The sequence below is a fragment of the Henckelia pumila genome, chromosome 3 (assembly GCF_033568475.1).
Source record: "Henckelia pumila isolate YLH828 chromosome 3, ASM3356847v2, whole genome shotgun sequence".
NCBI classification, from domain to species: domain Eukaryota; kingdom Viridiplantae; phylum Streptophyta; class Magnoliopsida; order Lamiales; family Gesneriaceae; genus Henckelia; species Henckelia pumila.
The window spans coordinates 90832320-90904408 of record NC_133122.1 but is presented as its reverse complement, the minus strand read 5'-3'; the positions used below and the strand labels follow the sequence as shown (position 1 = coordinate 90904408).

The following is a 72089-nucleotide window of genomic DNA, read 5'->3' as shown; positions in this document are numbered from 1 at the left end:
ATCTTTATTAAGTATCAATTTTTGATCTGTTTTATTTTATGTTTGTATGCGAGATTTTAAGATTGGCCATCTTAGGATTTTGTATTACAAGCGAGCGCTAAATTAGAATTCAAATCCGTAATTGTTTGAAACCTTTAATTTGCGAAGCAACTACGTGTGATAATTTTTGCTGTTGAATTTATTATCTCGTAGGGTCAATTGTTGAATAGGCTAAATATAACCACTGGTGTTGTGTTGTCTAGTTTCGTTAGTTTTACTAGTTTGAATGCTACCGTGGATTTAAATCTAGATTGCTGTTATCGGGTTGGTCCATTGGTAAGGGTTAATTAAGAATGCTGTTTTCTGATTAACTAATATTACGGTGAAACAGGAATTGAATTTTCAATGACGAATATTTAATAAGATTAATTATTTTAGATAATCGATGATTGAATGAATGAATATCAAGGGTGTAGTCGATCGATACCAAGTCTCGTCTCTTATTGAATTTCTCCAGTCTTTTATTTAAATTTTGCATGCTATTGAATTTTGATTGTTTAAAGTTTTTAGTAGTTAATCCAAACTTGAAAACCCCCATTTATTTTAAAGAACACTTTTAAATTTACCTTTCCTCGTGGGAACGATCCCTACTCACGCTACTGCATTATTTGTTTATCTGATTGAGTCGGGTAATTTGGGCGTACGCGATAAGCGCTATCAAATTTTGGCGCCGTTGCCGGGGAACGGTGTTAAATTTTTTTGTGTTCTTTTATTTTGTTTTATTTTGCTTTATTTTGTTATTCTCACTCTTTTTCTTCTTTTCTCTGGTTCTAGCTTTCTCTAGTTCATGCTTTCAGGTGATCTTGTTGAAGAGGATTTTTTCTACGATCCAGAGATCGAAAGAACTTTGCATAGGCGAAGGCGAGAACTCCGTAGGAAACAACAAGAAGCCGCTGCTAGAGCTGCTTTTCCAGAAGAAGAGATGGCTGCTAATGCTAATCTGAGTCTCAGACAATTGGGCACTCCTGATCCCAATCAACAACCTCTATGCATTACTTTTTCTACATTAGAAAATAATGCTATTTTTGAACTTAAATCTGGTTTAATTCACTTACTACCTGCTTTTCATGGTATTGCAGGTGAAGACCCGAACAAACACTTGATGGAATTCCACGTGGTTTGCACTAGTATGAAACCCCATGGAGTGACGGAGGAGCAGATTCAACTGAGGGCCTTTCATTTCTCTTTGAAGAGTGCTGCTAAGGATTGGCTATACTACTTGCCATCTGGCTCTATCACCACGTGGACGGAGATGAAAAGGATCTTTCTGGATAAATTTTTTCCAGCTTCTCGAGCTACGAACATCCGAAAAGAAATTTATGGCGTTAAGCAATATTCAGGGGAATCACTGCACGAATATTGGGAGCGGTTCAAGAAGCTTTGCGCCAGTTGTCCGCAACACCAGATAAGTGAAAACCAGTTGATTCAATTATGCTATGAAGGTTTGTTGCCTCATGACAGGAGCATGTTGGATGCGGCGAGTGGAGGTGTTTTCATGGACAAAACGCCGGTACAAGCACGGAATTTGATTGAAAATATGGCTGCCAATTCTCAACAATTTGGCACCATAAGGAATGATCATCCACCACGGAAGAACAACGAGGTAAATGTTTCTTCCCTTGAACAGCAATTAATCGAATTGACGACTCTTGTGCGTCAGATGGCTGTAAGGAATGGACATACTGCGAAGGCATGTGGCATCTGCGCTGCAATAGGACACGCCACTGATATGTGTCCTACACTTCAAGAGGACTCAGTTGAACAGGTAAACGCTACTGGCGGATTTCCTGGACCACCACAACGGAAGTATGATCCTTATTCCAACACCTTCAATCCTGTTTGGAAGGATCATCCAAATCTAAGATATGGGAATCCTCAAGCAAGTCAATCAGGGCCTCAAGCACCACCACATAATCAAACTTATAGGCCGCCGTACCCTCAACAGCAACAGCAGAGACCTCAGATACCAACTCCAGGTGAGTTTCTCGAAAATATAGTTAAGGAACTTACCACTAACACTGCATCTTTTCAACAGGACACCCGGAAAAGTATACAAAACTTAACCACTCAAATGGGACAGCTAGCTACAGCAATCAACAAGCTTGAATCACAAAATTCCAACAGTTTGCCATCTCAAACTGTAGTGAACCTTAGAGAGAACGCAAATGCGATAACTTTAAGGAATGGGAAGGAGTTGAAAATGAAGGAGAAAGAAGTTGATGTTGAGCCCAAAGAGAAGCTGAAAGAAGAAGAAGAGCAAAAGGTAAGTGAAGAAAAATCATCCAAGGATGATTCGCCAAGAGGTAAGTTCCCTTATTTATCTGAATATAAGCCTGTTTCCCCTTTTCCCTTAGCACTTAAGGACTCTAGAAAAGGTGAGGGGATTAAGGAGCTCTATGAACTTTTTGTAGATGTGAGGTTAATATTCCATTGCTAGATGCGATTAAACAGGTACCTCGATACGCAAAGTTTTTGAAGGAGTTGTGCACAGCAAAGAGGAAGCAGACATTGAAGGGTTGTCAAAAAGTGGAACTTGGTGAGAATGTATCTGCAGTGATCCAAAGGAAACTACCCGCAAAATGTAAGGATCCAGGTATGTTTTATATCCCATGCACTATAGGAAATGTTAGACTTGAGAAGGCCATGATAGATCTAGGAGAATCAATTAATGTTATGCCTTATTCTATATATGCATCCTTAAAACTTGGCCCATTGAACAAAACTGGAATTGTCATACAGTTAGCGGACAGGTCTAATGCATACCCTAGGGGAGTAGTAGAAGATGTGTTGGTGCAAGTAAATGAATTAGTGTTCCCTGCAGATTTTTATGTGCTAGACATGAAAAACGGTGATCATAATAGTCCTATTTTGTTAGGCAGACCATTTTTGAAAACTTCCATGACGAAAATTGATGTTCACAGTGGCACACTTACTATGGAATTTGATGGCGAGGTTGTAAAATTTAATATTTATGATGCCATGAAATTCCCTGATAGTGATGATTGCGTGTTTTCTGTTGATATTGCAGATTTCTTGGCACAAGAGTATTGTGAGCATGCAGGGAAAGATGATCTAGAGGTGGCTATTACAGCACCTATTATGCAGACGGAAGATGGAATTCGATGCAATCAAGAAATAGAAGAGATTGAGAAACTTCTGAATAGTTCGCTTGAGCTACCTCAGTCAGGTAATGTCTCTTACTTAGCTTTGCCAGTTTCTAATACCAGGCGTCTTCCATCTGTTTTGCAGGCACCAGAGGTCGAATTGAAGACACTTCCAAACCATCTAAAGTATGTTTTCCTTGGTAAAGGAGAAACATTACCAGTTATCATCTCCAACAGCTTGGAAGTTGATCAAGAGGATCGATTAGTCAAGGTGTTACAAGAGCACAAGACTGCTATTGGGTGGACCATAGCATACATTAAGGGAATTAGCCCGTCGACATGCATGAACCGAATTCTGATGGAGGAAGGAGCAAACCCCTCACGTCAGCCGCAATGCAAACTGAATCCACCGATGATGGAGGTGGTAAAGGTTAAGATTCTGAAGCTACTTGAAGTTGGGGTTATCTACCCAATTTCTGACAGTCAGTTGGTTAGTCCGGTCCAAGTGGTACCCAAGAAAACCGGAATCACCGTTTTGAAGAATAAGGATGACGAGATGGTTCCCACCCGTATTCAAAATGGGTGGAGGGTTTGTATTGACTATAGGAAGTTGAATGCCGGCACCCGAAAGGACCACTTTCCTTTACCCTTTATTGATCAAATGATTGAAAGGTTAGCGTGTCATCCTTACTATTGTTTTCTTGATGGATATTCTGGTTATTTTCAGATTGCTATCGCGCCAGAGGATCAGGAAAAAACAACATTCACATGCCCGTTTGGCACTTTTGCTTATCGATGGATGCCCTTTGGACTTTGCAACGCACCGGCCACTTTCCAACGGTGTATGGTTAGTATTTTTTCAGACTTTGTTGAGCATATCTTAGAAGTTTTTATGGATGACTTCACTGTCTATGGTGATTCCTTTGAAAACTGTCTATCTAACCTTGCACTTGTCCTTAAGAGGTGTGTCAAAACCAACCTCGTTTTGAATTCTGAAAAATGTCATTTTATGGTTGGGCAAGGTGTGGTTTTGGGTCATGTTGTGTCATCAAAGGGAATAGAGGTAGATAGAGCTAAAATTGATATCATTCAATCTCTACCTTACCCCACATGTGTGCGGGAAGTGCGTTCTTTTCTTGGCCATGCAGGTTTTTACAGGAGGTACATTCAAGATTTCGCCAAGATCGCATCCCCCATGTGCAGGCTATTACAAAAAGATGTGTCATTCGAGTTTAATGAGTCATGTAAATCATCCTTTGACAAATTGAAGAACTCCTTGATATCTGCACCAATAATCCAACCACCGGATTGGAGCAAGCCCTTTGAAATTATGTGTGACGCCAGTGACTATGCCGTCGGCGCTGTCTTAGGCCAGAAAGTTGGGAAAGCATCGCATGCCATCTACTACGCTTTGCGCATTCTGAACGATGCCCAACGAAACTACTCCACTACTGAAAAGGAGCTTTTAGCAGTAGTTTTTGCTTTAGATAAATTTCGTTCATATTTACTTGGTGCTAAGGTTATTGTTTATTCTGACCATGCAACCCTTCGTTTTCTGATGGCGAAGAAAGAGGCAAAACCAAGGCTGATCCGATGGATACTACTGCTGAATGAATTCGATATAGAAATCAAAGACAAAATAGGGGCCGAGAATCAAGTTGCTGATCACTTGAGTCGTCTAGTTCATATTGATGAGGAGTTGCATTTGCGTGACGTATTTCCTGATGAACAGCTATTCTCGACGACCACCAAATTACCATGGTACGCAAATATTGTGAATTATTTAGTTACTAATGGTTTCCCCTCTGAATTTTCTAAGGTGCAAAAAGACAAAGTGAGAAGTGATGCGAAGTATTATATGTGGGATGATCCATACTTGTGGAAGCACTGCGCGGATCAATTTATACGACGATGCGTTCCCGCGAGCGAGGTAATCCCTATTCTCACGTTTTGTCATTCCTATGCATGTGGTGGCCACTTTGGACCGAGAAGGACATCAAGGAAGGTGTTGGACAGCGGATTCTTCTGGCCCTCCTTATTTCGAGACGCCTACCTGTTCTGTAAGTCATACGCCCAATGCCAAAAGACAGGTAACATCTCCCAATGAAAGGAGATGCCCCAACAACCCATTCTAGTTTGTGAGATCTTTGATATTTGGGGCATCGATTTCATGGGACCCTTTCCGAATTCACATGGTTATATTTATATATTACTTGCTGTGGATTATGTCTCGAAATGGGTGGAAGCAAATGCCACCCGTACTGACGATTCTCAAGTTGTTGTAGAGTTTATCAAGCATCACATTTTATCTAGGCTTGGAATTCCTAGAGCCCTCATCAGTGATAGAGGCACGCACTTCTGCAACCGAACCGTGGCGAGTCTACTGAAGAAATATCATGTGACGCATAGGATTTCCATGGCATATCATCCACAATCCAATGGTCAAGCTGAGGTATCCAACAGAGAAATCAAATCTATCCTAGAGAAGACCGTGAATCCTACGAGAAAGGATTGGAGCTTGCGATTGGATGACGCCTTGTGGGCTTATAGAACTGCGTTCAAAACGCCGATTGGAATGTCACCATATCGGTTAATTTTTGGGAAAGCCTGTCATCTGCCAGTCGAATTGGAGCATAGAGCCTATTGGGCTATAAAGAATTTCAACATGCAAATGGATGAGAGCGGCGAGCATCGAAAGCTACAGTTGCAAGAATTAGAAGAGATCCGCAATGATGCTTATGCCAGTTCTAAAATTTACAAAGACAAAACAAAGGCATTCCATGACAAGATGATCTCTCGACGGAACTTCGAAGTCGGTCAGAAAGTTTTGCTATATCATTCACGACTTCGGTTGTTTCCAGGTAAGTTACGTTCGTGTTGGAATGGACCTTTTGTTGTCACTAATGTCTTTCCTCATGGTGCAGTCGAAATTCAAAGTTTGGACATATCCAAAACTTTCAAGGTGAATGGCCACCGGCTTAAGCACTATTATGAAGGAGTCCAAGTGAACGTCGGAGTGGAAGAGCACGATATCACTTTCGATGCTCCGCCAAATGTTGAATAAATCACGCCATGCAGTCGAGCTATAGACTGACTGCAAATTTAGCGCTGACTGGGAGGCAACCCAGTGTTTCTTTCCTTTTTACTTCTGCTCGTTTTTATTTCTTTTAATTTCTTTAGTCTTAATTTTATGTTTATGTTGTTTCTTGTTTTTCGAAAATTTTGAAAAATCCAAAAAAAATTTTAATTTTTGTTGTCTCGCTCGATCCACAATATCTTGCAGATCGAGCGAGAGCTTCTTTTGCTCAGGACAGTAAGGTTCGCATTTTGGCTTGCTCGATCCGCAACATCTTGCGGATCGAGCGAGAGCATTTTTAGTCGGGACAGTGAGTTGCATATTTTGGCTCGCTTGATCCGCAACATCTTGCGGATCGAGCGAGAACACTTTTTCCTTAATAAAATCACCGACTCCCTTCCCCTTTCTTTCTTTCTTTCCTTCTTATTCTCTCTTTTCTCTCTTGTGTCTCCCTAAAACCCCACCTTTCGTTTTTAGCTAATTTTCCTCCCTAATTTCATATTTCCTTCTTTTAATTCACAGGCAAATCTCTCGGAAGTTCTACCACAACTCTTTGGACGCCATCTTTTCCGATCATCTTCTCCGGCCTCTCTTACGTCGGACCTCACGTCCACCGCCGGTTACCATCCTCAATTTTTTGTCGTCGTGGGTTATTTTCGTCGAGCTTTTCTCCTTAGGCATCTCCCAGATGTAGTTCTTCATTGTTGATCTTGTGTTCTTCAAGGGGTTGCCGGATTGTTATTCGCACGCAAGGTGTTCGACGAATTGCACCTATCACTTTTGCTCTCATCTCCCTACTCTTCATGGGTCCTAAACGCAACCGACACCAAGGAAAATCCTCCATTAGGGCTGCTGATCGCACTTATGCCGAGTTCGTCGGCCACTTTGTCAATGATGCCGCTCATCATCGGTACTTCGAAGCCAAGGTAAGTCGTTCACCTATCCCCGAATGTGGTTTTGAAGATAACTTGGCCTATCCGGATATTGTCCATACTATTCATGAGCGTGGGTTGACAAAATTCTCCGAGGATCGTCCGCCAGCTGTAGTGCCGCTTGTCCGTGAATTCTATGCCAATGCAGCTGAGCGAACAGATAGCAAGGCTTTTGTTAGGGGGAAACTGATCTATTTCATGCCCCATGAGCTGAATGCGTTATTGGAAATACCGGAGGTGGACGACTCGCTCTACCAAAGCTTGCAAAACGGCCCGCATTTGGATGAACTACTTGAGCAACTAGCGTACCCCGGTGCTACGTGGCTCAATCCAGCTTCTATTTTGAACTTCAAGGAGCGGTTCTTGCGGGTGATTCCTGCAACATGGTATGCTTTTTTGATTCGGCGTCTGATGCCGATCTTTCATTCCAGCGACGTCAGTCTCAAACGCGCCATCATTCTTTATGCGCTGGAAATAGGAGCACCCATTAACGTGGGGGCGGGTTCTTCATAGCAAGATCCAAAAGTCCATCCATAATGTCACCGTGGGTCTCTATTTCCCAATGATCATCTCCTGTTTATGCTTACGCGCCGGCATTTCAGTTCGGAATGATGAAGAGTGGTTGTCACCTCAGCGACCACTCGACTCCGCTTTCATCGAAGCAAAGAGGGCGCACCGTGTCAAGCATTTTATGCAGGATGGTCACTTTCAACCACCACCGCAAGCCCCGCCAAGGCCACCTCCTCCTCCTCGGCGATCTCAAGCTGATGCCATCCGCGAACTCACGGCTTTCGCCCAACATCAGAATGCATACAATACAGTGGCGGCGCATAATTCGCAGGCTTTGGATTCTTTGTTGCGCAATCTGACAATCCACCATGGTCTTGATCCAAATGCTGTGCCAGCCGCTCTGCCGTATCCACCACCTTTCCCATTCCAATACGCCGCCCCTTTCCTTCCTTCGGAGGCTAAAGAGGAAGATGCCGCAGACCTGTGAACCAGGGGAGTCTCGTTTTGTGTTCTTGCATTTCATTCTGTTTCGTTGTTTGGTTGTGTTTTTCTTTTGTTTTTGCATTGAGGACAATGTGTTGTTTAACTGTGGGGGGTTGCATTACATGCATTTTGTTTCGTTGTTACATTTTCTTGTGTTGTTTATGCATCGTATTGTTGTTATTTTCGTTTGTATTATCCAACTGCATGAGTTGAGGATGAAATCATTAGCCTATGATGAGGTAGTTGAAAAATTATGAAATTTTGAAAAAAAATTTAACTCTTGATTGGATATGAGAAACCGTAGGTTGCTTGTTGAATATTCTTAAGCACACATGTTTAACCAGTGAAGTGTAGCGATGTATTAGATATCGTGGATATCTGTTGGACCATTGCACGACAATAGGTGTTTGTGAAACTTGATAGTGTTTGAATCTTGATGATTTCTTTGATATGACATAAATGATCTTGGGCGCACCTAGAAAAAAAATATATATAAATTTTACAACTCCATCCGGGCCTGAAAAGGATTGACATCCTAATCCTAAAAGATTAAAATCAAGGCTAAGTATGCGGATAAAATGGGGTTGATGCTCCATCCGGGCTATAGACGAGGGTATTGAAATTCTAATCCTGTCTTAGTTATAGCTAAGTATGCGGGTAATTATTGGGTCTAAAGCAATACCGGGTGTAAAATCCGGAGGTGCGTAATTATTCTCAAGAAAGTTGTGTTGTGTTCAAGGATTGTTGGGAGGATAGTTCTTGATGGTATAGGTTACACTGAATTGTTATAGGTCGGCGAACAGTCTTGAAACTTTGTTCTTTTGAAGTTGCATGTAGCTGGGGTAACATGGCGCACACACACGTTCGCATTCGACTGTAGGTGTATCATTGATAATTGAGAGTTGCTATGAGCTTATTTTAGATGAAAATGGTTTTCTCTGAGGCTATGAATTATGTGATGCATCCTTGCGTACATGTTTGTTCTGTTTCATTTTGTTTTTGCATAACTTGCTCGAGGGCGAGCAAGGATTAAGTGTGGGGGTATTTGATAGTTGTGTTTTTGTTGCATTTGTTAGTATCATTTTTGTTGTTGTTTTGCATTAGTTGCATGTTTTATTGTAGCATTTTGTTCGTATTGCATTTTCTGTGTTTGCATGATGGGATTCTTGTTTTTGTGGTTAGGTCGCTTATTTTGCGGACTAAGATGGAACCTCGGAGGAAGGGAGATTTGAAGCAAGGGAAATTCAAGCCAAATTCTGGAAAGGCTCTCTCGCTCGATCTGCAAGATATTGCGGATCGAGCGAGCACTTATTTTATGAAGACAGTAGGATGGAAATTTTGTCTTGCTCGATCCGCAGATGTTTACCGATCGAGCGAGACCCTTTTTACGCGAGGCAGAGAGTTGCGCATTTTCTCTCGCTCGATCTGCAGAATGTTGCGGATCGAGCGGGCGTCGTTATTCCGAAAAAAATATATTTTTGGAAACTTTGTTAATTTAGTTCCTAGCCTTTATTAGACTATTATTCCGTTTTAGGAGGTTTATTATCAGACTTGTGGAGATACATTGGAGGCTAGGTTTTCTTCTAAAATTCTTAATTCTAGTTTTCTTCTTTTTCTTTGATTTTTGTGAGTTTTGTTATGAATCGTTGTAACTAAACTCTTTTACTTGGTTGAGGGAGACGAACCCTTGGTATATTTCATTCATGAGATTTGATTTGTAGTGTTTTAATCTTTATTAAGTATCAATTTTTGATCTGTTTTATTTTATGTTTGTATGCGAGATTTTAAGATTGGTCATCTTAGGATTTTGTATTACAAGCAAGCGCTAAATTAGAATTCAAATCCGTAATTGTTTGAAAACTTTAATTTGCGAAGCAACTACGTGTGATAATTTCTGCTGTTGAATTTATTATCTCGTAGGGTCAATTGTTGAATAGGCTAAATATAACCACTGGTGTTGTGTTGTTTAGTTTCGTCAGTTTTACTAGTTTGAATGCTACCGTGGATTTAAATCTAGATTGCTGTTATCGGGTTGGTCCATTGGTAAAGGTTAATTAAGAATGCTGTTTTTTGATTAACTAATATTACGGTGAAACAGGAATTGAATTTTCAATGACGAATATTTAATAAGATTAATTATTTTAGATAATCGATGATTGAATGAATGAATATCAAGGGTGTAGTCGACCGATACCAAGTCTCGTCTCTTATTGAATTTCTCCAGTCTTTTATTTAAATTTTGCATGCTATTGAATTTTGATTGTTTAAAGTTTTTAGTAGTTAATCCAAACTTGGAAACCCTCATTTATTTTAAAGAACACTTTTAAATTTACCTTTCCTCGTGGGAATGATCCCTACTCAAGCTACTGCATTATTTTTTTATCTGATTGAGTCGGGTAATTTGGGCGTACGCGATAAGCGCTACCACAAAGACTTTTTTGTGTGGATGATATTTTTTCAAATGTCATGGTGTTCTTATAAAATGTTATTCTAAGTTTCGTTGTACATGATGTGAGAAAATGATTAGTTTATGCCTGTGACAAATTATCTTTTTCATTCAGTAGTTGCTTAAGAGTGAGTTGCCTTGAGTCCGCAATAAACTTGGTGATATACATTTCATTCATGTTTTTTTTTGTCATTCATCCGCAACCTGTTAAAGAGTTGTTCAGAAATCTTACAAGAAATTGACGTATAAAAATTGAAGTTTTTAATTCAAGTTCACACCATGACTTCGGCCTCTCAGATTGAATACAATATGGACTATGGAGCATTCCGGTCGTTGCCGAAGATCGTAGCTCTGTTGCATCTAAAAATTTGAATGAAATAAGAATAAAGAACCATAAACAGAAATGAATTTCTTAAATTTTATGCTTATTTTGAATTACCTCGATAGATATTTGTTTTCATGTTAAAGAATGTCACTATTGGGTTATCACTTTGGCGATCTCAAGGAGTTGCCCTTAGTTTATTGCAAGATCGATCATCTCATAAATTTATTGTGATTGTGTCTAAGCTATTAGAAAAATCGGAGTTTGTAATTATAGTAATATTAGAATGTGAGTATTTATTTAATTTTAACTTACATCGGATTCACCAATGTTCTTTTTTGCTTCCTGACCTTTTTCGTCCCTATCGAAAAAGTACAAGTGCTTTACAGTCTTTACAATTCCTATGAAATCAGGTTGTAAAAGATTTTTTTGTCAGTAAACTTTTTTGGTCTAGTATTATATATATGTGTGTGTGTGTGTGTGTGTGAAAGAGTGAAAAATACGGATTGATTCTTACCAATGTCTTCGCCATTTGTTGATGTATTTTTTACTTCCAAAAACTCCTTAAAGTTGAAGTTTATTAATTTCTCAATTTGATAGGTTGGGTTGTATCTCGATGTCTCTTGTGTTCCCCTATAAAACCAGTTCGATGTTTGGGTTAACATTCGGAAATTATTTGTTTATCTCCTTTACCTTTGAGTTGCAAATATGATAGCTCCTATAGGTGATAAATTGGTCTTGAAATATTATTTGTTTATCTCCTTTACCTTTGAGTTGCAAATATGATAGCTCCTATAGGTGATAAATTGGTCTTGAAATTGTTCTATCATGTTTGAGAATAGAAGTCCATGTATCATTGTTCTTTGTTGTGGAAAGACATGAGCATTATTACAATATTTGTCAAAGATTAAAAAAATATATATATAGAATAGTGTAGTATATGAGATCTACGTGTTAAAAAATATAAAGAATTGCATGTAGTAGAATTGAAACCTGTTCATCAAGCAAAATGAGCTTGCGGATTGATATCGAGCTTTGCTTCGCTGAAGTCGGGTTTCCTTGTTGGAGAACGACGACTTTGACAGTAATAATTCTTTTATTCTCGTTCAACAAACTGATAGGAATAACATCTGGATTTTCCATAGTACTTTTCTATTTGCGATATATATATATTATATAATATTATTAATAATATTTTGTTTGTTATTTGCAGGTTTTGATATTGATGATATGAATTGCTTGATAAATCATAGTATTGTATTTATACACGTTTCTTATTATTATTATTATTATTACTATTATGGTGACCTTTGGAACGATTGGTGATCAATTTTTTAGATTTTCGCGCATTGTTATCTCATTATTTTCGGTGAGGTAAATTAATGAATTATTATTTGTGGTCAAACTTTTCAAAATTTCAACTTCACTGTAATTGAAGAAGTTTGAATGCAATTAATATTTTTTAAAAATATTTCTCCTAAAGAAAATATTATAAATATTAATTTTCTTTTTATACTTTCCAAAGATGATGAAATAAATTTGGATAGACGTTTGAAATACTCATTAAAATTAATATTAATATTAATATTAATTAGGTGGTTTTATTGATTTCTTACTCGTTCAATTTTTCAAATGATCTACGTTTTCGTCCAGAATCATTATTATTTTCATCAGATGCATATTTTATTTTTAAAAATTATTATGTTAATTAAATTAAAATTGACAAATTGAAATTATATTATGTTAAATTTTATGCACTCTTTTCTAATAACGTTCGAATGATTAACTTGTGAGATATATTTGTATAAATTTATCTATTGATATATATTCGTATTGATTAATTATTAATTTAAAACGATAATATTTAGGAAATAAAAATTTGTATCTAATAAGTAATAATGAGGAATGAACTAAAAAGAAATATTGGATTAATCGAAAGCTTGAATTTTTTAGAAGATTCATATACCAATTAAGCCATATATATAGTTTATGTATATATCAATATATCAATTTATCAATAGTTCATATATTGAAATATTTTTTTATTCATTTTTTATTTATATAAAGCAAGGCATTAATTTGTGTTAAAATAAGTAATAACTTTTTTTTATGACGGTGATGATAATAATTAATATTAATAATTTTAACTATAATTATTTTTATAATAGAAATTTTTTTATTATTTATAAATTTATAATTATAATTTTACTTAGAAAAACAACACAAAATGCTTTATATAAATAATAAATAAATAAAAAAATATTGAGAAATGCTACATGTACATGGAAGGTTACACGTTGTGTTACACACTCCACATAAAATTACAAAATTATCTCTCCACTTTATTTGAAATTTTTTTTCCAAAATACATCAAGGATATTTATGTAATATCAAGTGTAACGTGTAACCCAACGTGTAACCCTCCGTGTACATGTAGCATCACCCAAAAATATTTCAATATATGAACTATTGATAAATTGACATATATGAACACAGTGACCGAATAAATCCAATCCAATCTATTTAATTTAATTCAATAAACAGAGACCTTTGACCGTGGGAACACAATGACCAAAACCAAATAAATCTGACCTTGACTCTGGGTAGACAATGCCAATTATACCCCTAAGTATGATTCTAATGAAAAACATATCATTAGAACAAAAGGAGATTATGGGTTTTTCACAATTGCAAAACATTCATGCTTTTATAATAATAATAATAATAATAATAATAACAATAATAATAATAATAATAATAATAATAATAATAATAATAATAATAATAATAATATAAAGGTAATAATAATAATAATAATTTATAAAGGTAATAATAATAATAATAATAATAATAATAATAATAATAATAATAATAATAATAATAATAATAATAATAATAATAATAATAATAATAATAATAATAATAATAATAATAATAATCATAATAATAATAAGAATAATAATAATAATAGATAAACACGTAAATAAAACAAGAGAGAAATTTAGCATGCATGATTGAATTTGAATTGAAGGAAATGTGGGATAAGCTAAGAAAATGGTGTAGGAAGTTGAGTGGATGAGTGTAGACTAAAGATAATATAATTGACACGGTAAAAGAATTTGAATAATTTCATGGTGTGTCATGACCTAATGCAATCGTTTATATAAAGCCTTCGATAACATTTATAAGATTGTAGAGATATCAAAATTGAAAGAAAAGAGATAGCATAATACAATTTGTATTACAGAAAACCATACGAATAAATATACACAATTTGTATTAGAGAGTATCAGCTGAGGTTTTGAACGTCCTCATCCAAACATCAAGCAATACATGCTTGTAAATACAAAAATTAGAATTATACTTCATAAATTATATAAGAAATTTAATTAATATTTAAATTTCGTTAAAATTTATTAAATATCTATTGATATTAACTCCAAAATCAAATTTACTATCCACAAATAAATAGAGTGAAACACATTCAATATATTGTATTACAAAAAAATGGTCACTCACTGGCATTTTCAGATTAAAAGATATAATATCCCTTATTATTTTTTTAAAACCGCTAGACACACATACAATACGTGCACACAGGGCTAGTTAAACAATTATTTCCGGAAGAGACATGAACAAAAAAACTTGAATATTGAAAATACCCATAAACAAACAAGTAAATGAAGTTGAGTTGAAGATGGATCTCACACAAAATTGGTGTGAGACGATCTCATAGAAATTTGTGCGTAAGCAAAGAAACTTGAATATATATTTTATAATTTCCCATAAGAAAAAGAAAAGAATTAAAAAAAAGCTAACGTTGGATTCTAGTAACATTATGGCAGCGAATCCATATGTGAAGAAGACATCAACGGTCCCGCGAGGTGGAGAAATCCACGCGCGCCTCTGCACAACCCCGATTAAGGTTCACTTCTTCTTCTTCTTCTTCTTCTTCTTTGACGCGGGGGATTTCATGAATATGTATTGTGGTGATTATGGCAGTGCAAGTATGCAAATTACTCGAGTTTCGATTATTCGAAGACGGGGAAGACGTCTCTCAAGTTCCAGCTGATCAATCAGCGAGCAGATTTCTCGTTCGCACTCTTCACAGGCTGTTTGGCCAGCGTATGTTCCTCAATATTTCTTCTTATTTTGCTAATTCTTACTTTACTTGGAAATTTTTTAACAAGCTAGCCATCATATGATCATGGCTGATTACGTGTTTGGAAAAGGGATCATTTTTATAGCGATTGTAGTGTTTGGTTTTGATATTGAATTTTTGAAATGTTTGATAGTATATATACATATAATTTAATATCAGATGGACAATGTGAACAGATAGTACTCCTCTAAATCTTGGTTGATTGGGCTTAGATGCATTCATAAACTCATAATCACTGTTTTTTAAGCATTTCCAAACATTACCTACTTTAGTATGAGCATGAAAATGTTGAAAAAAAGGTGAATCGAAACCGCGTCGAACAAAATTTTCAACTTTTATTTATATTAATGCAAAATCAACACAAGTCAGAGTTTGTGATCATGTAAGTTGATTTGTGCTGTTTTGGTTCATTTTTTCGTTTATTACTATTTTCATCCTATTAAAGGGGTATTTGCATTTTATTGCTTGTAAAGTCTTATCACAAACATTATACATATTTTCTTTTATAATGATATAGAATGAATGATATATTTTCTTCTGATGTATCAAATCCCCCTGAGTTGGTGATATTAATTTCCCGTTCTGTTCTGATTTTTGTGGTCGTTATGTAGATGACGGTAACCTGGACGAGTGGCTATAATATAGATGAAGCAGTCCCTTTCGTTGAATGGGATTGGGAGGGACAACATCAAACTCGTTCACCAGCCGGAACATTGACATTCTCTAGGGGAAGCATGTGTGGTATGCTTCACTTGAGTACTATATTCAAGAAAAATTAGAATGACCATTTTCTTTTTTGTTGCGGGGGCGGGTAGTGATTGATGAAGTTTCTAAAAATTGGCTTTTAGGAGCGCCTGCCCATACAGTTGGCTGGTGTGATCCAGGTTTCTTTCACACAAGCTTCTTAAAGGATTTGTGGCCAAACATGGTGTAAGTTTATAATTTTCATCCATAGTATTAGTCACTTACACGAATCCCTAAACTTATCAAGACTCATATATCTTGCAACCTGTATGTTTTTCAGTTACACATATATATTGGGCCACCTATTGAACAATGGTTCATATGTTTGGAGCAAGAAGTTTTCATTTAAATCATGATCTCCATATCCTGGACAAGACTCGTTGCAGCGTGTTATAGTCTTCGGAGACATGGGAAAGGTATTGACCTTTTCCTTTAACTGAATTTAGCTAGATAGATGTGAATATGGACCAGAAATGAGTTTATTTTTTGTTTTGAAGGTAAGAACAAGAGATTAAACTTTATTGTTATCCTATATATTTCAGGCAGAGCGGGAATGAGCATGCTGATTATCAACCAGGCTCACTTAAAACCACGGATAGACTAATTGAAGATCTTCTAACTACGTACGACATAGTTTTCCACATTGGAGATCTTACATATGCCAGCGGTTATATCTCGCAATGGGATCAATTTACTGCACAGGTTGGACCAATACAATCCGCTGTACCTTATATGATTGCCAGGTTAGTTTCATTAATTTGATATTCACTTTCACTCTTTTATGATAGACTAGGAAAAAGTACGTGCACGTGGTATCAAGATGTTTTTGGTCAATTCAATCAAACATCATGTTAACGATTGAATATTTACATTTTAATATTAATATATTATGAAATTTATTATAATCTAGTCAAATATGAATAAAAATTTGTATTTTTTAGCAAGAGCTTTCTACGATATAATCTGATGAAATGATATTTTATTATAAAGAAAAATTATATAATACACATAATTTGCAATTAATCGCTATTTTTTAACCAAACATTATTAAATTAATGCAGTATACTTGTAAACAAATGAACACTAAAAAATAATCAATAAATTAATCCAAGTGAAATAGTTAGAAGTAAAATAATTTTTTATTATATATTTATTAATTCTATTAACTTTTCAGTATCATTTTAATTTACGTCATTATTTTTATTATATATAATAATATATCGTATAGGTGAATAAATCATAAATAAAAAAATAAATGCTTTTTATAATTAATTTATTCATAACATGTTTTTTTTTTAATTTGATTTATACATAATATGATGAGAAGATATGAGGAAAATTATTTATATATTTAACTTACCCAGCTTATATCCTAATATTAATTTCAATCAATTGAGTATCTAATTGTATACATAACATGGAAAATAGATCTAAGAAAAATATTCATTTGTCCATTAAATTTTTCCACCAAATTTAAATACTAATGATAGTTTCAAGTTATAAAATTGGGGCTATAGAGAGGTATGAGTAATAATGAATATTTCTATAATTTAAAAGTGGTTAAAAATAATCAATATTATATTCGATACATCTATTTCTTAATTGATGGAAAAAAGACAACGAAACACGTATTTAATTAAAATGATAAAATTTAGAATGATGATATAATAAGAATTTAATATGTTAGTTACCATAATTAAAGTTAGATGTATGATAAGCCAAAAAATCAAATATCTTGTAAAAAAATTTAATACTTTGGGTACAAAAATGATATATAGACCCTAATTTAAAGAAGTGAAAATAAAAATTCTAAAACATTGATTCAATATTAAATGACAAAAAACAATGAGAAATCAAAGCATATGATATAATTGTAATAATTAATATTTAGATATAATAATATATGAAATTAGTGTTTATAATTAACATAAAATTTTTAATATAGATAGTTTTTTATCTATGTAATTATCATAATTTCATTACATATATTCAAATTCATCTATCTGTTTGTTGTTTTTGTTTTTTTAATTAAAATCTGTTTTTTGTTTCATATCACCTACATGTATATAGATTAGGAGGATATTAAAAATATTATCCTCAATAAATTTGTTTATATTTTTTTCAGTTTATTTATTTTTAAAAGATATTATTTTATATTAATTAGTAGTTTCATCGTCGTCGTCACCATCATCCATCATCGTAAATAATTTTTTTAATCTTTATGATATATCAAATCCAAGATTATGAGTTCTATTCTCATTCATTGCAATTAGTGCAATTTTGGGAAGGAGATTATTGGGGTGCAATAATTATCCTTATTTGATAGAGCAATCGAACCATGACGTTTGGGCTGCTGTGCGGTTTAAAATATTTGAATTGCACCATTACTATCAACTATAGCTTTTGGTAGAACGACAAGTATTTGGTCCTACAATTTTTAACCAAATTTATTTAAATTAATTTAGCCTATTTGTAAACAAGTAAACACTAAAAAAATAAATAATAAATTAAAGTCAGTGAAATATTAAGATGTAAAACATCTATCAATTAACTAATTATATATATATATATATATATATATATATATATATATATAACATGGTAATAAGGTATGCGTAAAATCATTTTTACATTTTCCATCCAATTTAAAATGTGAAAAACAATTAAAAGAAAATATGCGAATGAAAAAATTAATTAAAACTAATCTTATTTAATCTCATTATTAATTTAATTAAAATATTATATTTAATTTTTAGCAGTATTGCTGTTCAAAATTTTTATGATGCGTAACGGTCAGCCATCAGATTTAATTTATTTAGTAGTCAATGATCCTTTGGGTTTTTTTTTCACCTCCCAAAAAGTAAAACTATTTATACATTTAAATTTTTTTATCTAACTTAAATCTTAATAATAGTTTCAATCGATTGACTAATTAATTATAATTATATACATATAACATAGTAAAAAGGTATGTGGAAAATCATTTTTAAATTAAATTTTTTCTTTAAATTTAAAATATGAAAAAAAATTAAAAGAAAATAGGCTAATGAAAAAATTAACTAAAAAAATCTCCTAATTAATCTCATTATTAATTTAAATAAAGTAATTTATATTTAATTTTTAGCACTATTGCTTCTTAAATTTTGTTATGGTGTGCAACGTCCATACATCCGATTTGTGTCATTTAGTAGTCAATGATCCTTTGGAATTTTTTCCACCTTCCAAAAGTAAAATATTTTACAATATAAAAATATTAGTCAAATATAATGTGTGAAAATTTATATTATATAATATATATAATTTATCAATAATTAATTTTAAGGTAATAATTGAATATAAATGAGAAGTTAAATCCATCTTTATTACTCATCATGCAATAAATCACTTCCTAAGGTTTGACTAAATTTTTAATCATTTTTTGCCCTTGTTTTTTTACATCATTTTTCCATAATTTCCCATAAATGTTTTTTTGATTTCTACACAATTTGGGGGTAAAGTTATAAATGTTAGGTGGCAGGCGTTGGTTGGAAAGTTGGGGAAGTGAATTAAATGCGAGGCATTTAATTTCACGCGTAAAGGTTTTCCTATAAAAGGCAGCTTAGCTCTTCATTTTAATTATCCCAAAATCAGAGAGCATAGGAAATAAGAAACAAAGAAAGGAGTTTCTTGGGTTTTCTTTAGTGTTCTCTTGTGTGAGTTAGATAAATTATTTCTCTGTAATACTCGGGTGTTGGGATCGTGTGAGAGATATAGTATTTTGTATACACTTGTAATATTTCTCCGGTTATAAATATTTGCAGCAGCTCCGTGGACGTAGCCTATATTGGGTGAACCACGTAAATCTTTGGTGTTCTTGTTGATTATTTTTATTCCGCATTTATTATCGTCATGATCGCTTCGGCATAATCCATAACAACTGGTATCAGAGCTGTTACGGTGTCCGGGAGCCTTGGTGAAATTTTTTTTAAAATTTTGAGTATGCTCTGTGGTTGCAGCTTTGTCTGATCTTACACATCAAAAAAGATTTTTTGAAATTTTATTAAGGCAGGTGAAGCGATGGCCGGAAATGACGCATCGGGACCTGGAATCAATAAGTTCGACGGTACAGATTTTACGTTCTGGCGGTTACAGATTAAAGATTATCTCTATAGCAAGAAGCTACATCAACCTCTATCCGGGGTGAAGCCAGAAAAAATAGAGGATGATGAATGGGAGCTTCTTGATCGACAAGTGTTGGGGGTAATACGATTGACCCTAACAAAGAACGTGGCACACAATGTGGCGGAGGCAAATACCACGGAGGAGATGATGTCCATTTTGTCGGAAATATACGAGAAGCCATCAGCAAATAATAAAGTGTTCCTCATGAAAAAGTTATTCAACTTGAAGATGGAGGAAGGTGCTTCGGTGGCGGCACACATCAATGAATTTTACACGATTGTTTCTCAGCTAACATCGGTTAAAATCAAGTTTGATGATGAGATCCGTGCACTTATTCTTTTGGCGTCCTTACCAAATGCTTGGGAGCCGATGAGGGCAGCGGTTAGCAATTCTGCTGGAAAAGGAAAATTACAATTCAATGATGTCAGAAACCGGATTCTTGCCGAAGACGTTCGCAGGATGGATTCTGGTGAAAAAGCATCATTGAGTTCTGCTCTTAATCTGGATAACAGAGGCAGGGGCAGGAATGTCGAAAAGAATTCTAACAAATGGCAGAGCAGGTCCAAGTCAAGGGATGGTAAAGATAAAATTACATTTGAAAAGAAGTTGAAGTGTTGGAACTGCGGTGAAATTGGCCACCTGAAAAGAAACTGCAAATCAACAAACAATGCAAATGTTGTGACTGAGGAAGTACACGATGCCTTAATACTATCCATGGAAAGCCCGGTTGATTCATGGGTTATGGATTCGGGAGCTTCATTTCATACCACCGGTGATCGTGAGGTGTTTAGTAATTACATTGCTGGTAATTACGAAAAAGTTTTCTTGGCTGATGGAAAACTGTTGGAAATAGCTGGTATGGGTGATATCAGTTTGAAAATGTCAAATGGATCTGTTTGGAAAATCAATAAAGTCAGACATGTACTAAGACTGATGCGGAATCTGATCTCAGTGGGGCAGCTCGATGATGAAGGCCATAAAGTGACCTTTGGTGATGGCTCTTGGAAAGTGAGCAAAGGAGCCATGATTGTTGCTTGAGGAATGAAAACTGGAACCCTCTATATAACTTCCAGTTGCAGAGACATGTTAGCAGTTGTGAATTCTGGAGCTAACTCAAGTCTATGGCACTATAAACTTGGACATATGAGTGAGAAAGGAATGAAGATGTTGATATCAAAAGGGAAGCTACCGGGGTTAAAAACTGTCGAACACAAATTGTGTGAAAGTTGTGTTCTTGAAAAGCAAAAAAGGGTGAGCTTTTCGAAAGGCGGTAAAGAACCGAAAGCAGCAAAGTTAGAGTTGGTTCATACTAATGTGTGGGGGCCATCTCCTGTGACATCCCTTGGAGGCTCACGATATTATGTCACATTTATCGATGATTCGAGCAGGAAGGTCTGGGTTTATTTTCTAAAAAATAAATCTGATGTTTACGAAACCTTTAAGAGGTGGAAAGTCATGGTGGAGAATGAAACCAACTTGAAGGTAAAGTGCTTACGGTTTGATAACGGAGGAGAATATGAAGATGATGAGTTCAAGAAGTATTGTGCACAGAACGGGATCAAGATGGAGAAAACCATTCCTGGTACACCTCAATAGAATGGTGTGGCTGAAAGAATGAATAGGACCTTGAATGAACGTTCCAAGAGCATGAGATTGCACGTTGGACTGCCGAAATCATTATGGGCTGATGCAGTTAACACTGCAGCTTATCTGATCAACAGAGGACCTTCGGTTCCGCTTGATTACAGAATACCTGAAGAAGTCTAGAGCGGAAAAGAAGTAAACCTTTCTTTCTTGAAAGTGTTTGGATGTTTATCATATGTTCACATTGATTCAGCTAGCAGAACAAAACTTGATCCGAAATCAAAGAAGTGTTTCTTTATTGGTTCTAGAGATAATGAGTTTGGTTATCGGTTCTGGGATGACCAAAATTGGAAGATCATTCGGAGCAGAGATGTAATCTTGTAGTAGCCCGTAACCAAAATCAGTAATTAAGGAATTAATCATAATTACTTGGGAAGAGTTCGGAAGCTCCGAAGGTGAGTTCGGAAGCTCCGAACAGGATCGAAAGCTCCGATGCAGGATCGGAAGCTCCGATGGTATTACGTCAGGCATGACGTGTGGCAAGATCGGAAGCTCTGATCAGGATCGAAAGCTCCGATCACCCCTATCCGAAGTCAACAAGTGATATTTTGACACGTGGCAGATCAGGGTCTTCGGAAGCTCCGATGTCAAGATCGGACGTTCCGATCGAGGTTCGGACGTTCCGATCGAGGTTCGGAGGCTCCGATCATTGTCTATAAATAAAAGGCCGAGAATTCATTTTCAATTGTCAATTCCGGATTTCCTCTCTATTCTAGTCGTATTCGAGTTATTCTAGCCTTCCTAGGCTCAACCCGGGAGTCGTCGAGACGTTCGATAGTCGTAGAGGAGTTGTGCCCAAGTTCTGGAGGCATCGACATCAAAAGGCTAACGACGGAAGAAGGTATAGCTTTTGCTTCCTAAAAATATTTAGGAGTATGTTTTAGCTTAGTTAAGGCTTTTAGAGCGCTATAATGATAGTAGTATCATTTGGCAGTGTAGAGCGGATTATAGGGGTGGACCTAGGGCTGATAGCACTTGCCTAGTATTTGAGGTACGAAAGTACTGTTCGAGATATCCTGACTGAGTATGCATGTATTATGTGACTGCATGATTTATATGTCATTGATTTATGCTGCATTCATTTTCATATTGAGCTATCTCCTTCGAGATGTCTGTTAGTAAGGTTTTTCCCTATCCTGTTAGTGGTTGGACTTCCATCGATTTGGGTCCGGCATATCCACTGGTATTATGGTATGGGAGCCACCTCCTGAAGCGACGGCACAGCGTGCTACATACCAGGGCCCGGTCTGTCTCTGTTATCTGATCTTTGATCTCGAGTTTATAAGGAGTTCACTTTGCATGCATGTATACTCATACTCTCGTACTGAGCGTTTTATGCTCACGTCTCGTACTCTGTGTTCTGGACACCCTATTCCATGGGGCAGGTTTGCGATTGGACGAGGCGGGTGGATCCAAGAGGGGCTAGGCAGTGGTTGGCCAGCTGGAGTTTCGTCTAGGTTTTATTTCTGTTGTTTTGGGTTGATACAGCTATTCGATTTGGTTGTATAATATTTGGATAAATTACAGATTCCTTTCCTTGGGATTGTATTTGTTTATGGTTTCCGCAAATTTATTCTGATATCTTTTTAATTAAGTTAATTGCATGCCTAAGTTCTGTTTAGTAGGTGATCCAGGTAAGGGTCACTACATTTATGGTATCAGAGCATGCAAAAGTATTCTTGGGATTTAGTCTCATCATGAGGTATTTTTGTAGATAGCAAAATACGATGATGAGAGTAGCCACGGAAGTGGAGGAGGTCGTTGGGGCGATGCCGACCGAGAGCGTCGTCGAGAACGGTGTCATCGTCATCATGACGACGAGCGTTTCACTGTACGTCGATTATTAGCTATGAGTCCTAAGCCCTTACTTGGAGGTGAGCCTCCGGAGAAAGCTGAGAACTGGTTGGAACGCATGGAGACGATCTTTCAGACATTGCACTGCACCGAGGATCAGAAGATGGAGACACTGGGCTATCTTCTAGAGGGACATGCCCGCAGGTGGTGAAGGATTACTTCTGCACCTTTGGTTTCGGCTAGAGGAGTGGCCACCTGGGCCGAGTTTCGTACAGCTTTCTATAAGATGTATTTCCCTCCTGATCTCCGATAGGCAAAGGCAGGTGAGCTTCTGAGTCTGCGTCAGGGAGCCATGAGTATCGAGGAGTATCAGCAGAAGTTTCTCGATCTGTTATCTTATTGTCCGGAGATTGCTGACAGCTCCCATATGAAGTATAACATGTTCCTTCAAGAACTTAACCTTGAGATCCATGACCGTGTGGTGGTTGGCGACGACATGCCCTACGAGGGTTTGGTGAGCCGTTGTCACCAGGCGGAGGACAGCATTCGGCGGAATAGGTCTTTCTCTCAGTCGAGACCTGCTAGTTCTTTGGGTCCCCATGCCCAATCTTTCAAAAAGTCTGGATCTACTTCTTCTTCCTCTGGCTCTGCTGGTGTTGTCTGTTTCGGTAGGAAGGACAAGTGTGATCACTGTGGGAAAAACCATCCATCCGACAAGTGCCGTAGAGCTTCTGGAGCTTGTTTTCGTTGCGGCAAGGTGGGTCATATCCGGAGGGATTGTCCACTATCTGGGGGAGGCGGTTCTGGTTTTGGTTCAGGATCTGGTTCTCAGGCCACCGTTCAGCAGAGGTCGCAGGGACAGCCTGCTGAGAGTTCTCATTTGAGGCCACGAGCTTCTGGCCAGGTGTTTGCCTTGAGGCATGATCAAGCAGTGGAGGAGAATAAAAAAGTCATCGCAGGTACATTTCTGCTTTATGGTATACATGCTCTTGTAATTATTGACACTGGTGCATCTCATTCCTTCATTTCTGCACGTTTTGTTAAGAGACATAAGTTACCATGCATTGCACTAGACGTAATGATGTCTGTTTCTACTCCGACGGGCCAATCTGCTTTGGCAAAGCGTCTAGTGATGAGTTGCCCTTTAGAGTTCGAAGGGAACATTCTGTTAGCGAATCTCATGGTCCTGGCGATGGACGACTTTGATTGCATTATGGGGATAGATATGTTGACTACCTATCGAGCTTCAGTAGACTGCTATCAGAGATTAGTACGCTTTCATCCGGAGGCAAGTGAGAGCTGGTTTTTCTATGGAGAGGGAGCGCGACCCCCGATTCCTTTGGTATCAGTTTTGAGAGTCTGTCGAGCTCTAGAGTCTGGCGGGGAAGTCTACCTTATCTATGCAGTTTATTTGTCCTCTGAGAGCGTTGGGATAGAGAGTATTCCTGTTGTAGATGAATTCTCAGATGTTTTTCCTGATGAGATTTTGGGTTTTCCTCCTGTTAGGGAAGTCGAGTTTGGCATAGAGTTGATGCCAGGTACTTCGCCTATTTCTCGAGCACCGTATCGTCTGGCTCCGTCAGAGATGCGTAAATTGAAGAATCAGCTACAGGATCTTTTGGAAAAGTGGTACATTCGTCCTAATGTATCTCCTTGAGGAGCTCCTGTTCTTTTTGTAAAGAAGAAGGATGGGTCGATGCGGCTGTGCATTGACTATAGGCAGCTGAATCGTGTTACAGTGAAGAACAAGTATCCGTTGCCTCGCATTGATGACTTGTTTGATCAGCTGCAGGGTACTTCTATTTACTCCAAGATTGACTTGAGATCTGGGTATCATTAGTTGAGAGTCCATGATCAGGACGTAGCCAAGACTGCATTCCATACTCGCTATGGGTATTACGAATTTCTAGTGATGCCATTTGGTTTGAATAATGCGCCGGCTATATTCATGGATCTGATGAACCGTGTCTTCAGGGAGTATTTGGACAAGTTTGTCGTGGTCTTCATTGACGGCATCTTGGTGTATTTGCGTAATACGAAAGAGCATGTTTCTCACTTGCGGTTGGTACTGCAGACTTTTCGAGATGAGCAGTTGTACGCCAAGCTGAGCAAGTGTGAGTTCTGGATGGATTGAGTGGTCTTTCTTGGCCATATCATATCCAGGGAGGAGATTTCTGTTGATCCAAGCAAGATTGAGGCGGTGTTTAATTGGTCGCGTCCGACGACAGTTGCTGAGATCCGTAGTTTTATGGGTCTAGCAGGGTATTATCGTCGCTTCATTCTGAACTTCTCTCAGCTAGCTCGACCTTTGATGCAGCTTACCCGCAAGGGTGTGGATTTCGAGTGGTCCTCCGAGTGTGAGGAGAACTTCTGTGAGCTTTGACGGCGGTTGACTTCTGCACCGGTGTTGGCATTACCGTCAGGATCTGGAGGGTATGTGGTGTACACTGATGCTTCTCTGCAGGGGTTAGGTTGTGTCCTGACTCAAAATGGGCATGTGATCGCATACGCTTCTAGACAGCTGAAGCTTCACGAGGACAACTACCCAGTCCATGATTTGGAGTTAGCAGCCATTGTGTTCGCTTAGAAGATCTGGCGTCATTATCTGTATGGCGAGAAATTTGAGATCTTCACCGACCATAAGAGTCTCAAGTATTTGTTCACTCAGGCGGAGTTGAACATGAGGCAGAGATGTTGGATGGACTTGCTTAAGGACTATGATTGCGAGATTAAGTACCATCCAGGAGCTGCTAATCTCACTGCTGATGCTTTGAGTAGCAAGGTGCGACTATCTGCACTTCAGACTTGTTCGATGTCTAGTGCGATCAGTGACTGTTGTACTTCAGGTTATACCTTCAAGCATAAGAAAGGTATGCAGAGTAACCAGATGTTTGCGATATTATCTGAGCCAGATTTGTATTCGCGGATTCGAGATGCTCAGATGTCTGATTCAAAGACCCAGCGTTTAGCTCGTCTGGATTTCATTATCAGTGAGATGGCTTTCTGTGTTTGTCTGGTAGGCTTGTGATTCCGCAGGATGAAGAGTTGCGATAGGAAATTTTGTCTCAAGCGCATCGCACTAAGTTAAGTATTCATCCTAGGAGCAACAAGATGTACAAGGATCTACGTACTCGTTTCTGGTGGAAGGAAATGAAACGCAGTGTTTATCAGTTTGTTTCGAGATTTTTGGTGTGTCAACAGGTCAAGGCAGAGCACCGACGACCTGGAGGATTGCTTCACAGTCTGCCTATTTCTGAATGGAAATGGGAGTTTATCACAATGGACTTTGTGACCCATTTGCCGGTATCCCCGAGGAACTGTGATGCTATCTGGGTTGTGGAGGACCGACTCACCAAGTCAGCGCATTTCATTGCCTATAGCCGGGAGTACAATATGGATCGTATGGCTCGGTTATACATTCATGAGATCGTTCGACTTCATGGAGTGCCTGTGAGCATTGTCAGCGATCGAGACCCCAAGTTTACTTCTAGATTCTGGGGGAGTGTTCAGCGTGCGATGAGTACTACTCTCAGTTTGAGTACTGCCTATCATCCGGAGACTGATGGTCAGTCAGAGCGTACTATCCGTACTTTGGAGGATATGCCTAGAGCGTGCGTCATGGATTTTGGTTCAGCCTGGCAGGATCATTTGCCATTGATCGAGTTCGCGTACAACAACAGCTATCATACTAGTATTGGGATGGCACCTTTTGAGGCGTTGTACGGGCGACGTTGCCGTACTCCACTCTTCTGGAAAGAAGTGGGGGAGAGACAGGCTGAGGGACAGGAGTTTATCCAGCAGGCGATAGACATTGTTGATCAGATCAAGAAACGGATTAAGACTGCACAGGATCGTCAGGACAGCTATGCTAACACCAAGCGTAGGCCTTTGCAGTTCGATGTCGGGGAGAAAGTGTTTCTGAGGGTGTCACCTTTCCGCAAGATTCTCAGATTTGGCCTTAAGGGCAAGTTGTCTCCCAGGTTTATCGGTCCATTTGAGATCTTGGAGAGCTTCGGCGATTTGGCTTATCGACTAGCTTTGCCACCGCATCTTTCCAGTATTCACAACGTGTTTCACGTATCTCTGTTGCGAAGATATGTGGCGGATGAGTCCCATATTTTGCAGCGGTCTGAGGTTCAGGTGAGCAAGTATTTGACCTATGTTGAGAAACCTATTCGTATCCTGGATTATAAGGATAAGGTTTTGCGGAACAAAGTCATTCCTTTGGTTTTAGTTCAGTGGCAGCGCCGAGGCACTGAAGAAGCTACTTGGGAACTTGAGGACAGGATGCGTGAAGACCATCCTGAGTTGTTTTGATTTCATTCTTAAGTTGTATTCAGTTGCAAACTCTGTAAACATTTGATTTGAATAAAGAATGTTTCTGATTTCTGTATTACATTCAGTACTTAAGATCTGATTTCGAGGACGAAATATCTTAAGTGGGGGAGAATGTAGTAGCCCGTAACCAAAATCAATAATTAAGGAATTAATCATAATTACTTGGGAAGAGTTCGGAAGCTCCGAAGGTGAGTTCGAAAGCTCCGAACAGGATCGGAAGCTCCGATGTAGGATCGAAAGCTCCGATGGTATTACGTCAGGCATGACGTGTGGAAAGATCGGAAGCTCCGATTACCCCTATCCGAATTCAACAAGTGATATTTTGACATGTGGCAGATCAGGATCTTCGGAAGCTCCGATGGCAGGATCGAACGTTCCGATCGAGGTTCGGACGTTCCGATTGAGGTTCGGAGGCTCCAATCGTTGTCTATAAATAGAAGGCCGAGAATTCATTTTCAATTGCCAATTCCGGATTTCCTCTCTATTCTAGTCGTATTCGAGTTATTCTAGCCTTCCTAGGCTCGACCCGGGAGTCGTCGAGGCGTTCGATAGTCGTAGCGGAGTTGTGCCCAAGTTCTGGAGGCATCGACATCAAAGGGCTAACGACGGACGAAGGTATAGCTTTTGCTTCCTAAAAATATTTAGGAGTATGCTTTAGCTTAGTTAAGGCTTTTAGAGCGCTATAATGATAGTAGTATCATTTGGCAGTATAGTGCGGATTATAGGCGTGGACCTAGGGCTGATAGCACTTGCCTAGTATTTGAGGTATGAAAGTACTGTTCGAGATATCCTGGCTGAGTATGCATGTATTATGTGACTGCATGATTTATATGTCATTGATTTATGCTGCATTCATTTGCATACTGAGCTATCTCCTTCGAGTTGTCTGTTAGTAGGGTTTTTCCCTATCCTGTTAGTGGTTGGACTTCCATCGATTTGGGTCCGGCATATCCACTGGTATTATGGTATGGGAGCCACCTCCTGAAGCGATGGCACAGCGTGCTACATACCAGGGCCCGGTCTGTCTCTGTTATCTGATCCTTGACCTCGAGTTTATAGGGAGTTCACTTTGCATTCATGTATACTCATACTCTCGTACTGAGTTTTTTATGCTCACGTCTCGTACTCTGTGTTCTGGACACCCTATTCCATGGGGCAGGTTTGCGATTGGATGAGGCGGGTGGATCCAAGAGGGGCTAGGCAGTGGTTGGCCAGCTAGAGCTTCGTCTATGTTTTATTTTTGTTGTTTTGGGTTGATACAGCTATTCGATTTGGTTGTATAATATTTGGATAAATTACAGATTCCTTTCCTTGGGATTGTATTTGTTTATGGTTTCCGCAAGTTTATTCTGATATCTGTTTAATTAAGTTAATTGCATGCCTAAGTTATGTTTAGTAGGTGATCCAGGTAAGGGTCACTACAAATCTTCAATGAGTATGTGATGTATAAGGACAGGTCAAGCGTTGGAGCTGGTGATGAATGTCCTGAAGTCAAGAAGAGGGATGAAATACCATTGATGGATATTCCTATGAATGATTCGGAAACCAGTAACTTGAAAGATAAAGAAACTGTTGCACAAGATGATGAACCGAAAACTCCGAAAATTGAACTCAGGAGATCTTCGAGAACAATCAGACCACCTCAGAAATACTCTCCAACACTTAATTATATTTTGCTGATAGATAAAGGTGAACCGGAGACCTTTGAAGAAGCGATGCAAAACGATGATTCAATCAAGTGGGAGTTAGCCATGAAAGACGAGATTGACTGCAAATATAAGAGAAGAAGCATGAGCTGATACGTTGACTGTGTGAAGCCATGATTGAAATCAAGTCTTCAAGTGGGAGATTTGTTAGGTGGCAGGCGTTGGTTGGAAAGTTGGGGAAGTGAATTAAATGCAAGGCATTTAATTTCACACGCAAAGGTTTTTCTATAAAAGGCAGCTTAGCTCTTCATTCTAATTGTCCCAAAATCAGAGAGCATAGGAAATAAGAAACAAAGAAAGGAGTTTCTTGGGTTTTCTTTAGTGTTCTCTTGTGTGAGTTAGATAAATTATTTCTCGGTAATACTCGGGTGTTGGGATCGTGTGAGAGATATAGTGTTTTGTATACACTTGTAATATTTCTCCGGTTATAAATATTTGCAGCACCTCCGTGGATGTAGCCTATATTGGGTGAACCACGTAAATCTTTGGTGTTCTTGTTGATTATTTTTATTCCGCATTTATTATCGTCATGATCGCTTCGGCATAATCCATAACAATAAATTCACAATGAAAAAACTTTGCCCCTCATTCATACTTTTACAGTAGAAATAGATTATACGTACCTTCCGAGTATTAACCGATGCTCTGATTTTTCTTACAGTGGAAATCATGAACGTGATTTTCCAAACACAAGATCGTTCTATTGTAATTCAGATTCGGGAGGGGAATGTGGTGTGCTTGTTGAGACCATGTACTATTATCCGGCAGAAAATAGAGCAAAGTTATGGAAAGTTTTTTCATAACAATTGTCTTATATTTGGTTCTCTGGCTGAAACATTTTCTGAATAATGTTTTGAAAAATGTGGTGGATGATTGGTTTTGTTTTCTGATTTACACGTTCTTTGTTTTAGGAGCCATAGTATGTATGAATATGTTGAATTAGTGATGTCTATGTGGTGTTCTAGTGGTATGTATTGTATCACAAAATTCAAATACATTAAAAATATAAGAAGATACTATTCTCTGAGGAGTGGTGAAAATATAATTTAAAGGTTAAGAAATTTTTTGGATAGAAAATGAAAATGGGAGTGTAAAACGGGGTATAAAAATGAAACCAGAGATATCCCTTATCTTTGGTGCTGATGATGGGCAAACTATTGACAGGTACGCAACCGATTATGGCATGTTTCATTTATGTATAGCAGATTCAGAGCACGATTGGCGGGAGGGAACAAAACAGTATAGAGTCATTGAAAAGTGTTTGGCATCGAAAAGTGTCCGGCATCGGCAGACAGGCAAAAACAACCATGGTTGATTTTTGCTGCTCATCGGGTGTTTGGTTACTCTTCTAACATTTGGTATGCTAGTGAAGGATCGTTCGAAAATCCTATGGGAAGGGAAAGCTTGCAGAAACTGTGGCAGAGGTATAAGGTGGACATTGCATTCTTTGGCCATGTGCATAACTATGAGAGAATCTGTCCTATTTACAAGGTATAAAACTCTGATTTACAAGAATTGATCACACCCTGATTTAAATATCGATTAATTGGCAAACATGTGATATGGGGATGAACTCATGATAAAAGGTATAAACGCATAAACAAAACTCGAGTTTTATGACTTGATACATAAGTGTGAACATGCGATTGTGTTTGAATTGATCAATCACCTTAATAGCTTAAACTTGAGTCTTGTGTATACACCAAATCACTCACGAACTGTTTGTTTACTTGCACCCTGACTGGTGATTCAAGATATGCATACGAGCATTATGACAATGAGTAAACTTCTAAACTAGCTAGTAGAAAAAAGAGTTGCTTCAGTTCTTATACCAGGAGAAAAAGAAAGAGAAGAAACCGAGTATTGTGTCTGTGAAGAACCTCATGTGTTTGTTAATTCTTAGCATTTAGAAGCCAAAATATGATCAAAATTCTCGTTCGTTGGTAGCTCATGAATGAAGCTGATTTAACTTAGCATTTGGAATATAGACTTATTGATATTCGTCATCTGTCACTGCAGAATCAATGCGTGAACTCAGAAAAATCACATTACTCTGGCACAATGAATGGGACCATCCACGCCGTCGTAGGCGAAGGAGGAAGCCACTTATCGGATTTCACGACCATCAACACTACGTGGAGTGTTTTCAAGGATCACGACAATGGATTCGTGAAACTGACAGCATTCAACCATTCGTCCCTTCTTTTCGAGTACAAGAAGAGCAACGATGGAAAGGTGTATGATTCTTTCGCCATCTCCAGGGACTATAGAGAAGTCTTAGCTTGCGTGCCTGATGGATGTGAGGTCACCACATTAGCTTCCTGAGGAAATTGTTGTTCAATGAAGTTCTTGTTTAGTAATTACAATTGTACTTTTTTTTTATTTTTTGATTTTTATAAATAAAATCATCCGTTGGTTGTTTATAATCGAATTTTTTGTGAACATTTTACAAATTTCCCTGAAGTTTTGCGCGCATATATATATGGGAAGTTTTGTGAACATATTTGTTTCTTTGACTTTGTTGGTTCCCTCGTGGCATATCTCCAATTTGTCCCATATTTTTTTTGTGGAGGAGCACATAGAGATCCGGTTGTACCCGTTCATATCTAGGGAACAATGCAAAATATTCATAGCTTTAGCATTTTGAGAAATTAATCGCATGTCCTCATTTGAAAAGTCATTCATTCTCTTAGGAATTGTAACCCCTTCAACCTCTTTCATAGGTATATAGGGACCTTTCATTGTTACTTTCCAAATCATAATCTACGGATTGGATATATAGAGACATTCGATTTTTCCAATATCCATAATTTATGTCATTGAAAAGAGGAGGACGATTGGTTGATTGCCCTTGAGTGTAATCGCTTTCTAGATTTGACATTAGAACCTTTTGAAAATTTTGCAAAAGTGTGTCTCTGATACCACTTGTTAGAACTTAATGGAGAGGGGTGTGAATTAGGTTCTATTAGCAACTTTAGCAATTTAAAGCGATTATGCAAGTACGCAAGCGAAAGACTTAAAGAAATCAAAATAAATGCGGTAAATAAATGCGTAAAGTAAATAAAGCGATAAAAGAGATAGAATATGTTTATGAAAGCTCAACGATAAATCGTCTAAGTCTCCCATTCTTGGTTAAGTTCGATTAACCAAGGATCCACTTGCACTTCAACGTCTTGGCCTTGATGGCTCCAAGGATAGCCGTACCATCAACAACACGATCACCGCGTCGATAGATTTACAACTCGATACACTTGGCCTTAAGGACTCCAAGAATAGCCTCACAATATCGCAACAAACTCGGCTTCACACTCGAGTTAATACAACAACAATTTCCAAGCACTTATTACAACTCGATATGAATATAGATTGAGGGACTCGAAATATGCTTGAATGCTTGAAGAATTGATTTGAATATTTTTTAGAGAGGATGAGAGACTCGAATGGAATGGGATGAAATGGTCTCGGAATGCCTCTATTTATAGTGCAAATTTGGTTGAGATCGTTGCGTCCGTTGGGCAGAACGTTGCGTCCGTTCGGCTTACTGCAGCTTTGATCGGACGAATTTTTTCCTTAATTTTTGGATCATGTTTTTTACTGAGAACGTTGTGTCCGTTATTCGAGTCCGTTGCGTCCGTTTGGCGTCAAATTCCGTGATTTTTGTGATATGTTTTAGGCATGACCGTTGCTTCCGTTCTGGACTTCGTTGCTTTCGTTCTTTGAGCATTATAAGACTTTATACTCATTTTTTAGTTACGAAATAACTTCCATATTTTATCCGTCAATAAAAATCTAATCTGCAAAGTCTCATTGTAAATGATAAGTAATAATAACCTACTTTTGTAATTATCAAAACAAGATAAGTTATCGCATTAAAAACATTAATCTTTGTCTATAAGATTTGTATTCGTTTAAGGCGTAACAAACTACTATCGGATTGGAAGCTCCGATGGGAGATCAGAACCTCCGATCACGATCAGAAGCTGAATCAGACGAAGCGACCTGATCGAAAGCTCCGATAAAGAGATCGGAAGCTCCGAACAATTTACAAGGAATTTAATATTGTTCAAAGCAGACCGGAAGCAACGAAAAGATACGATCGGAAGCTTCAATGTCAGATCAGAAGTTCCGATCGCCGACGGCCGTGACAGGATCTTGTTTGGAAGACTTTGCCCGACAACACATTTATTGCGCCGATCGGAGGCTTCGATTTCGGGAACGGAAGTTCCGATCCAACAAACCCGCGTGATCTCAGAATTCAAATTTTGGAAGCTCCGATGCAAGGAACGGAAGTTCTGATCCATGTCGAATTTGCAACTATAAATAGAGGCATTCCGAGACCATTCCAAGCATTCCAATTCACTCCAAGCAATCCTCTCTCATTCAAAGTGTGCTATCAAGAGTTATTCAATATATTCGTTTAAAAATTGAGATTTGTTTGTAAAAATCGTTTGTGAGTTGATTGTGCTATCGTTGTAAATACTCGAGTGTGAAGTTGAGTTTGTTGTGCTATTGTTGAGGCTATCTTTGGAGCCCTTAAGGCCAAGTGTATCAAGTTGTAAATTTATCGGCGCGGTGATAGTGTTGTTGTACGGCTATTCTTGGAGCCATCAAGTCCAAGACGTTGCAGTTTTAGTGGATCATTAGTTAATCGAAGTTAAACAAGAAGAAAATATGTAGACGATCTATCGTCGAACTTCCACAAACAACTCTTATCTCTTTACCGCTTGATTTACTTACCTCATTTATTTATCGCATTTATTTTGATTGCTTTACAATCTTTCGCTTGCGTATTTGCATAATTGCACTTTAAATTGCTAAGTTGTTAATAAAACCTAAATCCCCCCTCCCCTATTATTAGGTTCTAACACTTCTAAATCAAATAATCTCATCCACGGCCAAATCACTTCAAGGGAAAAGTTGGGTTCTTGCTTGACATGTTTTTTGGTTAAAAGTAAATCGAGTTTTTTTAACATCAAACGTCCATGTGAAATATTGAAAATACATATTTTTTTCTTGCATATACACCCTTAATTAACCTTTTATAAAAATTTCAAATTTGTCCCAAAAACAAAAAATGGTCAAATTAGTTGTCATTTACTAAAAATTTGCCTTGTTTAGAGTAAAAATGATGTTAAAAAGTATCATTATATTTGATGAGTATCTTTCTTTTTTTTCTACATATATTTACCATTGAGTTTAATGTAAGATTATATTTTAAATTTTAAAATATCATAAAAATGTAGAACGAGAGGATTACTATCGACATGATAATTAATATTTTTTAGATATTTATTTGAAAGAATTACATCATCCATTTGATAATTAATTTTTTTAGATATTTTTTCCTTTTTGAAATAAAAAAGTTGATTTCAAATTAAATTAATAATATTTTTAGCAATACAAATTAATTAATAAAAATCATATTAAAAATAAAAAATAATAATATGAAAATAATAATAAAGTGAAACAAGTTTACTAATATTTTTATAATTGGATATTTTTGAGGAAAAATGGTTGTAATATGACATAACTGTTGTATTTTAACAAATCTAAAAATTTTTATAATATAGAGGAATTTTTATACCACATGCTTTAATTTATATTGTCAAGGAAAAAGAAAATTAACATTTTATTTTTGTAAATTGGTTTGTTTTTATTTATTTATTTTAATCCTATACATTTTAATTTCAAAGTTTGGTCTTACTCCATAACTTGGATTTTTTTTATTTTGGTCATTTTTTTATTGAAAGTCACTAAATTAATCGAATATTAATTATTTGACGTCACCGTTCTCCTATAGGGCTCGTGTAGTTCGAATTAAACTTATATTACATATATTAAAATATATATATCAAAATAAAATAAAATAAAATGACACGTTTTTTTCTCCCGATTTGTGAATATTGGACGTCGTTTTCTTTTTTCTCTCTTTAATTTTGAGTAATGGATTTTAATTTGTGTAGCATATGGTTAATTTTTGTCAAAAGAAAAAATAAGTAATATTTGATTTATTTAGTGACTTCCTATTGAAAAAGGACCAAAAGCTCAAAAAAAAATTCAAGTTACTGGACTAAGACCAAACTTTAAAAAGTTATATGATTAAAACAAAAACAAAAAAAAAAAACCAACTTAGAGGATTAAAATTTTTAATTTTCTCTCGGGAAAATGCATACCCAAACGCAAGAAACGCACGTGTACACCAAATCATAATTAGGGAGTGTTTGCAATAGATTGTGCTTTTGTAGAAGTGATTAATTTCTAGATTATAAAAAAGTTAAGAAAAATCAAAAGTTGGTAGTTGGTAGAATCACTTTTGGAGAATCATAATCATCACATGACTAGCTTTTGGATTTCAATTAAGTTAATTAAGCATAAGCTAACACATATCTAGGTTTAAGAAATACACAAAAATGATTTTTTTAAGCCAAAAGCTAACAATCACTTTTTTTTAGTGATTGCAAACACTCTCTTAGAAGGGTGAATCATACAAATTTTACAAAAGGTTAATGGTAGACATGCCTTTATTCTAAAGAAACTCTATAAAGCTAGAAGTCTTTATTCCAGTTATTTCCCTTCTCTCCTATTCAATTTCTGTTTGTTCTTTAATTAAAGTAATTTATTGATAAAAAGTAGAACAATCGTATATTCGTATTCATTTCGGTATTTGAAAGATAATTATTTTGTTCATTGTCGGACTTTTATCGTTTTATGTGTCATAAAGTCATGATTTGTTTTTTTATTTCCCCGTGAATTTTCTGTGTTTGTATTCGCGTTGCATTATTATTTTCATTTTCGTGTAATACTAAGAAAGTCACTTTGCTTTCCCACCGGCCATCTCTAATTAATCATTGGCACCCATTTTTTGTTTTTGTTTTTTTTTTTTTTGGATGACTAAAAAGCAGTACAATTAATTAATAATTGTTGAGAAAAAAGCTATAAGAGTGAAATTAATACACATAAATTTTTCCCATCAGACACTGATCTTGATATCATCCAAATGATGGATCCATTTACAGATCGAGAGTTCGAGACGAACGGGAAAGGATTAGGCAATTACTTCCTAGCTCAACAATCATCTGGAGACGAGTGCATGCTGATGAGAAAGATACAAAGAAGTAGGTTTTAATTTGAAACTTTCATATGCATGCATGGATTTTTATTTTTAAATTTGAATGTGAAAATATTTGTATTTATGCTTACAAAATCTTCCTAATTTATGTAACAAATCAATTAGTTATATTTTGAAAATAAATCCTACACATTTGGATATTTTATAAATGTTTTCAACATAAAATATTATTATTGTTGTTGTTATATTTAGGGCATCCGTAATCATATACCTGTAAAAGGGGTTTATGCTCTGCCACGTTATTGCCACATCAAAAGTTAAAAATCTCAGTATCTTTTTAGAACCTAGCTAGTCTTTCCATTATCATACACCTCTTCAACAATTTTATTATGGGTGTCTCACTATCAATTTATATATTTATTTGTAATTTTATTTACATTTATTTCCCCTATCACATATATTATTATTTAAAATTTTTAATTTAATATTATTTTGTATTTTAAATTTTAAAACATTAATTTTATTAAAAAAATAATTTGACAAAAAAAACTTAAAAAACTTTAAAAGCAACGGATATTTGGATATATTGAAAGAGCTTTAATAGAAACAAAAGAACATAAATTTATAAAATATCATTACCCTTCAATGGGGGTGGGGTTTTTAATGGGAGGTTTATATTTACAGATGCCCTTATATATTGAGATCGAATAGATGAGAAAGAATATTCGCCATACGTTTCTTGATCACAGTTTTCACGTTTTATTTTGCATGCAAACCGTTAATATTACGTATGCCGACGACGGAGTGGAAGGACCCACATGATATTATTTTATTCAGGCTGAAATGATATAAAAAAGGTGGCTCTTGGGTTGGAGTACTTATAGTTTGCAGGTGAGGTGTTTGATTGAATGCGTGTGTGAAGATGATGAAGTTGGCAGTTGTGGTATTAGCAGTCATGTTGAGTCTATCATGGAGCTTCTTGGCGGCCGGTGGGATAATGCCTGGGGAGCAGCCTCTGTCTAAGATAGCCATTCATAACGCTGTTCTTGCTCTTAAAGAGTCGGTCTCCATTAAAGCCACCCCACTTCTTCTGGGACTCGAGGTATATTATATGCACTGTTTGTTGAGAAATCTTCGAGTGGAATTTAGGGATTTCTTCCCTCCTTGTGTCATGTAATGGGCATAGACCTTTTTTTATCTTTTAATTTGTCATTGTTTGGTTATTATGGGCCATTTTTTTCTTGCACATTTTATCATTTGGGATAAATTAGCAAAATCCAACTTCAATTCATATTCATTATATCTCTACAAGTACTAACTAATGATGTATTTGAGGCGGATATTTATCAATATTTATGGGGTTCATTAAAAAATTTCCCTTAAATCTGCATTCAGGTAGTGCTACGGACCGACCCTGGCTATATCTTTTGCATTTTCCTCCACATTGAGATAGAGAAATGACAGCTATCTATGACTATGAGTCAAATCTTGGTTCCTTTGTCAGTATCTGGAAGTATATATCACGAAACATACAATAGTACTTTAATTTCTATGATATATGCTGAGTTGTTTTCAGAATATAAAATAAAAATAAAAATAAAAATGGATGCTTCAAGGAAAAATTTAATTGATGCACATGAGAACTAGCATCGACTAAATTAATTAATTGACAACTTTCTTCTAGATGGATAATATTTCCGGTTATTTATATAGTCAGGTATGGTCGGTTATTTAAGTCTGTTTAGACAAGTACTTTAATATAATTTTAGTGTTTTTTATAAGTTAAAAAAAGTTAAAATATTTGTTTGGACAATGTTCTTTTAAAATATTATTTTTCAAGTATACTTACAATTATGATTTATTTTATGATATTTTTAAAATTGTGGTAAATTTTGATTATTTTATTAATTCATGTGTTTAATTATGATGTTGGTTGAAACAGTAGCAGCTTAAATTAATCCTAACAGTTGTGCCATTTGGCTATGAGATACAAAATAATATTTTCTAGTGAACAAAATTTCTCTTTCATTTGATTTGAGTTTGCGAATTTAAAATGCTTCTAACTTTTTGGCATATTATTGTGATTTTATTGCGCTATTTCACTCGATATCTTGTTTACTAAAATAAGCGAGAAGTATATATCTGAAACTTTAAAATATAAACCAACAAGTGTTAATTATCACTTTAAGATTCACAGACATAAAAAATATTTTTCTTTTTTTAAAAAAATGGGAATACATGCCTTTTTTTTAAAAAACAAACTGAGGTATTAGTAGGGATGGCAATATGGGGTGGGTCTAAACCCGCCCCAGCGGGTCCATAAGCGGGTCTGGGGCGGGTCTCGGGTTTGGCCAAACCCGCCTCGGACCCGTCCCGTCAAAGTATTATATATATATAAATTTAAAATATTCATGTATATATATAAATATAAAATATATATGTAATATTAATAATATATAATTATATTATTATACTAAATAATTAATATTTTATCAATAATTTAAATGTGTAATATTATTGGATTGAAATGAATTTATTTAATTATAATATGTTTAGTATAAAAATAAATCATTATAATGTTTTTAGCTAATAAATATTAATTAATTACAAGTTAATAAATTTAAACTTTTGAGAATAATTTATTTTTTGTCTTAAATATTAAAAATATATATTTGAAATTAAATTTAATGATATTTATTAATTTTTAAACTTTTTATTTTTTTATTTTAATAAATTTAAAATTATTTAATTTATGACGGGTCCAACGAGTCTAACCCGGATTGGACCCGCCGGGTTCGCGGGACAGGGCGGGTCCAAAGGGAGGCGGGGCGGGTCCCGGGATTAGCCAAACTCACCCCAGACCCGCCCCGTTGCCATCCCTAGGTATTAGGCAGGGAGTGGATCCTCTACTCATGTGGCCCTTGCTATAGTAGAGGATGTTGTGGTGTACTTTACACCACAACACATTTTTTTTTTTTGTTTTTTTATATATTTTATTTTTACTTTTTACATTCTATGACCTTTTTACTTTTTTATTTTTACTTTTTTTATAGATTATAATTTTTAAATTTTTATAAAAAATATAAATTAGTTTCTTTTTTATCTTCTCAAATTTTCTTTTATACTGAAAATTTTTGGCACAATTGCTCATTTTTCACATGTTTGATTATTCCGTTTTTTTTTCTTCTATTCATTTTTTCAAAAAAATTAAAACAGTGGATGAGAAGATTTGAATATAAAAGTTCGATTTCTTGATCATTTACATTTCAGTTTTTTCTAATTGTTTGGTTACCGAACTTATTTATTTTTGGAGTAAAACATATAATTATTTAATTTTGTTTTCATATTGACATATTTAAGTAGTGTTTACGACTTCTAAAAATAAGTGATTATGAATTTTTTTTTATTAACAAATTTGTGGAGGAAAAATTCATTATCACATTTTTTTAGAGTTTAAAAACACTACCTTAATTAGTTGGTGCATTATTATATATTATAGAATGATAAATTATATGAAAAAAATGATACAATAAAAATTGACAATATAAAAGAAAAATAAAAAAAATTAGAGTCTATGAAAAAGGTGAAAAAGAAAAACAAAAGACAAAGAAGATAAAAGAAAGAATTTAAAATACATAAAAAAAGAAAAAAAATGTGTCAGTTTTACACCACATCATCCTCTACATTGTGGCAAGGGCCACAGTAGATGATTCACTCCCGAGGTATTATACGAAGAATAAATATCATGTGAGATGTCTTTCACGGTTTGATCTGATTAATACATATAGTAAAAAATAATATTTTTAATATAAGAAATAATACATTTTAATGGATTGAGTCGTGTACGGGTTTTCGGATTTCGGTTGGTAGCACCTTTACCTCAGCTCAGACAAAAATTGTATGCTACTTCTTGAGAAGTACTATATCTCATCATCTTATAATCATATTAAATTAAATTAAATTAAATGAGTCCCACGTATTTTCACGAGGGGCCTACTCATGTTAATATTGAAATTTAATTGTTGAAAGTTTATTTCAGTTGGAAAACGTCAACACACATTTTGTGTCTGGATGCAATAAAACGGATAAAATTCAATAAACTATGTGAAAAACTTTTAGAATATGTAATTTTAGGTCAAAACTACGGGCACAAATAATAGAAGATTAATTTATTTATTCCATGACATTTTGTGGGTTATAACTTACAATAACATCTCCATGATGAGAATTTCATAATCCTTGGTTATTATTAATATTTTCTTGGTTGAGGTGCTTAATTGATATTGGGACACTGTCACTAATAGGGTGAAGACACCGAATGGGTGGATGTGCAACTTGAGAATCCGGAACCATCGGAGGATGATTGGATCGGAGTCTTTTCTCCCGCCAAATTCAAGTAATCATACACAATTTATTTTTCTTTTTTTATTTTTATTTTCTTTGGTTAAATTTTACTCAATAGTTTAGTTAAGCTCTAAATGTAAAATATTGTGTAAAATTATAGACGAAAAATTCAAAGAAACGATCTCGCGGATGAATTGTGTAAAATGAATTTTTTATTTCGTCGCTCATAAAAAAAATATTATTTTTTTACCAAAAATATCACTTCTTATCCTTAGTATCCTTTACTATATTTTAATAGTTAAATCCATTAGAAAAACAAATTTTGGTCATTTTAATAGATTTCCAAATTTACCCTTATCATTCTTTCAACACATTCAATAACTAAGAGACAAAAAAATAATTTATCATCCAAAAACTTCTCATCTCCTCTCCCCATTATTTCATTATCCTTTTTATACTATCCTTTTACCCACTACCTTAATTTATAAATAAATTCAAATTTATAAAAATATATTTTGTGCGCATGCAACACATGTTTCCGTGTACGAGTAGGGATGACAATGGGTCGGGTCTAAACCCAATCCCACAATGGACCCGGTCCGACGGGACGGGTTTAGGCCCTGCCAAGCGGGCACAAACCCTGGACCCGCCCCGCCAAAAATATATATATTCAATATAAATATAAAATATATATGTACATATATTAATAATATATAATTATATTATTTATATGACATAATCAATACTTTATTCATAATTTAAGTTTATAATATTTTTGGATTTGAATAATTTTAATATATTATGATATTTTGTAATATGAAAATATATTATTATGATTTTTCTTTTGATATTAATTATTAATTAAATAAAAAATGATATGTTTTAACTTGTAAGAATATTTTTTTGTCCTAAATATTATTAATATAAATTTGAAAAATAAATTTAATGATGATTTGTTAATTTTTTAATTTATTTAAATTTTTTATTTAATAAACTTTAAATTATATTTAATTTGACGGGTCCAACGGATCTAACCCGAATTGGATCTGCTGGGTCCGCGGGGCAGGGCGGGTCCATGGGGAGGAGGGTTCGGGGCGAACCCGACCCCGAACCCGCCCCGTTGCCATTCCTATGTACGAGTTGTAAATATGAGCAGAGTTAATTTATCTCATCAATAAATAAAATCTCACAAGATACCTACTCATAATATATTACCACCCCGAATTTTTGACATTATATTTTGTACCTTTTAAGTTAATATATAGAAGTAGCAAATTTAGGAACTCATACTGGTGATGAACCAATTAATATTAGTTTTTTTTTGCCCCCACTCCATCACATAAGTATACCACAAAAACGCAAAAAATAAAAAATCTTATTGTACTTTTTTTTTTTTGAAGAAATCTTATTGTACTTTCCACTATAAATAAAACTCGAGATAAATTTTTTTATTGAAACATATGTGTAATTCAAATATTTCAACTATTATTTAATACGTGTCAGAATCAACTCTGCATTATCAATTTTTACATCTCATAAATTTATATACATAATTATGTATGATATATTTTTTTATATGCTTTACTTCTTCTTTTTTTTAATAAATGAATAAATATAATTTTTATTAATTGAAAATTATATCTTTTTCCAATAAATTATCGTTGAAAATATGAGATAGTAGAATGGCTTGTTCCAAATGGTTACATGCAAATTAGAGGTATCAAAATGACTAGGTCCGTCGGTTTGGTATGTTCTGCCATACAAAATAGTTGATTTGAGTTGATATTTTCTTAACCTGTCTAAAAGATGGGTCGTCCCGTCCTGACCCACCTAATGGTGGGTTGCATATTGGTTCGTCAAAACCCACCAAATTACACATAGTCCCACCGGGTTGGCTTTTCCCGCCACCTAAAATAGATGGGTTGGGTTGGTGTTTTAATTTCTCAATTCGCCTAAAAGGTAGGCCGACCGCCCTGCGCATGCCCTGCCTAATGGTGGGTTGCGACGAGTTATGAGCCGCCCCATTTCGCTAGCCCGTTTTGACACTTCTGATGCAAACAACTAGGTGGAAAGATTTAAGTTTATCATTAAACATGAATATTATTAATACTTAAAATTTGATTACATAATGACTCATTAGATAATAAGATATACAAACATTGAAGTCATTACTAGATAACAACAAAATACAATTATTTTGAAAAATAAAATACGTGTATTTATTTATTTAAAAAAAAAAAGAGAACAAATTTAAAACAAATAAATTAATTTGTCTGAAAAACATAAAAGATAAAAGGGAAATGCTACATGTACATAGAAGGTTACACATTGGGTTACACATTCTACATGAAATTACAAAATTATCCCTCCACTTTATTTGACAAAATTCTTTCCAAAATACAACAAGGATATTTATGTAATGTCAAGTGTAACGTGTAACCTTCCGTGTATATGTAGTATCACCCAAGATAAAATAGCACTCTTACCAATTTGCCACATTACTTCTATGATATATAGCTCAAAAAACACCCATTGGGAATACCTATAGTTTAAAGATCTACAAAAATATGTAACTCCACATAATCAAATTAAAGTTTGACATCTAAAGACATACTTAGTAGGTGAGAATGAGATAGAAACATTATCAACTCATTCCTTACATCAAAATGCTTGGTTTACCTTGGGAATAATCATTCCCATATTCATGGCAATAGTCATTCAATTCCATTCATTTTGGATGGGAATCACCGTTCTCACTGCTACTCCTTCCATGTTTATAAAATCTTTTCTTTATTAGCTTCGCTAATATAAATCTATATTTTAATAATAATAATAATAATAATAATAATAATAATAATAAATTAAATTAAAAATCATGAAAATAATAATATTATCACACAAATCACTATCATTTATAAATATAAAAAATGTAATGATAATTGAATAATGATGATAATATTAATAATTAAGATTAATAATCATCTAACAATAATACAAAATTAAATAATAAAATAAAACTATTGTTAAATAATAATTATTATAATATTTATTGAAATAAAATTATTTTTTTGAAAAATACTAATAATAATAAAATTAATATTAATAGTTATATTATTTTTATGATAGCAGTAATTGTATAATAATTAATATAGTATTAATATCTATAAATTTAATTATTTAGTAATAATAATAACATTTTTTAATCGTTATTATTTTGAATTTTATTAAGAATTTAGTTGATAATTAATAATAATTTCTAATTTTAGTTAAGAAATTATTTGATAATTAAAAAATTATTTCATTTCATTCCTGTTTCATTTTTTTGGTACCAATCATCTGAATGAAATAGATCTATCATTCTATTCATATTTTTATTTCATTTCAAAGTTGATTCCATTCCTATCTTATTTCGTTCTAATATACAAATCATATCCTCAAGTGTATACTGCAATTATCTTATCCATGAGAGGCCTATATGCTCACAATGGCTGCGGGACCCGGAAAAAAAAATTTCTTCTATAATTTTGAGACCCATTTTTGGTAAATTTATATATTTTTTTTTACGTGTTATTACTATCTAGATAGACCATCTATATATTTATGTACAGTGTTTTTTGGTAACAAGTCACAAGCTAACATAGTGTCTGATCTTCTATATTCTTTACAAAATCCAGAATTTGACCAAATTTTAGATTTGTTTTTTTTCCGAAAATTTTTGCCGAATATTCAATAGTTTTTAAATTTTATCCCCACCATAACGAATCAAATCATGCTTTATTTTTCGATTATATAGTTTTTATTTTCTATCAAATTTTGTTTTGATTGTAGTTTCATCATTTTTCCATTGTTCCGATCGATTAGCAGGTGTTTTTGGTCATGTGTAACTTGTATTCGAAACTCAGTACACATTATTTCTATCTTTCAATTAACATATATATCTTTTTTTTTTTTGGCTTTATATGTCATCAACTGATTTTTAGATATTGGTTTTGCTTACCTTAATTAAAATTCTCACATATATCTTTACTATATTATAATACTTCTCTACCTTTTAAAAAATGTTTTGGTATGCAAATGATGACACCATTATAATATTATATTTATACCCTTAAAAATACATTTGTCTTGGCTTTTTTTTTGGCTTTATATGAACCATCAGAGGATGATTGGATCGGAGTCTTTTCTCCCGCCAAATTCAAGTAATCATATTCATACACAATTTATTTTTCTTTCTTTTTTATTCTCTTTGGTTAAATTTTACTCAATAGTTTAGGTAAGCTCTAAATGTAAAATATTGAGTAAAACTATAGTTGAAAAATTCTATGAAACGGTTTCGCGGATCAATTGTATGAAATGTATTTCTTATTTCGTCACCCATAAAAAAAATTTATTTTGTTACCAAAAATATCACTTTTTATCCTTAGTATCTTTAGCTAAACTCATTAGAGAAACTATTTTTGATCATTTTAATAGATTTTCAAATTTACCCTTATCATTCTTTCAACATATTCAATAAAGACAAAAACTTTTATGAGACGGTCTCAATGGTCATTTTTTTATACGGGTCTCTTATGTGTTATTCATTAAAAAATATTACATTTTATGCCAAAAGTATTACTTATTATTATAAATATGGGTAGGGTTGACCCATCTCACGGATGATACCGTCTCACAGGAGTGTTACTCTTCAATAATTAAGAGGCAAAAAAGTAATTTATCATCCAAAAACTTCCAACCTCCTCTTCCCACTATCCCATTATCCTAATTTATAATTACCACTATCCATTTACCCACTATCCTAATTTATAAATAAATTTAAATTTATAAAAATATATTTTGTACACATGCAATGCAAGTGCTTCGGTGTACGAGTTGTAAATATGAGCAGGGTTAACTCGTCTCACCGATAAAGAAAATCTCTCAAGATACCTACTCACAATATATTACCACCCCGAATTTTTGACATTATATTTTGTACCCTTTAAGTTAATATATAGAAGTAGCAAATTTAGGACATCATACTAGTGAATGACCCAATTAATATTAGTTTTTTTTTGTCCCCAATTTTTACATCTCATAAATTTATATACGTAATTATGTATGATACATTTTTTTTATATGCTTTACTTTTTTTTTCATAAATGAATAAATATAATTTTTTTAAATTGAAAATTATATTTTTTCCATTAAATTATCATTCAAAAATATGAGATAGTAAAATGGCTTGTTCCAAATGGTTACATGCAAACTAGAGGTGTAAAAATGGCTAGGTCTGTCGGTTTGACATGTCCTGGCAGTCCTGCCATACAAAATAGGCGGTTTGAGTTGATATTTTCTCAACCTGCCTAAAAGATGGGCCGTCCCGTCCCGTCCCGTCCCGCCTAATGGTGGGTTGCAGGTTGGCCCGAAAAAACTCGCCAAATTACACATAGGCTCGCTGGGTTGACCGTCTCACCACCTAATTTCTCAACCCGTCTAAAATATAGGCCCACCCGCCCTGCCCCGCCCAATGATGGGTTGCGATGAGTTGTGGACCGTCCCGCTCCGCTAGCCCGTTTTAGCACCTCTAATTAATGCAAATGACTAGGTGGAAAGATTTAAGTTTATCATGAAACATGAATATTATTAATAGTTAAAAATTTGATTACATAATGAATCATTAGATAATTAATAAGATATACAAACATTGAAGTCATTACTGGATAACAACAAAATACAATTATTTTAAAAAATAAAATACGTTTATTTATTTATTTTAAAAAAATATAACAAATTTAAAACAAATAAATTAATTTGTCTAAAAAACATAAAAGATAAAAGAACACTCTTTCCATTTTGCCACATTACTCCTACGATATATAGCTCAAAAAACACCCATTGGGGATGCCTATAGTTTAAAGATAGAAATGATATGAACTTTCTCATCTCATTCCTTACCTCAATGCTTGGTTTGCCTTGGGAATGATCACTCCCATATTCATGAAAATAGTCATTCCATCCACTTCTACTCCTTCCATGTTTCTAAAATCTTTTCCTTATTAGCTTCACCAATATAAATCTATATTTTAATAATAATAATAATCATCATCATCATAATCATAATCATAACCATAATTTAATAATAATAAATAAAAATAAAAATCATGAAAATAATAATATTATCACACAAATCACTATCATTTATAAATATAAAAAAATAATGATAATTGAATAATGATGATAATATTAATAATTAAAATTAATAATCATGTAACAATGATACAAAATTAAATAATAAAATAAAACTATTGTTAAATAATAATTATTATAATATTTTATTGAAATAAAATTATTTTTTGAAAAATACTAATAATAATAAAATTAAGATTAATAGTTATATTATTTTTATGATAACAGTAATTGTATAATAATAGATATAGTAATAGTATCTATAAATTTAATTATTTCGTAATAATAATAACATTTTTTAATCGTTATTATTTTGAATTTTATTAAGAATTTATTTGATAATTAATAATAATTTCATTATAATTTTAGTTAAGAAATTATTTGATAATTAAAAAATTATTTCATTTAATTCTTATTTCATTTTTTTTGTATCAATCATTTGAATGAAATAGACCTATTATTCTATTTTTATTCTTATTTCATTTCAAAGTTGATTTCATTCTACCCTTAAGTTCATTCTAATATATCAATCATGATTCATGACCTTAATAAGTATATACTGGAATTATCTTATCCAGAGTAACATAAGCTACCCATGACAACTCAAAAAACCAATATATATATATATATATATATATATATATATATATATATATATATACACATATATATAATATTTTGTACTTATTATTAGAGGCTATATGCTCACAATGGCCGCCGGACCCAAGGAAAAAAAAAACATTTTTTCCTTCTATAATTTTGAGACCCATTTTTGGTAAAAATAAAAAAAAAATTTACCTAGATAGACCATCTATATATTTATGTACAGTGCTTTTTGGTAACAAGTCACAAGCTACGTACGCTTTGATGACAAAAAACATTCCAGTTCATATTACATATAAGTGTCTGATCTTCTATATTCTTTACAAAATCCAGAATTTGACCAAATTTTAGATTTGTTTTTGTTTCGAAAATGTTTGTCTAATATTCAATAGTTTTTAAATTTTATCCCCACCATAGCGAATCAAATCATGCTTTATTTTTCAAATATAGACCTTTTATTTTTATCAAATTTTGTTTCGATTGTGGTATATATACATCGTACTATTTTCATCATTTTTCCATTGTTCCGATAGATTAGCAAGTGTTTCTGGTCATGTATAACTTGCATTCGAAACTCAGTACACATTATTTCTATCTTTCAATTATATTAACCGATATATCTTTTTTTTTTCTTTATATGTCATCAACTGATTTTTAGATATTGGTTTTGCTTACCTTAAAATCCCCACATATATATAAATTAATAATCTCTATTCATGATTTATAATCCAAGTGTGGAATTTGCACGGGGCGCTCACACTAGCAGTTATAAGTGCAATTAATCGAAAATATGTTAGATTAATATTGTTTTTAAGTACATTATATTAATATGGCAGTGAATCCCTTTGTGAAGAAGACATACACGGCCCCGCGAGGGTGGACGTGCCCCGCCTATGCACCGCCCCGATTAAGGTAATTCAGTTAATTCAAATATTATTGAAATCCTCAGTTAGTCATTTCTTCTTCCTTCTTCACATATAATTTCAATAACATATATATGAACTGTACTGTACTGTGTTGATGATCATGGAAGTAGTACAAGTATGCGAATTACTCCGATTCCGGTTATTCGAAGACGGGGAAGACGACTCTCAAGTTCCAGCTGATCAATCAGCGGGCTTATTTCTCCTTTGCTCTTTTCACGGGCGGTTTGGCCAGCGTACGTTCTTCTTACTACTGTTTGAATGTTTTGTCTATTGTAAAGAAATTAATTTGATGCCAATCACTGCAGATGCATGCATGCATGGATATATATCAAATTAATCTAACATCTTATTTAATTGTTGCAGCCTAAATTGGTGGCAGTATCAAATTAGATATCATTTTTGAATCCGAAAGCGCCGGTTTTCCCTCGGCTAGCTCATGGAAAGGATTGGGACGTAGTAAGTTCATTTGGGATATTCGATCTACTTATTTTTTGCCTTGCCCACTATATATTTTCCTCATGATAAAATCTTTCCTTAAACAAATATAATTTGAGTACATATTTTATCTTGTAATAGTACGTATGTATTCATCTCCTGGCTCTTATTATGTGTAATAACAAGAGATTTATAAACTTTATTATATATCCTATAAATTTCAGGCAGAGCGGGACGGTTCGAATGAATATGCTGATTGGCTCCCTTAATACCACTGATAGACTGATTGAAGATCTTCCTAACTATGACATAGTTTTCCATATTGGTGATCTCCCATACGCCAACGGTTATATCTCGCAATGGGATCAATTTACTGCACAAGTTGGACCGATACAAGCCGCTGTTCCTTATATGATTGCGAGGTTGGTTTGATTCAATCCTCCCTTTCATGATTCTTTTATCATAGATGATACCTTCTGAATTTTAACCGATGCTCTGATTTTATTACAGTGGGAATCATGAACGCGATTTTCCAAACACATGATCGTACTTCAGTAATCCAGATTCGGGAGGGGAATGTGGTGTGCTTGCTGAGACCATGTACTATTATCCGACAGAAAATAGAGCAAAGTTCTGGTAAGTTTGATCACGAGAATCGTGTTAATTCTTCGTCTTAGTTTGGTTCTTCTCTAGCTCATGATAAATGTTTTGAAACATGTGGCATATGATGTTTTTATTTCACGTGTCATACTAATTATATGTTGAGTTAGTGATGTTTGTAGTTTTCTAGTAGTATGTCTTTTAATTTTAAATCTGAAAGCTTTGTGTAATTGGTCATGTTATAAACGTGACAAGATACTATTTTATGAGTAAAAATTTAATTTAAGAGTTCAAGAAGTTTCTGGAAAGTAAATTAAATTAACATGGGATGTGGAAAATGAAACCAAACATACTACTATTATGTGGTGCTGATAATATAATGGGCATTCTATTTACAGGTATGCAATCGATTACGACATGTTTCACTTCTGTATAGCAGATTCAGAGCACGATTGGCGGGAGGGAACTGAACAATACAGATTCATCGAGAAATGTCTGGCATCGGCAGACAGGCAAAAACAACCTTGGTTGATTTTCGCCGCTCATCGGGTGCTTGGCTACTCTTCTAACAGTTGGTATGCTAATGAAGGTTCTTTCGAAGAGCCTATGGGAAGGGAAAGTTTGCAGAAACTGTGGCAGAAGTATAAGGTGGACATTGCATTCTTTGTCCATGTGCATAACTATGAGAGAATCTGTCCTATTTACCAGGTATGCAACTGAATAAAATGTATATTTGAAAAAGGTCTTTAAAGGGGTGAGTCAAGTGACTATTTGTACTTGATTCGCATGTATATCGAGTTTCTTACAAGAAGCCAAAAGGTTCAAATTTCTTGAAAAACATTACACTCTGATTTAAATCTTGATAAGATTAATTTGCAAAACATGTGATAAAAAAATACTATATAAATGCATAAACATGACTCGAGTTTTGAAAACTTGATGCATACTCGCATGAGTACATGTTTGCGTCGGAATTGCTCGAACTCCATAGTAGCTTGAACTTGAGTTGTGTGTCAAGGTATGTGCACTGAGTATGGAGACGATGAGTAAATCCGAAACAAGTAGAAAAAGGAGTTGCTGCTGTTTTTACACCAGAAGAGAAAAAAAACAATGAGAAGAAAACGTGCACGGTGTCCGTGAAGAACCTGTGTTCATTAATACATACGATAAAATTTGATTTTTGGTCATGTTAATATGATAAGGTTAATCCTTTTATTCTCATCTATTTGTAGTCATGTGAAATTTAATAAATTAAGATGTACCATATGTAAATTTGGAATTTAAACTTGTGCATATTTTTCATTTTGCTGTTGCAGAATCAATGCGTGAACTTAAAAAAATCACATTACTCTGGCACGGTGAATGGGACCATCCACGCCGTTGTAGGTGGAGGAGGAAGCCACTTATGGGATTTCACGACCATCAACACGACGTGGAGTATTTTCAAGGATTACGACTTTGGATTCGTGAAATTGACTGCGTTCAACCATTCGTCCCTTCTTTTTGAGTACAAGAAGAGCAGCGACGAAAAGGTGTATGATTCTTTCACTATCTCAAGAGACTATAGAGATGTCTTGGCTTGTGTGACTGATGGATGTGAGGAAACCACATTAACTTCCTGAAGCAGAACGGTTTAGAGACATGAGTTTGGTCAAATTTTCTTTTGCAAAATTAGACGTCTCCATTGTAATATTACATATAATAAAATGCCCCCCCTTCCCCCTTGAAGCAAGACATGTTTAATTATTAAACTTGTAAAACTTCTAATAAAATCGTTCGCTGGTTGTTTATAATCGAATGTTTTGTGGAATATGTCTATTTTTATTTAATAAAGAATATCATGATTAGGGATAGAACCATACACCTATTTTTTGGTGGTATGTGGTGATCTTATTTTGGAACAGAATAGCATTGGTAAAGTCGTGGCCAGAATTCAGTTTTTTCTTTGCAAAATGTAACTGCCCGTATCAGAGTGCTTCACAGTTTGGATGACAATCCTTCGCAAGATACAACGATTTTGGATAAAGTGATAGAAGCACAACTAATCGCTTGATATCAATGAAACATTCGAGTCCGAAAAAGTAAGAAAATTGCATAATGAATAGTATGAATAGGGGAACTATTTAACATGTCTTCATCGGTTGCAAAGAAGGTACACAACCTTCTGGATACAAACACAACATATATTATCTATTCATGATTTATATTAATCCCAAGTACCCCTCTAGCAGTTGTAAGTGCAATCGAAAATATGTTAGATTAATATTTTTGTTAAGTACGTTATATTAATATGGCAATGAATCCCTTTGTGAAGAAGACATACACGGCCCCGCGAGGGTGGACGTGCCCCGCCTATGCACCGCCCCGATTAAGGTAATTCAGTTAGTTCAAATATTGAAATCATCACTTCATTTCTTATTCCTTCTTCACAATTTCAATAATATATATATGAACTGTATTGTGTTGATGATCATGGAAGTAGTACAAGTATGCGAATTACTCCGATTCCGGTTATTCAAGACGGGGAAGACGACTCTCAAGTTCCAGCTGATCAATCAGCAGGCTTATTTCTCCTTTGCTCTTTTCACGGGCGGTTTGGCCAGCGTACGTTATTCTTACTACTGTTTGAATGTTTTGTCTATTGTGAAGAAATTAATTTGATGCCAATCACTGCAGATGCATGCATGCATGACATAGTTTTCCATATTGGTGATCTTGATAAATGGAATTAATTTGCAATTGGGATATCAAAGTTTGACTGTAACTATCTAGAATTGCATTGAAAAGGATGGTCAAGACTTGAAGAATGAAAAGTTGGTCTCGGGAGTGGCCATCATTTTAATATTGTTTACTAGTACTCTAAATGCCTTTGTTTAACTATAAAATGGTTCTTCATGTACTTGAAAGTAAGTAACAAAAGAAATTCAAGAGTGTGCTGTAGCTACTCTCAAACTCTGTCAATAAAATATTTTCTCAAATTTTTTACGCTTCCGCACCCAACAAATTTGGTATCAAAGCAAGGTTATAAGAATTCCAAGTCCAGAATGACATCCACTCTGTTTGCTTACTCTCCAAGTAAAGTTCCTATTTTTGAAGGAGAACATTATGCATTTTGGAGCAGCCAAATGCAGACTTTCTTCATCTCCTTGGATCTTTGGGTTGTTATAGATGATGAAGAACTTGAAGAACCAAGCAAAGACGATGCAGCGGGATACGCAAAATTTCAAAAGGAATATAAAAAGAGAGACGCTTTGGCACTACGTTATATTCAACAAGGAGCAGGGAAAACTATTTTTCCTCATATTTTTGGTATCAATAAAGCTAAAGAAGCTTGGGAAACATTGAAACAAGAATTTCAAGGTACGGAGAAGACAGTGGCTTTGAAGCTCCAATCCTTGTGGAAGGATTTTGATAATTTAAAAATGGAGGAATGAGAAAAGGTGCAAGATTTTTCTTCAAGAGTCTCAAATATTGTTAACCAAATAAAAAGTAGTGGAGACAAGATTGAAGATAAAAGAGTGGTGGAAAAAGTTCTTCGAAGTCTTCCTCCCAAGTTCGATCATGCCGCTGCTGCAATCGAAGAATCAAAGGACTTGTCGAAAATGACCATGTATGAATTGACAGGTTCACTTCTCGCACACGAGCAAAGAATTAACCGTTCGAGTACTACATCAATGGATCAAGCCTTCCAATCTAAGCAAGCATCAGAAGCAGATTCAAGAAATCATGGAGATTCTAATAATGGAGGTTTGAAATACAAGAAAGGAAAATTCAGCAAGTGGAAGAAAAATGAGAAGCAAAACAATTGGAAAAGCAAGGCACCACAACAATGCGGTAACTCTCAATATTGCATTATTTGCAAAAAGCCAAATCATGATTCAAAGGATTGCTATTTTAAATGCAAGATATGCAAAATTCCTAATCATTCTCAAAGGGATTGTTGGATTCAAAATAAGGAGAAAAAATATGATGCAGCAAATTTTTCGAAGGAGAGTCATGAGGTTCTGTTTTACTCTCAAAATGGTGTCAAAGAATCAAAAAATCAGTGGTACTTGGATAGTGGTGCTAGCAATCACATGACGGGAAATAAAGATATATTTGTGGAGCTCAACCCAAACATCAGCTCAAGCATCATTCTTGGTGATGGAACCTACAGGAATGCTGAAGGAAAAGGAACCATTGCTGTCCAGACTTCCGGAGGTAACAAAAAACTCATTATCGATGTTTTGTTCGTTCCAGTCTTTCATACAATCTCTTAAGTATTGGACAGATTATTCAAAAGAATTTTTTAGTCCATTTTGACAATGGAAGATGCAGAATTTTTGATAAAAAGAAAAATACGGTTGTGGCAAATGTAGAAATGAAGGACAAAACTTTTCCTGTCATGCTGCCACTAAACAGTGACTGTGCACTAAAGGTTGAGAATGCAGATTTATCTAATCTATGGCATTTGCGTTATGGTCATCTAAATCGACGGGGTCTTCAATTGCTTAAGGAGAAAAATATGGTGATCGGACTTCCTAATATTCAAATGATGGATAGCGTCTGTGAAGGTTGTGTTATGGGAAGATGCATAAGCTTCCATTTCCAAAAGCTTCATGGCGAGCAAAAGAACCTCTGGAACTTGTGCATTCAGACATTTGCGGGCCGATGCAAACTCCTACTCCAGGAAACAAGAGATATTTTATTATCTTTGTGGATGATTTCACAAGAATGATGTGGATTTACTTCCTCAATCAAAAGTCTGAAGCATTCTCTATTTTTCTGCAATTTAAAGCTCTTGTTGAAAGACAAAGTGGTTTTCTCATAAAGATTTTGAGGACTGATCGAGGAGGGGAGTTTCTCTACAATCCCTTCATGGAATACTGTAAAGTTAATGGCATTAAAAGGCAGTTGACAGTTAGTCGATGTCCTCAACAAAACGGAGTGGCCGAGAGAAAGAATCGCACAATTGTCGAGATGGCAAGGAGAATGCTAAAAGGCAAGGGAGTTTCGAATCTGTATTGGGCTGAAGCTATTCACACAGCAATATATATTTTCAATCGATCGCCAACCAAAGATGTAAGAAATAAAACCCCATTTGAAGCTTGGTACAAGAAAAAACCAGGAGTTGATCATTTCAAAATATTTGGCAGCATAGCTTATGCACTTGTACCATCGCAATATTGTGAGAAATTTGATGAGAAAGGCCAGAAACTTTTGTTCATTGGCTATAGTGATGAATCCAAGGGATACCGTTTGCTAAATCCAGCAACAAACAAAATTATTGTATCTCGAGATATTGTCTTTGATGAGAAAGTTACATGGGATTGGAAAGGAAAAGAAATCATCAACATTGGATCAAATCAGTTTGATGATCCAACAACATCTCAAGATGATCCATCTCAAGAGTCTACTCCAGAATTTCAAACAAATCAAGAATCTAATCCAGAAAGTCCTCCAAGAAAGACCAGATTGCTAAGTGACATCTATGATTCATTTGAACTTGGATTGTTCTCGTGTGAGCCCCAATCTTTTAAAGAAGCATCAAAAGAAAATTGTTGGACAAAAGCAATGGAAGATGAATTGTCCACAATTGAGAAAAACCAAACATGGGAGCTTGTTGACTTGCCTAGAGAAAAAAAGACCATTGGTCTAAAATGGGTCTTTAAAATCAAATACAATGAGGATGGATCGATTCAAAAACACAAGGCCCGGCTTGTTGCAAAAGGATATTCTCAACAACCAGGAGTTGATTTCACAGAAACATTTGCTCCGGTTGCAAGAATGGAGAAAATCCGGACTGTTTTGGCTATGGCAAAGCAGCTGGAGGTAAATGTCTTCCAACTTGATGTAAAATCCGCATTCTTAAATGGAGAAATTCAGGAAGAGGTGTACGTCGAGCAACCTGAAGGTTTTGAGATCAAAGGTAAAGAAAACATGGTGTTTCGACTCAAGAAAGCATTATATGGTTTGAGGCAAGAACCCCGAGCATGGAATAGCAAAATAGTTATTTCATCCAAAATGGCTTCAATCGTAGCACAAGTGAATCGTCTCTCTATGTGAAGACTGTTGAAGAAGATTTCTTGGTGGTATGCCTTTATGTTGATGATCTCATCTACTTTGGAACCAATAAAGTTATGGTGGAAGAATTCAAAAATAAAATGATGAAAGATTTTGAGATGACGGACTTGGGACTCATGAAATACTTCCTTGGAATTCAAGTCAAGCAAAGTTCAGGAAGAATTTTTCTGTCTCAAGGAAAATACATTGAAGATCTTTTGAAAAAATTGAACATGAGCCAATGCAAGCCTATCACAACTCCTATGACACAAAATCAAAAATTTCAGGTCAATGATGATGGTGAAAAAGTTGATTCAACTCTCTACAGAAAACTGATAGGTTCCTTGATCTATCTCAACAAACGGTCGGATATCACGCATTCGGTAAGCTTGCTTTCAAGATTTCTGAATGAACCAAATAAGATTCATTTGGCAGCAGCAAAAAGAATCTTAAGATATCTCAAGGGCACAAAGAATCATGGAATTGAGTTCAAGAAGGAAAATAATTGCAAGCTTATCGGGTTTACAGATAGTGATTGGGCAGGATCGATTGATGACCGAAAAAGCACCTCTGGTTATATTTTTTGCCTAGGATCAAATGTGATATCATGGAGCTCAAAGAAGCAAAAAACTGTGGCATTGTCTTCGGCAGAAGCAGAGTATATAGCTGCCACAGATGCATCGTGTGAGGCAGTTTGGCTAAGGAAAATTTTGAAGGATTTGAAATTTGAGCAAAATGAGCCAACGATAATTCATTGTGACAATATATCCGCAATAGCAATGACAAAAAATCCAGTCTTCCATGCACGGTCCAATCATATCGAATTGCGACATCACTATATTCGTGATTTGGTTAATCAAGAAGAAATATGCATGGAGTTCATCAAGACAGATGACCAGCCAGCGGATATCATGACAAAAGCTGTCACAGTTGACAAGCTCGACAAATTCAAGAAGCAACTCAAGATTACAAATTAAGAGGGGGTGATAAATGGAATTAATTTGCAATTGGGATATCAAAGTTTGACCGTAACTATCTAGAATTGCATTGAAAAGGATGGTCAAGACTTGAAGAATGAAAAGTTGGTCTCGGGAGTGGCCATCATTTTAATATTGTTTACTAGTACTCTAAATGCCTTTGTTTAACTATAAAATGGTTATTCATGTACTTGAAAGTAAGTAACAAAAGAAATTCAAGAGTGTGCTGTAGCTACTCTCAAACTCTGTCAATAAAATATTTTCTCAAATTTTTTAAGCTTCCGCACCCAACAGATCTCTCATACACCAACGGTTATATCTCGCAATGGGATCAATTACTGCACAAGTTGGACCGATACAAGCCATTGTTCCTTATATGATTGCGAGGTTGGTTTGATTCAATCCTCCCTTTCATGATTCTTTTATCATAGATGATACCTTCTAAATTTTAACCGATGCTCTGATTTTCTTACAGTGGGAATCATGAACGCGATTTTCCAAACACATGATCGTACTTCAGTAATCCAGATTCGGGAGGGGAATATGGTGTGCTTGCTGAGACCATGTACTATTATCCGGCAGAAAATAGAGCAAAGTTCTGGTAAGTTTGATCATGAGAATCGTGTTAATTCGTCGTCTTAGTTTGGTTCTTCTCTAGCTCATGATAAATGTTTTGAAACATGTGGCATATGATGTTTTTATTTCACATGTCATACTAATTATATGTTGAGTTAGTGATGTTTGTAGTTTTCTAGTAGTATGTCTTTTAATTTTAAATCTGAAAGCTTTGTGTAATTGGTCATGTTATAAACGTGACAAGATACTATTTTATGAGTAAAAATTTAATTTAAGAGTTCAAGAAGTTTCTGGAAAGTAAATTAAATGAACATGGGATGTGGAAAATGAAACCAAACATACTACTATTATGTGGTGCTGATATTATAATGGGCATTCTATTTACAGGTATGCAACCGATTACGGTACGTTTCACTTCTGTATAGCAGATTCAGAGCACGATTGGCGGGAGGAAACTGAACAATACAGATTCATCGAGAAATGTCTGGCATCGGCAGACAGGAAAAAACAACCTTGGTTGATTTTCGCCGCTCATCGAGTGCTTGGCTACTCTTCTAACAGTTGGTATGCTAATGAAGGTTCTTTCGAAGAGCCTATGGGAAGGGAAAGTTTGCAGAAACTGTGGCAGAAGTATAAGGTGGACATTGCATTCTTTGGCCATGTGCATAAATATGAGAGAATCTGTCCTATTTACCAGGTATGCAACTGAATAAAATGTATATTTGAAAAAGGTCTTTAAAGGGGTGAGTCAAGTGACTATTTGAACTTGATTCGCATGTATATCGAGTTTCTTACAAGAATCCAAAAGGTTCAAATTTCTTGAAAAACATTACACCCTGATTTAAATCTTGATAAGATTAATTTGCAAAACATGTGATAAAAAAATACTATATAAATGCATAAACATGACTCGAGTTTTGAAAACTTGATGCATACTCGCATGAGTACATGTTTGCGTCGGAATTGCTCGAACGCCATAGTAGCTTGAACTTGAGTTATGTGTCAAGGTATGTGCACTGAGTATGGAGACGATGAGTAAATCCGAAACAAGTAGAAAAAGGAGTTGCTGCTGTTTTTACACCAGAAGAGAAAAAAAACAATGAGAAGAAAACGTGCACGGTGTCCGTGAAGATCATGTGTTCATTAATACATATGATAAAATTTGATTTTTGGTCATGTTAATATGATAAGGTTAATCCTTTTATTCTCTTCTATTGGTAGTCATGTGAAATTTAATAAATTAAGATGTACCATATGTAAATTTGGAATTTAAACTTGTGCATATTTTTCATTTTGCTGTTGCAGAATCAATGCGTGAACTCAGAAAAATCACATTACTCTGGCACGGTGAATGGGACCATCCACGCCGTTGTAGGTGGAGGAGGAAGCCACTTATCGAATTTCATGACCATCAACACGACGTGGAGTATTTTCAAGGATTACGACTTTGGATTCGTGAAACTGACTGCGTTCAACCATTCGTCCCTTCTTTTTGAGTACAAGAAGAGCAACGGCGGAAAGGTGTATGATTCTTTCACTATCTCAAGGGACTATAGAGATGTCTTGGCTTGTGTGATTGATGGATGTGAGGAAACCACATTAGCTTCCTAAAGATTTAGAGAAATGAGTTTGGTCAAATTTTCTTTTGCAAAATTAGACCTCTCCAGTGTAATATAACATATAATAAAATGGCCCCATGAAGCAAGCCCTTGTTTAATTATTATATTCTGTTCTAGCCGTTTGGTTGATAAAACCGTTCGTTGGTTGTTTATAATCGAATGTTTTGTGGAATATGTCTATTTTTATTTAATAAAGCATATCGTGATTAAGGGCCAGAACCATACACTTATTTTGTGGTGGTATGTGGTGTTATTATTTTGTAACATAATAATATTGGTAAAGTTGTGGCCAGAATTCAGTTCTTTCTCTACAAGATGTAATTGCCCGTATCAGAATGATTCATAGTTTGGATGGCAATTGTTCGTAAGATACAACGATTTTGTATCAAGTGATAGTAGCACGACAAATCGCTTGATATCAGTGAATGCTATATGCATAACATTCAAGGAAGAAGAAGTGAGAAAAACGTAGAATGAATAGTATAAACAGGGGAACTATTTAACATGTTTTCATTTGTTGCAAAGAAGGTACACAACCTTCTAGATACAAACACAACATTCTGTGGTAACCTAAGTGTAGTGACCCGTCCCGAATCACCTAATTAAAGAGAATAAAACATGCAATTAACCTAAGATAAGCACGATTAAATAAAACATTGAAAACTTAAGTTAATACAACCCAATAAAAAACTAGTGATACCCAAATAGCCATACAACCGAACCGAATAACAGTACCATAAACAACAACTGCTAGGAAATCAGAAACCAACTCCTCGGAACGTTGTAGTCTCTGCCTCAACGGCCACTCCCGCTAGGTCCATCCAACATAAGTCATGTCTCGTGGAATGGGGTGTCTAAAACAAAAGCTAGGACGTGAGATATAACAATGATAGTACAAAATCATGAGTATACACTTACTTTGAGTGCGTGATTGCAAATGTACAGGTACGTACCAGAAACCTATCACGGTCAAACTCTGCTAAGTCAGGAAGGCTCCGTGGTATGTAGCACGTTGGGCTGTCGCATCAGGAGGTAGCACACATACCACAATACTGTGGATATAGGTAACCCAATCTCGTACAAGCGGGTCCAACCATCCACCAAGAAATAAGAGGCCAAGCAACCTCACTACAAGCTATAACAAGGTATAGACTCAACATGATAATCCATATAGCATAATAATCGTGACATAACATATGCACATAAAAATATGTCAGATAAACGTCCAACATGTAGTAACCAACACCCTATTTCACGAGATTATAATGGAAAATAATATTTAAGGGATCATAATCCTAATTAGCCAAGTGTTTAATCGGACCATAAATGATAAAACATGACTTCGGAACCACCAATGAGTTCGGAAGATCCGGACTCCAAATTGGAAGCACCGAAGAGTGACTTAGTTTAGTTCGGAACAAGGCAAATCGAAAGATCCGAATTAGTTCAGAGGCACTGTTCAAGTTCAAAAGCTAAGGGTATATATAGTTTGGAAGATTCATAATCGGAACTTTCAATCATAATTAAGCCATGCAATTAGTAAAGTTTCAACCAGACGGTGAAACATGGGAGTTCAAAAGATTCGAACTAGGGTTCGGAAGGTCCAAACTCAACCAACCACTTATGTGTCACGAGACTTTAGACACGTCGATGCATGCATGTGCTCGAAAGATCCGAAGTGGAGATCGGGGCTTCCGAAGTGTCCAAGTTTTTAAAATAATTCCATATTATTTTATGAGTGTAATTTTTTTGAAATTAAAATTTTATTATAAATTTGAAATAAAAGAGTATAAATAGGAAAAAAAATCACTTACATAAAATTAAAAAAACATATAGATTAAAAGTTGTGAAATATGTGAACCTATACTATTATTTTCAGAGAAAATTTATATGCATACTTATATTTAAATATATATTATTTAATTTTTTTAGAATTATTAAAATAAATAAAATAACATTTCCGTTTGGTGAAAAATTGAAGAAAAAAAAAGAAAATAGAGAGAATAAAATATGTGGGTGTGCCTTCTTCTATTTATTCGGGGCTAAAACTTGACACGGCTTGAGTTATTTCAACTCATGCGTACTATAAAAATCAAATATGCATTTTAATTTTTTTTTATAAACCGACATTTACTAATACATATTTTTAACACACAAATAAATTATTTGGCATAATTATTTTAATTTTGCACTTCAATATAATTATCACTAGATCTTGACAAATTAATTAGGATAATTAACACCATGTACTTATATTCTGTTGGGGATCGGTAGTGTGTGTAGAGGGGGGTGAATACATACTCTAATAATTTTATGATTTAACACGATAAGATTAAGCAAATGTTAATTCACTTAACCGATTTTTCTCAACTTCCTAGATAAATAAGAGCTACTAAAGTAGTGCGAAAAATGGCTCTCACTAATCTAGGTGATAATAGTGAAAATATGATGTGATGCAGTAGTGTAAATGTGCACAGAATTGTTTATGGATGTTCGGAGCTCAATCTCCTACGTCACCCCTTCTTCAACACGGGAAGGATACACTAGAAGACTTTGACTATTTCAAAACTCCTAGATTTACACTGATAAGATTCTAAGTTCTTATCAAACTTTTTCGATTGATGATGATGAATGTCTAAGCTCTTGAAAGCTTAGTATCTCAAATCCTTGGATCAGTCGATGTTCTTCAAACAATAACTTGGATTTGAGTAACCCTTGAGTATATCTCTAAGAAGATCAGATATGCTTTTGTTTTTGCGAAGGGTTGGATGAGCAGTAGAGTATTGAAGACAATTTTGAATGCTCAGATGCTTTGATAGTTTGATGGCCGTGTGTTCTCTTTTTCTTTGCTTGGATCTGGTATATATATATCTCAATCATCAACGTCTTTATCCTTTTGTGTCAACGGTAAGAAACATCATTTCGAACAGATGTATGTCAGATAATATATCTCGTTTTGTGGAGTAAGACTGAGATCTGTTTATCTTCAAATATATGTACTCAAAGATCTTTTAATGTCCATTCAATATGTATTCATAATAAATGCTATTAATGATCTTTCGAGCTTTGTCAGATGACTCCTTAAATGTTATGTTCTTTTGCATTTAAGTTGTCTTGTCAAGGATCCGTTACTAGGTATTTGTGACTTTATGAAGTCGGTAGATATCCTTAAGACTTGTATTCCAGTTGACACTTATTCTGATTGCTAAGATCGGTTGACTTCTTGAGGACCAGCTAATATACATTATGGACTCGGTTGATATGTGAAAGTCGATTGATGTCCAAGAGTTCAGCTGATGTTTGTAAACAATCGATGTCTTCCAATCAGTTGATATCTTCCGGTAGACATTTTTCCTGTTTTACATACAAATGGCGGTCATACTATAACAATGATATATTGTTTTGTTATGACCAAAAGTCAGGATTCAACAATTTTCCCCTTTTTGGTGATGACAAAACCTATGCCCCAAAAATCATAACAGATAACACAAGAAAATGAATTCATTGCGAAATGAATTGCATTAATACATAATTGTTACATGCAATCATTAATAAAATGCAATAAAATCCTATTACACCTACTAAGCTGAGATAAATAAAAATTTACCTGTTATACTAATTATTGCCTCTTCTGCTGCCATTTCTGCTATGAAACTTCACGCTTCTGGCGGTCTATGTCAACTAATTTTCTGGACTCTTCCCCCTTTCTGGCATCACCACAGTTGAGATGAGAGATGATCTCTCCAAGTTGAGCACCTACAGTGGCTTGGAGGAGTCAATGTGGGAGTCAATGTGAACAGTCAGGTCGGCTTGAAGAACCGAGATTTTTGCAGTGGTATGCTCATTGGTGTGACGAACAGTTTGTGTCACAAAGATTGCGTTCTTTGTAGTTATTCAATTCAGTGACACATTTGCTGAGTTCAGAAGATAGTCCATTGAGGCGAGACATAATAGCTGATAGAGAGCTTGAAATACCAACATCTTGGCCTTGAATATGATTGCTAAGACTCTGCATAGTGATGCGAAAGGTTTTCAATGATTCTTTACAGATCATATTCAGGCTTTTCCATGGCAACTAGAGATGTTGAGGTAGGCTTGGCTGCCATACTGACGTTGTCAATGCCTGAGACAAGATTGATGATTTCTTGAGCAGCAACGGTGGTTTTGACAGGAGATAAGATGGTGTCATCAACAACGGTTTCTATCAAGATTTCCTTGTCTGGGGATGGAGATTCAATTGGTTTGGTGATCTGGTCAGAAGGAATGGTATGATCAGTAGGATGAGTTTGTTTAAAAATTGTTTCCGGAGATGATTCAGCGGACTGAGTCTCATGGAGAGAGGATATGTGCTGAGCTACTTCAAAATCAGACAATGACTGCAGTACTTCTGAAACAGAGGTAAGTGGAATTTCTAGTAATGGATCATCAGTAGCAACTGTGTCCATTACAGTCGTTCTGGAATCGGAAGTGCTAGGATGAAGTGAGATTAGTGATTTTTTGGACATAGTTGCAAATCCAGTTGAGTAGGTTACCGGAGATTCATCTTGTGCGGCTATAAACTCTTGTTCTTCGATTGTGAAGATGGGTTCATGTTCATCTGATTCATCATGAGATTCCATGATGGGTATCATTGCCTTAGTTTCTTGAAGATACATTTAAATGTATTCGTTGGACGGTTGAGCGATGTGATGTTTCAACCGATATTCACTCAAAAATGTACCAGTGACATCGACCGATTGTTTGAGACGTAATATTACATCGCAATCATCTTTAGCGGTCTTGCTCATTGGTTTGAAATTTTGTTCTCTTTGTAAAAGAACATATCGGGCGAGGCTAACATGAAGTTGAACATCAACAAGTTTGAATCTGTTGAGAGTAGCTTCAAGATGAGAAGTAGCAGTAAGAACAAACATCTTATCTTCCAATTTGGCTAAGTATTCCAACTTTTTCTCTTGAAGAATTTGAGAATAAGAAATTTGTTATTGGTAAAGAAACCACTCATCAAATTCTTGTAATCGGAATCGAACTGCTATGAGAATGCTAGAAATAATGAGCATTGCTTCAATTTTGGCGACGGAGGGTGTCTTGGAAGGAGGTATAAAAACGCCTTTGCCTTTGTCTAGAGGATCGATTATGGTTTTGCTACCAATATTTTGAGAAAATGGCTCAGTAATGGTAATGCCTTTGGGAGGATTAACATATGGGTTTTCTTGTGGACCAGTACAAGTGGTCACTACATCAGTCGTTGGAGTAGAGTCTGTAATCATCGAAGATGAAATTGGTGTACTAGTAACTGTAGTACTGTCAGTCGGTGCAGGTATCAACTGCAAAGGCTATAGTACTTGAGCAACTGATGATGTAGGCAATTCACTTAATGCAGTAGGTACATCATTTGATGAAGAGATGACCAGTGCTGATGATGTTAAAACCTCCATGGGTGAAGCTTTGATTTAAGAAGTTGTAGTTTTGACTGTGTACAAGAGCTTTAACTTTTTGGGCTTCGGTTGAGGTATCTTAGGAGCTTCTTTCTTCTTGGGAGACGGGGAAGGAATTCCACAAACTTGAACCATTGGAGCATTATCTGTAGCACCCAGTATTTTTAGTACGTAAATTCGCATGCATAATTAGGAATTTTATTTATTTAGAATTTTAAATTTATGGGTTAAATAATTATGTGAAATTATTTGTGCATGTTTTAAGTTATTTTTAAGCATTTAACCCATAATTAGATATTTTTCATGATTTATGTAAATTTAGTTATTTTATCGCGTAGACGGGACCGTGGACGGACGAGATGACAACTTTCTACCCAAATTATTTTATGAGTCTTTTTAGAGCCCAAAAATATTATTTTGAGTTTTATGCCCTCAAAATTATCAGTATTTAATTTTATATAACTTTAGGAGTCCGTTTTTACCCAAATTAAGCCATGTTATTGACTTTTTATTATCTTTAAAAATCCCCTAATTTAATATTTCGAGATTTGTGATATTTTATTTAAGTTATCAATATTTTAAAAACTTAGGAACCTTTGTAATTATATTATTATCTCCTAGATTATCTATTTTTAAAAAATTATTATCCTAAACTACCCAAACCATCGCCCAAATCCCATATCACACGCTCATTCCATCTTCTACTCACCCTAAGCGCCCACAGCCGCCTCCATCACCTTCCCAATCGGCCAGCAGGCCCTAAGTCACCATAGCCGATTTTTGTTGAAGCTTCAAGTGGTTGTCGTCGTCCCGTCGTCCCGAAATCGTCGCCTACGCATTCTAGCTCTCATCGTCGGTGATAGGCATGTTTTTTTTCCTCCTTTCTCGTACCATATTAGTGTTATATGTGTGTGTTGTGTGTGCATCGAAATTCTTCAAGAACTTTCAGAAAAGGAATCGGTTTTGATGCTTGTATCTTGTTCATGTATGTTGCTTGATCATGCTCACGGTTTCTTCATCCATGGTGCGTCCAGCTGCTGGTCAGGGGTCCCTAGGTCGCATGAGGGTGGTCTAGACTTGAGTGGCTTGAGTGGGTCGAGCCAAATAAGCCAAGACAGGCGCTGGTTCGAGTATGCAGAAACTCGCGCAGGTTTAGGGTTCCGAGGAAGAGAGGTTCGTTCTCCTTCCTCAGGCCATGGTTTGATGCGTGGTTTGTTGGGTTTGAACCCTTTAGATGTGGGCTAGGTTCTAGGTGTGGTTATCTAGCCGGTGGGTGGCCGGAGTAGGGCGGCCGCCGGTGTTCTTTGCAACTGCTCGCAGCCGCAGCAGTATAGGGAAGAGGGGTGTTCGGGTTTAGGGTTTAGAGTGGATCCGGGTAGGGTTGTTGGGTCCGGGTCGGGTCTGGAAAGTCATGGGTTATGTTAGTTGGGTCCGGGTCTGGGTTAAGTGAGTCGGGCTCGGGTATTTTTATTTTTTAAGTTTTAAGTTTAATTAAGTGTTAAATGGGCCTAATTAAATCCCAAAAATTTAATTGGGTTCCATTTAATTATTTGAGTTGAATTTAATTGTTATTGGGCCAAGTATGTGCTAATGGGATTTAATTAATTTGTTGGGCTTAGAAATGTGTTAACGGGCTTAAGTATGTTAATGGACCAGTCTCAGCGTTAATGGGCCAGAATTTAAAAAAATGGGCTTGAGTGTTAGGGCCAACAGTTCAGTACTAACCATGAAAAATTGCATGTGTTCTAATTATATATTTAATTATTTTATGCAAGAAAGTTATTTTAGTATTTATATGTTAGTATAAAAAAATTAAATTAAATATATATGAAGGACACACATTTTTATTTAAGTACATACATTCATGAAATAATTTTTATGGCATGATTTAATGTTTAAGGTTGAGCTAGAAAATAATTTTATATTGGAAGTTGAAGTAGTGTGACAATTTAAGGGGGACAAGTCCCCACAGGTTAAGGGCAGTTTACTGTCAATTTAAGGGTAGTTTACTACCAGCAAGAGGTGATTCGTCACCGCCGCGTACGTTGGTTATAAGAGATTGATCAGTCGAACCATTTAAGTTTAAGGTTACACTATGGATATGACCATGCGATGTTAGAAAAATGTTATGCTCAACAGTGTTTATGTATGTATTATATGATTATATTTAAGATCAAGTTTAAGCAAGATTTTAAGTTATGATTCATGATTTTTAAGCATGCCCATTCATGTATATGTTATGTATTAGTATTTCAGTGATTTAAATTATTTTAAATCCTTGTTATATTAGCATGTTGGGCCTCTAGGCTCACTACACTTATATGATGCAGGTGAGTATGTAGAGGATGATGTAGTACCTACCGGCGGCAAGGACGTATGAGCAGACAGGCAGTGATCCCCCGCGGCCGTCGTCTGAGTCATTATGGATACTTTAAGAATTTTAAACTCTGTTATTTGTTTATTTCTCTTAAGTCTTTTCAGTGGCGAATTTTAATACTATTTTTATTAAGAAAGTTTATTGCATGCAAACTTTTAAGTTAATTGTTTTGACAGTAGTTTATTTAAGTTTAACTCAGATATTTAAGTATGAACTGTTGCATTTTTATTTAAGTTATTTTTAAATCTATTTATTTTTGTGCATATATGTATGGGCATGTATGTACATTTATTTTACTTAGCATTATAAAAAAAAATAATAATAATTTTCATAGAAGTGGTAGGATGTTTCAATTGGTATCAAAGCCGCGTTCTTGGAGGGGTCATCACTGCTATGCGAGCTCAGAAATTTACGCTACCGGTCTGTAAGTTTTAATTGCTTTTAGTATGATTTAGTAGTATCATGTTTAAGACTTAAGCATTGATGTTAGTAGAAAATTTTTAAGTACTTAGTTATGCATGTCGATTTACGTAAAGAAATATGTGGTGGTGCAGAATGCCTCCGAGACTAGTTAACAGGCGTGGGGAATCCCCACCTCCGCAGAACCCTCTTTCAGCATTGGAGCAAGCCAATGCAAATATGATGGCCGGAATTACTGCTCTGTTGGAGCAGCAGGCGGCACGTCCGAGACTGTCCCATGATGAGGACGTGGCTGAGAGGTTCCAGAAGAAGGGGCCGAAGGAGTTCGCAGGTGCCACAGATCCACTCGTTGCTGAGGGGTGGATCCGTTCTTTGGAGAGCATCTTTGCTTATATGGGGTTGACTGATGCGGACAAGGTGAGGTGCGCAGTGTACATACTGAAGGGTGATGCAGACTTATGGTGGGAGAGTGCATCACGGGGAGTGAATCTGACTACTATGCTATGGGCAGACTTCCGGAGGATGTTTTACTCCAAGTATTTCACGGAGGACGTGCGCAGCAGCATGATTCGAGATTTCATGAGCCTCCGGTAGGGAGACAAGACAGTTGTGGAGTACATCCGACAGTTCGAGAGGGGCTGTCACCTGGTGCCATTGATTGCTGACAGTGCACCTGAGAAGATGAGACAGTTTATTGAGGGGCTCAGGGCAGAAATCAAGCATGACGTTCGCATGGCGGACATCCCTACTTATGAGGCTGCAGTCAGTAGAGCCTTGCATTCTGAGGAGGGTAGGAGAGAGATCCAGAGGGAGAAGCAGAGTAAGAGGAAGTTTCAGTCTGGGTATCAGCGACCATCTACACAGCCTCATGCGAAGAAACAGTTTACTGGGCCGTCTAAGGGCCCGAACCAGCAGAAGCCACAGCAGCAGAGACAGCAGCCTAGGGGCGGGGCCCCTAATACTGGAGGACATCCTACTTGCCCAAAGTGCCAGAAGATGCATCCGGGACCATGTCTTCTAGGAGCAGGCATCTGTTTTCATTGTAAAGAGCCAGGGCACCAGATGGCCAACTGCCCGAGGAAGAAGAACACTACAGGGAGAGTGTTCATGATGCATGCTGAGGAGGCAGACCCAGATACCTCCTTGATCACCGGTATATCTTACCCCTAGTATTTTATGATTTCTTCTTTTGGTTAAGAATTTTGATTTTGTGGAATAATTTGTTATTTGGGCTACCTATCTGCATGTTAGAATAAGAAGCATGTTTTACTTGTGATTAGAATTAAGGGTTATTAGTGACTCATATTTGGGGAAAAGTTTAGTAGTGGTATGAAGTTGTTGGGATTCTTCGGCGTGCAGGGAGAATTCTAGTTGGAGGCAACTCCACGTTTGCGTTGCTAGATTCAGGGGCTACGCACTCGTTTATCTCCCTGGAGTTTATCAGAAGGATAGGCATCACACCCGAGATCGCCGACAGTGGTTATGATGTCACTATGCCATCAGGACAGGTTATTACTACCTCTAGTGTCATCCGAGAGCTGGAGTTGGAGCTACAGGGGCACTCCATTCGCGCAGATATAGTGGTTTTGCCGTTGAGTGGTTTTGATTTGATATTGGGTATGGACTGGTTGACAGTCAATGGAGCTTCGATTGATTTTCGTCGGAGGACAGTGTCAGTGAAACCGTCGGAAGGCGACCCGTTCACTTTCCATGCATCTCAGAACAGTGATATTCCTCAGGTGATATCTTATATTCAGGCGAGGAAGCTGTTGAGACGGGGTTGCCGAGGTTTTCTAGCGAGTATTGTCACGGCTTCAGAACCATCTAGCAGATCACTATCAGAGATAGAGGTGGTTCGTAATTTTCCTGATATCTTTCCGGAGGATGTTGCAGGAATTCCACCAGTGAGAGATGTGGAGTTCAGTATCGACTTAGTGCCAGACACCGTGCCTATTTCAAAGGAACCATACCGACTTGCTCCTACCGAGATGAAAGAGTTGAAGGAGCAGATTCAGGAGTTATTAGAGAAAGGCTTTGTTTGTCCTAGCTTTTCTCCATGGGGAGCTCCAGTATTATTTGTGAAGAAGAAGGATGGCAGTATGAGACTGTGCATTGATTACCGAGAGCTCAACAGGGTCACAGTGAAGAATAAATACCCACTGCCGAGGATAGAGGATTTATTTGATCAGTTGCAGGGAGCTGCGGTGTTCTCCAAGATTGACCTGCGATCTGGTTATCATCAGCTGCGAGTTAGAGAAGCATATGTGTCCAAGACTGCTTTTCGGACACTTTATGGGCATTACGAGTTCTTAGTGATGCCATTTGGGCTGACCAATGCTCCAGCGGTTTTCATGGATATCATGAACCGGGTATTTCAGCCGTATCTTGATCAGTTCATCATAGTCTTCATTGATGATATCTTGATCTACTCTAGGAGCATCGAGGAGCATAGGCACCATTTACAGACAGCCTTGCAGACTTTGAGGGAGCATCGTTTGTATGCCAAGTTCAGCAAGTGCGAGTTTTGGCTTGAGCAGGTGGCATGTCTTGGCCACATTATTTCGAGAGATGGGATTGCAGTGGATCAGTCGAAGGTTGAGGCAGTGCAGAAATGGGGTATTCCGAGGAATGCTTCGGAGATTCGCAGTTTCTTGGGTTTGGCAGGATATTATAGGAAGTTCATCAAGGGTTTTTCCTCTATTGCAGTTCCTTAACCAAGAAAAATGCGAAGTTTATTTGGAGTTCAGACTGTCAGAGGAGTTTCGATTAGCTGAAGGAAGCACTCACTACCGCACCGGTTTTGGTGATGACAGTACCACACGAGGAGTTAGTGGTGTACACCGACGCGTCTAAACTAGGTTTAGGCGCAGTACTTATGCAGTGTGGTAAGGTTATTGCTTATGCGTTGAGGCAGTTGAAGATTCATGAGCAGAGCTACCCGACACATGACTTGGAGTTAGAAGCAGTGGTCTTCGCTTTGAAAATCTGGAGGCACTATCTGTATGGCGAGAAGTGCAAGATTTTCACTGATCAAAAGAGCCTCAAGTACTTCTTCACTCAGAAGGAGTTGAACATGAGGCAACGGAGATGGTTGGAGTTGGTGAAGGATTACGACTGTGACATTAGCTACCATCCAGGTAAAGCTAATGTAGTGGCTGATGCTTTGAGTCGGAAGTCGTCAGTGGTATCGTGTTTGACAGTGCAGTTACCACTGCAGAGCGAGATTCAGAGGTTTGATTTGGAGTTTTACTCGAGTGGTCATGCACCGAGCTTGTCAGTGTTGATGGTGCAACCGATTCTACGAGATCGGATCAGAGATGGACAGCCTATTGATGAGGAGTTACAGCGTTGGAGGCAGAGAGATGAGGCCAAGGGTGGTCTTCTTTATACAGTTGTGGATGGCATTGTTCAGTACCGTGGTAGGATGTGGGTACCGAACGTTGATCAGTAGAGAGCTGAGATTTTAGCAGAGGCTCACACATCTCTGTACTCCATTCACCCCGGAAGTACGAAGATGTATCGAGATTTACAGCTATTGTATTGGTGGCCCGGGATGAAGAGAGACATCGGGAGAGTTGTGTCAGAGTGCTTGACTTGTCAGCAGGTCAAGGCAGAGCATCAGCGTCCAGCAGGACTTCTTAGACCTCTTCCTATTCCGGAATGGAAATGGGAGAACATTACGATGGACTTTGTAGTTGGTTTACCGAGGAGTGCCAGAGGTTGCATAGCTATTTGGGTGATCGTGGATAGACTCACCAAGTCAGCTCATTTCTTGCCAGTGAGGCCTACTTACTCATTGACACAGTATGCAGAGCTTTACATCAAGGAGATTGTTAGACTTCATGGCATACCAGTGTCGATGGTGTCAGACAGAGATCCGAGATTTACGTCTGCATTCTGGAAGAGTTTACATACAGCATTGGGAACTCGACTACTGTTCAGCACAGCTTTTCATCCCCAGACAGATGGTCAGTCTGAGAGGGTGATACAGATTCTTGAGGACTTACTGAGAGCCTGTGTCATCGATTTTCAGGGCTCATGGGAGACGAGATTGCCGTTAGTGGAGTTTACCTATAACAACATCTTCCAGGCGTCTATAGGTATGGCTCCTTATGCAGCTTTGTATGGGAGGAGATGCAGATCTCCTCTTCATTGGGATGAGGTTGGAGAGAGGATCCTATTGGGTCCTGAGATAGTGCAGCAGACTGCTGATATTGTGACTCAGATTCGGGATCGCATGAGGACTGCTCAGAGTCGTCAGAAGAGTTATGCAGATACTCGACGATGAGATTTGGAGTTCGCTGTAGGTGATCACGTATTCCTGAAGGTTTCACCTATGAAGGGAGTAGTACGATTTGGCCGGATGGGCAAGCTTAACCCTAGATATATGGGGCCATTCGAGATCTTGGAGAGAGTGGGCACGTTGGCCTACCGTTTAGCTCTACCACCAGGGCTAGCGGCAGTGCACAATGTATTCCATGTATCCATGCTTCGGAGATACATCTCAAACCCGTCACATGTGTTGGATTTTGAGCCTCTTCAGTTGACACCGGAGTTAGCATTTGAGGAGAGGCCTATACGGATCTTGGCTAGGGAGGAGCGCAGATTGAGGACGTGGGTCATACCGATGGTCAGAGTCCAGTGGCTGAATCACTCAGAGGAGGAAGCTACTTGGGAGACCGAGGCAGACATGAGGACTCGCTACCCGGAGTTGTTTGGGTAAGTACCTTAATTTCGAGGACGAAATTTAAATTAAGGGGGGGAGAATTGTAGCACCCAGTATTTTTAGTACGTAAATTCGCATGCATAATTAGAAATTTTATTTATTTAGAATTTTAAATTTATGGGTTAAATAATTATGTGAAATTATTTGTGCATGTTTTAAGTTATTTTTAAGCATTTAACCCATAATTAGAGATTTTTCATGATTTATGGAAATTTAGTTATTTTATCGCGTAGACGGGACCGTGGACGGACGAGATGACAACTTTCTACCCAAATTATTTTATGAGTCTTTTTAGAGCCCAAAAATATTAT

At 35.9% G+C, this 72089-nt stretch overlaps 2 pseudogenes; both read left to right on the top strand.

The window, feature by feature from the left end:
- The first annotated feature begins 14750 nt into the window (after positions 1 to 14750).
- On the top strand, positions 14751 to 31786 carry LOC140889206 (nucleotide pyrophosphatase/phosphodiesterase-like; annotated as a pseudogene).
- Positions 31787 to 37153: 5367 nt separating this feature from the next.
- Positions 37154 to 51228, top strand: LOC140889204 (nucleotide pyrophosphatase/phosphodiesterase-like; annotated as a pseudogene).
- The last annotated feature ends 20861 nt before the right edge of the window (positions 51229 to 72089 follow it).